The 56,628-nt window shown below is 49.1% G+C and overlaps 2 gene segments (V, D, J or C); both read left to right on the top strand.

Annotated features, from left to right (window-relative positions):
* Positions 1 to 3,287: 3,287 nt before the first annotated feature.
* On the top strand, positions 3,288 to 4,520 carry LOC132225709 (immunoglobulin heavy variable 3-48-like). The segment is given in 3 exon segments: positions 3,288 to 3,390; positions 3,486 to 3,796; positions 4,269 to 4,520. Coding segments are annotated over 3 exon segments (666 nt in total).
* Positions 4,521 to 22,213: 17,693 nt separating this feature from the next.
* Positions 22,214 to 54,403, top strand: LOC132225708 (immunoglobulin heavy variable 3-23-like). The segment is given in 3 exon segments: positions 22,214 to 22,316; positions 51,520 to 51,828; positions 54,171 to 54,403. Coding segments are annotated over 3 exon segments (645 nt in total).
* The last annotated feature ends 2,225 nt before the right edge of the window (positions 54,404 to 56,628 follow it).

Raw genomic sequence — 56,628 nt, 5'->3', positions numbered from 1 at the left:
GCAGAGAAAGGAACTGAGCAAGAGGAGGCGGAGCTGCTGGAAAAGCTCCAGCCCCCAGCCCCTAGGTCCATAGTGCCTGTGCACAGGAATGGACCAGCTGGTGCAGCAGCCGCTGGTGCTTCTGAACCCCAGAAACCTGGTTGGCCTGAACCCCTGCGCCCTCCCCCTCTGGCCGATACTGCTGGACTCCAGCCTGGTGGTGAAGGAGAGGCAGCGGTGCCTCAGGATTCTCAGTGCTTTGGAGGCTTTGAGGTTTGAGTGGACATGTTGACTGCGGATCCCATGACCCGGGTCGCACTGTTCTCAGAGGGCAGCGCTGGTGGGTTCAGATGCAGGGCCTCCATGGAGGAGAAAGAGCAGAACAGAAATCGTGTGAGAACATGGCCACGAGGCCGCACACGCTGGGGAAGGTGTGTGAGCGCAGTGATGGCGCAGCGTCTGTGTCAGCACAGAGAGCATTTGGAGATGGTGGCACTGCGTTTGGGTGGGTTTTCCCCAGGGTCCTGGCTGCTGCACGAGCATGTTTTCTGCGGGCAGGCGGTACCTGGGTTCCCCCAGAGCTACTGGAAGCACTCGGGGCGCAGCATGGCGTAGGCTGGAGGCCACATGCTGTCTCCTGGGGGTCCCTGGAGTGTGTCCTGTGGGAGCCGCTGGGGGCGGCGCAGTGTAGAACCAAAAGGACACGGTTCCGTCCAAGAGCGGAGCAGGAATCATAAGCGCCTCCCAAGGGCTCATCCGAAGTTTTGGAAACGGACATTGGCGCAGTGGTCACTCAGACGAGGAGGCCGAGATGGAGATGGAAACCGCCCTGGAGGCCGAGGAAAGGCTGCAGAAGGCTAAGGGCGGGGTCTGACCACAGTGATGAGATGGAGGAGGCTCCTCCTGAGAGAAGGGTCAGGAGGAAAACGTGCATCTGGGACTGACTTCCGCCCGCTCAGCAGGAGCCCAGAGGCCCAGCGCTGCTGAGGGCGCAGCAGACCCGCTGCAGGTCCTCTTCCTGAACCACCCCGGGGCCTTCGGGTCTCGGGCTCTGACAGGGAAGCAGGGGTGGATGGCAGGAGACATGCTCCTTTCCCAGGAGGCTGAGGGCCGGCTCGCTCCCAATTTTTTCCCCCCGAAAATTCGGGTTGACCTGCACTCCCCAAAAAGGGCGGCCGCAGGAGATTGTTGCAAGGTGGCTGCGGTCTACCAGATGTCCAGGCCCGGACTTGATCTCTGGCGGGGAGGTGGGGGGGTGGGGGGTGGCGAGAGAGAGAGAGAGAGAGAGAGAGAGAGAGAGAGAGAGAGACGACCAGATGGGCCTGCCCGGACTTGGTATGTGGTGGGGAAGTGGGATCACTGGGCCAAATGGGAGTTCCATTTTTACTTTTTAGATGGAAATTCTATACTGTTTTCCATAATGGCTGCACCAGTTTGCCTTGTTAATGGACCAAATAAACTGATGAACAAAAATAGACCCAGAGACATAGAAGCATGAACAGACCATGGAACCTCAGAGTGGAGGGTGGGGAGAGTGGGTGGAAAGAGATCAACCAGTGAACTTGTTTGCATATATGCCTAACCCATGAACACAGACAATGGGGTGGTGAGGGCCTGGAGAGGGAATGGGAGCCAGCAGGGAGAGGATAACGGGTAGAAAAGGGGGAACTATGTAATACTTTCAACAATAAAGATTAGAAAAGAGAGAGAGAGAGAGAGAGAGAGAGAGAGAGAGAGAGAGAGAGAGAGAGAGAGAGAGAACCTCCTGTTCACTATCCTGGCATCCAGTCCCTGCCTTGCTCTCTCCCACCTCCATGTCACTCCTCACCTTCCCTCCTAAACTTCAAATGCACAAATGTAGCTGCAAATGGTTTTTCTCATGAGCATTTGAGGTCTTGCTCCCACACAGTTGTCATCAGTTTGGCTCCAAAAAACTTATAAAATATTCTCTACACATTAGGATATTTCTTATACTAAAATATTGTCGTTTCTTCATTTACAACATACGTTCATACACGTGTTTTCTCCATGTGGAGTGGGACGTTCACACAATTATTAAAAACCTGCTACCTGGGCAGGATGAGGTAGTTCTAAAGTGTTCACAACCCTTTGGTGTGGGCACTGATGTGCCAACCACTGAGCCCCACCAGCCAGGGTCCATGTCTAAATAATGAAAATTCCCACACTTTGTGGGGCTGAGAAAACAGGGCTTTTAGACATGAACAGCAGGAAGTTGAGTGAAATCTGTGGATTGGGGAGGCAGCTGTGTGCTTGTGGCAGGGACAGCAGATTAGAGACAGAGGCTGCAGGCACAGTGTCCAGACCAGCCTCTCCTGCCTCATCACATGTAGCTGTTCGAGTTTCTATAGGGGTAAGAATAGAATGTGGGGGAACCGACTGGAATTGTATGACATAGTCATCCTGCTCTGTTCCCAGTGATTGTTTATTCTGATTGGAGAAGGCGCCTTCTAGCCTGGATGGCAGCCGAACTGGGACCTGGGAGCTCACCTGGAAGTGCAGCTCCTCCTCCCCATTTGGAGCTGCCAATCATCCTGGAGATGAACAACTTTCGTGCAGGAACCAGCCCGCCAGCCCTTGAAGGTCCCAGCCCTCTGCTCCCTGTCACCTGCCCCTTTGGCAGAGCCTTTGGCTACTTCCCACGTAATCTTCTATCCTTTCACTCAGTATAAGCAGCTGGTTTATGGGGGCTCAGAGCAGGTTTGTGTGGGTGACCTGCTGCTCATCCATATTGCCCGCAGCATTGGAATGAATGCCCATATATGATTCACCCCTGTCTCTATACATTTGGCGCAAGGACTGACAGGAATCAGGGACCATGTATTGTCTGATTACATATTCGTGTGTGAAAGATGTGATAGAGGACAACAGCAAATAGAATCTTTCAGACTCAAAATAAAAGCATCATCCAATGCAAATTCTTTATCTCAAACCCCAAAGAGGTGACATGGCCCAAAGGCGAGGGAAGGAGATCAAGAGGAAGCCCCATCCATGTGCCTCTGGGGGAGCACCCCTGGGTCCTCATCAAAACCCCAAGGTAGGAGGACTCTCAATCCTGGAAGCTGCCCCCAAAGGAATGGGGTCATGGTGATGGGTCTCAGGAAAGGAGGGAGTGAGGGGGGTCAGGACAGGACCCCCTGTGGCCAGCATCCTTGAGTCCCTTCCCATCTGGGGTCGCCCCGAGGATGACAAGGTCAGGCATGCAGCCCAGGGTCCCAGCTGCACCTTATATGGAGACTCCATGCAAATGGGGCTCTCCTCCTGCTCATAAAAGGGGGCCCTTGCCCGGCATGTGGGGGAGACACCCAGAGCCCAAGTGCCTGAGACAGGACCCCAGTGGCTCCACCATGGACTTGGTGCCAAGCTGCGTTTTCCTCCTGATCATTTCTCAAGGTCATTCTCCTGAGTGGGGAGCGCTGAGACCTGTGCCTGTGCCTGTTGGAGCTTCCATGTGATTCTCAGTCCACCTTGTGTCTCTGTGTTTGCAGGTGTCCAGTGTGAGGAGCAGCTGATGGAGTCTGGGGGAGGCCTGGTGCAGCCTGGGGGGTCTCTGAGACTCTCCTGTGCAGCCTCTGGATTCACCTTCAGTAGCTACGACATGAACTGCGTCTGCCAGGCTCCAGGGAAGGGGCTGCAGTGGGTTTCTGCTATTAGTAGCGGCGGTGGTAGCACATCCTACGCTGACTCTGTGAAGGGCCGCTTCACCATCTCCAGAGACAACGCCAAGAACTCGCTGTCTCTGCGAATGAGCAGCCTGAGAGCCGGGGACTCTGCCTTGTATTACTGTGTGAGAGACACAGTGAGGGGAAGTCAGTGTGAACCCAGACACTAACCTCTCTGAGGAGACAGCAGGGCTGAGCTGCAGGGAGCGTTAAGGACCCCAGGGGGCACTCAGGACCAGCAAACCCAGGTCCCAGCTCAGAGGCTGTCCCTGGAGGGCTGTGCAGGCTTCCTATTGGGGTCAATGCTTTCTTCCCTCCTAGTGTCCCTGGGGCAGCTCCTCTTCCTTCTTTGCGTCTTTAATTAGATTCTCTGCAGGAAAAAAGCAGGAAGTGGCTGTGTGTCAGATCTGGTTGACTTCTCATCTGGGTCCTTCCTGTCACCAAGTCCCTGGTGGTTGCGCTCTGGTTTGACAAGGCAAACATTGTAGGGATTCTGGTCCCCTCACTGAGACCTAAGTCCACCACCCTCGACACAGTGCTAGGAGGGGAACACGGAGTCCAGGCCCCAAAGCTAACCTGAGTGTGACCAGCCCCTCGCTCTGCCCCTAGAAGATCCCTTTGTGGGCAGTTAGCTGCTTGCCTCTCACTGACATGGCTGCACATGGAGATGTAGGGTCGGACCCTGTGGCACTGCCCCTCAGAGATCCTGGAAGTACCTACATCTCCCTGAGCCCCAGAGGGAGCCTGGAAGCCCTGCTGGGTGCTGCTCCTCATGGGTCTCAGAACCTGGTCCCAGGGGACGTGTTCCAACACCAGTCCCGCTTCCCCTGGGGAACCACCTGCATCCTGAGAACCTGCTGAAGGGAGACATGTCCCTCCCACCTCTGCTGTGCCTCCAGCTCCGCAGACACCACCCCATCCTCACCCTCTGTCCTCTGCCACCCACACTCTCACCCCATGGGTCTTGCACAAGACGTCCCGTGTGGAGTTCTGTGCCGTCTCCTTCCCGCCCTGGTAGTTTTGCCTTAAATGCACCCCCTCGCCATCCCCTCTTGCTCATCTCCTGTGCCTTGCCCTCCCTGATACGCCAGGGCCAGGGCTACTGAACCGTCCTGCTGAGCCCACGTGCAGTGCCCAAGTGTGATGTCAGGTCCTGGGGGCCCCTCCTGTGTCAGGTGGGGACACAGCTGAGCACTGAGCTCAGAGCACCTCTAAATGCTCACACCTGGGCTGAGGGAACCTCCAGGGCCCTGTGAGCTGCAGAGCATCGTGGTGGACAAGCCCATGGCCACTGGGGTCAGAGGGCAATCATGGAAGGGCTGGGGCCTGGTCACCTATGATGTTGCCAACGTTCCGCCCACTAGAGCCCAGGTACACAGGTAACTCTGTGAACCCTGAAAGTGCAGGGACAGCCTGGCCAGCATGGCTAAGTGGTTGAGCATCAACTTAAGAACCAGGAGGTCATGGTTCAATTCCCAGTCAGAGCACATACCTAGGTTTTGTGCAACATCCCTAGTTTGGGTGTGCAGAACACAGCCAATCAATGGTTCCCGCTTATCATTTATTGTTCTATCTCTATTTCCCTCTCTTTTCTTCTATGATATCAATTTAAAATATTTAAATAAATAAATAAATAAATAATAAAATTAATGCAGGTTTGATTCACAATATGGGCACATATGGGAGGGAACTGATCAATAGGTTTCTCTCACATCGTTGTTTCTCTCCTCTCTTTCTCCTTTCCTTACCCTCAACAATCAATGAACACCTCCTCAGGTGAGAATAAATTAAACAATATATATATATATCTGTACCTATATGTACATCTACCAATACATCTACATCTACCTCTACATCTCTATATCTATATCTATCTATATCTATCTATATCTATCTATATCTATATCTATATCTATATCTATATCTATATCTATATCATCTATATCTATACCTATATCCATGGGAGCAGAGGCACATTGATGTTATTCCTAAGGAGTCACTGACTGTGCCCACATCCTACTTCCTGACCCCCTCCTGCAGCATAGCCCCTGGTGTGGAAGGAGAGGTCCCTGGGCACTGTGACCAGGACCCCAAGGAGGGCCTGGTTCTCTGAGGACACAGTCAGCACCTCCTTCCAGGAGAAGCTCCAGAGACCAGAACCTCCCTCAACTCTTGCCCTTTGTATGTGCAGACACCTCCCATATGCAAATGCCCACACGGCCACCAGACACACACACAGTTGGCGTCCACTTAAATGCAGGGCCTCCTCACCCTGAAGAATACTTTCTGGGGGACGAGGACCTCACCTGCAAGACATGACTCCCATGTGGCTCTTCCTCTTCCTGCTGTCAGCTCCCAGATGTGAGTGACTCAGGGCTTAGACGTGAGGAGGTGGTGATCCTGCGTCTGAACCCAGGACTCACTGTGTTCTCTCTGTCCCAGGTGTCCTGTCCCAGCTGCAGCTGCAGGAGTCGGGCCCAGGACTGGTGAAGCCATCGCAGACCCTCTCCCTCACCTGCACTGTGACCGGAGGCTCAGTCACCAGCAGTGACTACTGGAGCTGGATCTGCCAGCCCCCAGGGAAAGGTTTGCAGTGGATGAGGTACTGGTCAGGGAGCACAAGGTACAACCCAGCCTTCCAGGGCCACATCTCCATCACTGCTGACACGGCCAGGAACCAGTTCTCCCTGCAGCTGAGCTCCATGACCACTGAGGACACAGCCATGTATTACTGTTCAAGACACAGTGAGGGGAAGTCAGTGTGAGTTCAGACACAATCCTCCCTGAGGAGACAGCAGGGCTGGGCTGCAGTGGGACATCCCAGACAGCAGGGGCGCTCAGGACCCACAGCACAGAGAGCAGCCCCAGGAGCAGGGGCAGGGGTAGGTGGGGAGGGAGAAGCCTTTCTGTTGGGCACAGGGATTTCCTCTCAAGCTCTCAGCTGCTTCCAGGGACAGCTCTTCCTTCTCATGTTCTCCCCGCAGACAACAGTGAAGAGGGGTCATGTGTTTGCAGGTGACAGGTCAACAGTGACGGCGAGTCTCCTTCACAAATTCTAAAAGTGGCTTTTTTTAGTCTCTTTTCAACGTTTCTATGATGAGTGTGAGCTCCATGGGAGGGTTGCTGGGGTTGGGCTGTGTGTACAGCTCTACATCCCTCCCTCGGGGTCACAGCTCCCTCAGTGTCTGACTCTTCCTGTGCCCTTCCCCTCCTGGTTCCAGGGAGATCGCAGGGCCCTCCCTCTGCTGAAAGGCCTGAGCTCACTCAGGGCTGGTGGACCTCACCCATCCTCTCTGGATTCACATTGATCCCCAGAAGAGCTGTCAGCTCAGTGCACCAAACACAGGGAGCCCCACATCCACCCACAGGAGGGGACCCTGTTGTCCTTCAGGAAGCAGTGCTAACCCCACAGCGGGGACAGGTGACCCTGAGGCTGGGATGTGCATCATCGAACTCCTCCTCCACCTTTCCTCCTGGATCCAAGGTTTTCTAGCTTCACTCTGGGTGAGATGTGCATCGGGAGCACGTTGGAAGCCGAGGAGCATCCATGAGACCCCCTGTGTCCATACCGTCCTCTTACTACTTACCCAAGAAACACTGTCACACAAACACATAATCACACACACACACACACACACACACACACACACAGTCACACACACACACACACACACAGAGGATCACAGTCACACACACAATCACATACACAGTCACACACAGAGTCACAAACAATAAGACACACAAACACACACACAAACAGCCACACACAGTCACACACAACCACACACGCAGTCACACACAATTACACACAGAGTCACACACACACACACACACACACACACAGTCTCACACTCATTTCTGGAAAAGACATGCATTCACACATTAGCAGTGATTCGAAACCATTCATGTCATTACACTCTGTACTTTAGGAATTCTATTTAATAAAATGGGGTTATATTTCGTTTTCTTGGATGCCATATGAAATAAATATGTGGTCTATAAGCAACTATTATTTCAACACTGACCACACCCTGTGACGATCAACAGTTGTATTTCTCAGTCCACTTAGTAGGAGCTCAAATTAGGCATTTAATCCAAACTTTGCTAAATTGGTACAAATTTTTAAAATATAGTTGAAGTAATAGTGAAAATCTTCCACCAAATAAACGGAAAGGACCAAATGAATTCAAGGGTGAATTCTACCAGAAATTCAAATGGGAGTTGATAACTTTCTATAAACTCTTCTTGAACACTTCTAAGAACTGAGGAAAGAGACAACACTTCCAAACAGATTTATTGAGGTGACCATTACACTCATATCAAAGCCAAGTAAAAACATACAAAAATGGCAGGTCAATATCGCTGGTTAAATTATATACAAAACCCTCAAAAATATACTAGGAAACTTAACAGCACCCTGCAAGGGTCATTTACCACGATCAAGTGGGATACTATCCTAGCATGCAAGGATGGTTCAACGTACGAAAACCAGTAACTGTGCTACATCTTCTCCACAGAATGACGGATAAAGTATACCCTCTTATAAATAGACTAGAGGCCCGGTGCACAAAAATTTGTGCACTCGGGGGGGAGGGGTGTCCCTCAGCCCGGCCTGTGCCCTCTCGCAGTCTGGGACCCCTTGGGAGATAACGACCTGCTAGCTTAGGCCTGCTCCCGGGTGGCAGAGGGCAGGCCCAATCCCTAGGTGCAGCCCCTGGTCGGGCTCAGAGCAGGGCCGATTGAGGAGTTGGGGTGCAGCCCCCTGTCATGCACAGAGCAGGGTGATCAGGAGGTTGTGATGCCACCCTCAGTCACGCTCAGGGTAGGGCCGATTGGGGGGTTGGGGCACCGTCCCCTGTCACACTCAAGGCAGGGTCGATGGGAAGGTTGCAGCGCTACCCCCTGCCACGCACAGAGCAGGGCCAATCAGGGGGTTGGGGCACTTCCCCCAGTCACTCACACAGCAGGGCCCATCAGGGGGGTTGGGGCTCTGTACCCTGTCAAGCACAGAGCAGGGCCCATCAGGGGGTTGGGGCACTTCCCCCAGTCACTCACACAGCAGGGCCCATCAGGGGGGTTGGGGCTCTGTACCCTGTCAAGCACAGAGCAGGGCCCATCAGGGGGTTGGGGCACTTCCCCCTGTCATGCACAGAGCAGGGCCCATCAGGGGGTTGGGACGCAGCCACTCTCACACTCAGGGCAGGGCCGATGGGGAGGTTGTGGCTCTACCCTGTCACACACAGAGCAGGGCCCGTGGGCGGGGGGGTGGGGGGGTTGGGGCGCCACACCCTGTCACACACAGAGCCGCAGGGTGATCAGGGGGTTGGGGAGCTCCCCCTTATCAGACACAGAGCAGGGCTGATCAGGGGGTTGGGGCGACTTCCCCTGTCAGGAACAGAGCAGGGCCAATAGGGAGGTTGTGGCACAGCCCCCTGTCACACGCAGTGCCGCAGGGCAATCAGGGGGTTTGGGTGCTGCCCCCTGTCATGCTGATCCCGGTGCCGGGAGGCCTTGTGGCTCTGCTGATCCCGGTGCTGGGAGGCATATTACCCTTTTACTATATAGGGTAGAGCAGCCATGGGCAAACTACGGCCCGCGGGCCAGATCCGGCCCGTTTGAAATGAATAAAACTATTGAAAAAAAAGACCGTACCCTTTTATGTAATGATGTTTACTTTGAATTTATATTAGTTCACACAAACACTCCATCCATACTTTTGTTCCGGCCCTCCGGTCCAGTTTAAGAACCCATTGTGGCTCTCGAGTCAAAAAGTTTGCCCACCACTGGGGTAGAGGCCTGGTGCACAGGTGGGTGCCAGCTGGTTTGCCCTGAAGGGTGTCCTGGATCAGGGTGGGGGTCCCCACTGGGGTGCCTGGCCAGCCTGGATGAGGGGATGATGGCTGTTTGCACCTGGTCACACACCCTTTAGGGTGGGGGTCCCCACTAGGGTGCCTGGCCAGTCTGGGTGAGGGGCTGAGGGCTGTTTTCAGGCTGGGGGTGACTGAAGCTCCCAACCGCTCCTTTTTTTCTTTTTTTATTCTGGGCCAGCTTTAGCTTTGAGGCTTGGCTCCAGCTCTTGGGCCTCTTCTGCTGAAAGTAGGTCTCTGGCCTTTGCTAACAATGTTGCGATTCTGCTGGCTGAAGCCTGGCGGACTAAAGCAGGTTTCTGGGGTTTTGTTTAGCTTCTATATTTGTTACATAGTTGCTTAGAGTTGCAGCTCAGAGGCCTGCAGTGGCAGGCGGGGAACGTTGGTTTCCTCCGTCACTGAAGCAAGCAAGCCTCATGTTAGTTTCAAGCTGCCTGGCTGCCAGCTGCCATCTTGGCTGGCAGTTAATTTGCATATTGCCCTGATTAGCCAATGGGAAGGGTAGCGGTTGTACACCAATTACCATGTTTCTCTTTTATTAGATAGGATACAGAATAAAGCCTTTAAAATTGAGAATCGCTTCAGAATTAAATTCTTAGCAGATTAGGTGTAGAAGTGATGGACCTCAATATACTAAAGGCCACATTTGAAAAGCCAACAAGTGACATCATGCTTCACAAAGAAAATTTCAAAGCTTTTCTTCTTACATCAGGACCAAGACAAGGGCTCCCCTGTGACTACTTCTATTCGTCAAAACAAGAAGTCCTTTTCAGAATAATTAGGCAAGAAAAGCAAATTTCAAATGTCTACATAGAAATGAGTTAAAATGTTTCTCCTTATCTGTAAGCAGATGATAGGATGTTGTACATAGAAAACCCTAAACACTGTATGAAAAGCTAATAGAACTAGAATTAAGGAAAGACGTAAGATACAAAACCAACACACAAATGGCTTGTGCCCCTGCACCCTCTCAACAGAGTGTCTTCATGGCTCTAGGAAATATGTGGGCTGTTTCAGAGGAAAGTGAGGGAAGAAAACTTGAACTGGCTACACAACAAGGAGATAACAACCTAATGAAACAAGAGCCCTGCACATGTGTGTCCTCTGTCTTGGTTAATCCCCCATCATGTTCCCAGGTAACTCTGTCCTCATGTGGCACTGGGTCAGGTGCAGATTCCAGTTGACCCCCATCATGTGGGGACAGTGGTTACCAGGGTCACATGCAGACATGAGCTCTCCAATAACAAGATTTTCATAACCTAAACTTAATTATTCCTAAATCATTTCTGACATCTCCCCCTCAACACACCTCGTCATGATGGAGGTTCTTCTATGTCCCAAGGAATGAAACTGGATCTACAAGAGAGTCTAGAGAAGAAACACCACAAAGGAGGGTCTGCAGCTGCTACACGTCCAGCACCAAACTGCCCTGAAGGAATAGGACCCGGGAGCTCTGTCTGTGTCTCTCAAGTTCATGCTTCAGGATCCCAGGGACCCTCACAGACACTCCTCTCTCCTCAACACTTGTTCCACTGGCTATAGGCTCACACTCTGGTATTAGTTTATCCTCTGATCACTTTTTAAGGGAAACAGTGTCACATGGGACTTCTGGCCTCCTGAACATGAACCTCATGCAACAAATGAGGACTTTAAGTGCTGAAGGAAAATTGAGTAGCCATCAAGGTCGAATTCTAAACTAACTGAAAATATATTTCAAAACTGAATGAAGCCATATTGGTGTGGCACAGTGGTTGAGATTCGACCTATGATTCCATTCCTGGGCAGGGCACATACCTGGGTTGTGGGCTTGATTCCCAGTAGTGACCATACAGGAGGCATCTGGTCAATGATTCTTTGTGTTCCCCAGATGGAGGCAGGAAGCCCTGCTGGGTTCTGCTCCCCATGGTCCTCAGAACCTGGTCCCAGGGGACGTGTCCCAACACCTGTCCCACTTCCCCTGGGGAACCACCTGCATCCTGAGAACCTGCTGAAGGGAGACATGGTCCCACCCACCTCTGCTGTGCCTGCAGCTCTTCATACACCTCCCCATCCTCACCCTCTGTCCTCTGCTTCCCACATTCTCACCCCATGGGGCCTGCACAGGACGTCCCATGTGGAAGTGTCTGCCCTCTACTTTCTGCCTTGATAAGTTTTGCCTTAAAGGCAGCCCCACGCCATCCCCTCATGCCCATCTCCTGTGCCAGGCCCTCCCCGAGATGCCAGGGGTAGGTCTACTCAGCCGCACCGCTGAGCCCACGTGCAGGGCCCACATGTGATGTCAGGTCCTGGGGGCCCTTCCTGTGTCAGGTGGGGACACAGCTGAGCACTGACCTCAGAGCACCTTCAACAGCTCACTCCTGTGATGAGGGAGCCAACAGGGATCTGTGAGCTGCAGAGCATCATGGTGGACAAGCCCACGGCCACTGCGGTCTGAGGGCAATTAGAGAAGGGCTGGGGCCTGGTCACCTATAATGTTACCAATTCCATGCTGACCAGAGCCCAGGTACACAGGGAGCTCTGTGAATCCTAAAAGTTCAGGGACAGCCTGGCCAGCATGACTCAGTGGTTGAGCATCAACTTACGAACCAGGAGGTCATGGTTCAATTCCCAGTCAGGGCACATACTTAGGTTTTGTGCAACATCCCCACTTGGGGTGTGCAGAACGCAGCCAATCAATGGTTCTCTTTTATCATTGATTGTTCTCTCTTTTCTGATCCCTTCTTCTATGATATCAATTAAAAATATTTAAGTAAATACAAAACTAATAATAAAATTGATGCAGGTTTGATTCACAATGTGGGCACATATGGGAGGGAACTGATCAACATGTCTCTCTCACATCATTGTTTCTCTCCTTCTCTCCTTCTCTCTTTCTCCTTTCCTTACCCTCAACAATCAATGAACACATCCTCAGGTGAGGATAAAGTAAACAATATCTATATCTATACCTATATGTACATCTACCAATACATCTACATCTACCTCTACATCTCTATCTTTATATCTATATCTATATCTATATCTATATCTATATCTATATCTATATCTATATCTATATCTATATTGATTTTATCCCTAAGGAGTCACTGATTGTGCCCACAACCTACTTCCTGACCACCTCCTGCAGCATAGCCCTTGGTGTGGAAGAAGAGGTCCCTGGGCATGATGATCAGGACCACAAGGAGGGCCTGGTTCTCTGAGGGACAGTCATCACATCCTTCCAGGAGAAGCCACAGAGACCGGGACCTCCCTCAGCTCTTGCCCTTTGTATATGCAGGCACCTCCCATAGGCAAATGCCCACACGGCCACCCCCCCACACACACACACACAGTTGGCATCCACTTAAATTCAGGGCCGCCTCACCTTGGAGAATACTCTCTGGGGGGCCAGGACCTCACCTGCAAGACATGACTCCCATGTGGCTCTTCCTCTTCCTGCTGTCAGCTCCCAGATGTGAGTGACTCAGGGCTTAGACGTGAGGAGATGGGGACCCTGCATCTGAGCCCAGGACTCACTGTGTTCTCTCTGCCCCAGGTGTCCTGTCCCAGGTGCAGCTGCAGGAGTCGGGGCCAGGACTGGTGAAGCCCTTGCAGACCCTCTCCCCCACCTGCTTTGTCTCTGGTTACTCCATCACCAGTGGTTACTACTGGAGCTGGATCCGCCAGGCCCAGGGAAGGGGCTGGAGTGGATTGGGTGCATATGGCATAATGGAGACACTAACTACATCCCGTCCCTCAAGAGCCGAACCTCCATCTCCAGAGACACGTCCAAGAACCAGTTCTCCCTGCAGCTGAGCTCCATGCCCCCCCCAGATCCCATCTCAGAGAAGGGCACCCTGTCCATCTACTTCCAAAAGTCAGAAACCTGGGGGTCCCCTTGATACTTATTTCTATCTCACCCCAGAATCACCTCCTCTCCTAGTTTTGTAGATTTTTTATCCTCTGCATGTCACTTCTCTCCACTTCTGTCACTACCCCAGTCCAGCAAAGATGTGAGAGCACCAATAGGGCAGGGGTTTGTGTGCCTTCACGTGTGTGTGTGTGTGTGTGTGTGTGTGTGTGTCTGTGTGTGTGTTTCACTGATGTATCCTAAGTGTCTAGATTTGCAGGGGTCAGTCAATTTTTTCTGTAAAGAGCCAGACAGTAAATATTTTAGGTTTTGTGTACCATACTGTCTCCGTTGCAACTTCTTAACTCTGCAGTTGTAGCATGAAAAGAGCCATAATTGGATGGACATGTTAATGTTCCACTAAAACTTTATTTATGAAAATGGGTGACAGGATGGATTTGACCAGAAGGCTGCAATTTGCTGACCCCTGATCTAGAAAAGTTTCTGGCACATAGTAGATGACAAGTAAATATTTTTAATTGACTTGGTCTCCTCTTACCATCTATTACCTCCAAATTAATTCCCCATTTTCCCAACCATGAATTAGATCATGACATTCCCACCCCTCAATCTCCACCCCAACCATCTGCTTCAAGGCTTCAAGTCTTAGGATAAAGATCAAACCCACGTTAAAGCCAACATGCCCTAAACAATCTGGCCCCTGCTCCCACTCCAGCTCTTACTCATCTGAAATGAATAATACGTGGAGTAAGACTAACACTGCAGATTAAACATAAATGAACTCCAAGAAGTCTAAGGAAACTCTCCAAAATGGAGCACAGAATAAATTTTCCTCATAATAGCCAAGTGTCAGGAATGTAAGAGACAATAAAGCAGTCAGGTATCTCTATACATAAAAGCCTAAGTGCCCAAACAACCAACAACCAACCGACCATTTGAACGGTTGCTATGACGTGCACTGACCACCAGGGGGCACACACTCAATGCACGTTCTGCCCCTTGGTGGTCAGTGCACTCCCACAGCATGAGCACAACTCAGCTGACTGACAGATGCCAGGTTCTCTGATGGTGATCACAGCTGTGGTGGCACAATCCTCTCCTGTCTCCACAGCAGCAGGCTACTGAGCAATGGCAGGTGCTGCAGGGCCAGGATGAGCTGGAGCCGCGGGGCACCTGGCCCAGGCTCAGGTTCATGTCTTGAAAACTGCCACTTGGGTCACTACTACATACCTTGGGGTGTCAGGCTGCCGGGTGCTTCCTGATCCCCTCAAGTCCCAAAGGGTTCCGAATTGTGATAGGGTGCAGGCCAGGTTTAGGGGCCACATCTGTGCATGAATCCGTGCACTGGTCTTCTAGTTTACACATGGAATTGGAATCCCAAAAGAGGATAGAGGGGCACCAACAAAAATGTTTGAAGAGATTATGGCAAATAGTTTTTCAGAATTTGATGTAAACTATAAAGAGATCTAAGAACACCAAAGACAATAAGACGAATGAAAATAACATTAAATCTAGGCACATTGAAGTCAAACTGGTGAAAAAGATAAAATGCCTAAGAGCAGTAAAGAAATAACCACACATGAGTCAAGGAACAAGATTAATAAAAACATCAAAGGTCAGATAAAAAACTACCAAAACCAGAAGACAATGGAGTGATGAGTCAAAGAGCTGAAGGAACATTGAGAAGTCATGAACATAGAATTCTAAATTGTTGAAAATGAAATTACAAAATATCAAATTTTGTGAGATGGAGCTAGAGCAGTGTGTGGAGGGACATGTATAGCATTACATACTTATGTTGGAAAAGAATAAATATCTTTAAATCAATAATCTAAGACACCACTTTAAAAAAATGGAAAAGGGTGAGAGCCAATATGGAGGCAGAGGTAAATGCATGTTCACACTGCCTCCCACAACCATGTGAAATGCACAACTGAAATAGAGAATAACCATCACTCCTGACTAGGGAGGTAAAGAAGAAAGCACACGAGACTGGTAGGAAGGGTGGAGACGAGGAGCAGGCTCATCCGACACCCACATGTGGGGTGTTTTTAATTTGCAGGGATAGCTCAGCTGCAGAGGTCTCCTGTGAAAAGAAAAGGGTATCAGCCTCACACCAGACCCCCAACCCAGGGTTCCAGAGCTGGGAACAGAAGTCCTCATAACCTCAGGTTGTAAAAACCAGAAATGATTGTCTCTGAGTGATATGAATGCAGCTGGAGACCCAGGATGTTCCTCTTAAAGGGCCAGCATAAGGAACTTACAGGGTCCTGCTTCCTCTGAGCTCCAGGGGCAGGCAGGGGAGTTGGGGGATCCATGGACATACAGGGGAGAATTGGATTGTCCATCATTAGGGCAGGAAATAGGGGTGGCTTTCTCCCAGACAGGGCTGCTCCTAGGGAGTCATTGTTTCTGTGCTGGGACCTCCCCATCACATAGCTGTTTCCAAGCCATAGCTGAGGTTCCATCAGTGTGGATCACACAGTTTACTCTGCCCTCGTGATACCCTTAGAAGAAACCCCATCCAAATTGCAGCCCCACCCAAGTTGTTTGCAGCAGCCTTTCCATAGGAGTGGTTTGTCCTGGCTCAGGTTTCAGACTATCCTATAATCTCTCAAACAAGCAGCAGCTGACATCATCGTGCCCCAAACCTATCAATAAGGGACCCAAGACCTAGCACTAGCACCAGCCTGCCTTGCTTCACAACTTGTTCTTCCCTGGGCACTTCCATGCCAAATACAAGTAGCAGCCATCTGTACATCCCCCAGTAGCTCCTGCTTGGTGACCCCAGGCAGTGACTGACTTTGCACCACCCAAGAGGCCCTAGAGCCACTGCACCTGGTGGACAGCTTCAGACCACACCTGATTACAACTCCACACATTCAGAAGGGCGAAAAGGAGGAGAAGGACAAGCAGGATAAGGAAGGAGAAGGAGAAGGAGAAGGAGAAGGAGAAGAAGAAGAAGAAGAAGAAGAAGAAGAAGAAGAAGAAGAAGAAGAAAAGAAGAAGAAGAAGAAGAAAACAAAGCCATAGCCTTGGTTTAGCTCAGTGGATAGAGTGTTGGTCTGCTGACTGAAGGGCTCTAGGTTTGAAGATAGTCAGGGGCACATGCCCATGTTGTGGGAGTGCACAAGGTGGCTGATCAGTGATTCTCTGTCATCACTGATCTCTCTCTCTCTCTCTCTCTCTCTCTCTCTCTCTCTCTCTCTCCACTCTGAAATCAATCCTATCTAATGAAGAGGGAATATGTAAATTGAATGTAACTCTGGGACAAAGATGGCGATGTCCACAGTCAATAAGGAGTAATATGCAAATTCAGTGTCACCCCATGAAAAAGATGGTGACAGCTGGTCTGGGACACTTGTGTCGTCTCCATGGCAACAATGCAAGCATTCCACCCTACCCCTCCCACGGAAGGCCTCTGGGTCTGCTTCTCCACCACTGGCTCAGGGGCCAGAGGAGCAGAGATGCAAGCCTGCAGGTGGGCCTGGCACCCAGCAGCCCCAAGCCTTGTGGTTGTGGCCTAACTGGGGCCACTGGGGCAGGAGCAGAGACACAGATATGCAGGAAACCTGTGGAAAAGAAGATAAACTATCAGAACTTTATCTTCCTTTCTGCAAGATGGGAAAACTGACCCTGATTTATTTAGTGATATGGCCCTCACCTTTCTACAAGCACAGGGTATGTTATGACCACTCTGTCTCCAGAGAATAACGCTACTGTGGCAAAACATCTAAGAAAGGAAACAAGCTTTTGTTGGGTTTATTCTGAAGGCCAGAGAACATGCCACCCCAACATATGCCATGTTGTTATTTTCATGATCTTGACCTGCAGATGCTTGAAAAACAGAAAAAGTACCAAGAGGCTTTCACTGAAGTCTCCTGATCTGCCTAAGATCAGACCCCCCAGAGGAGCTTATACGTCATAGATCCACTCGATGAGGAAAGTGTCATCAGCCAGCGAAGACTGACTCCTGTAACAGGACAGGAGACTAGATGTTGACATCACACCCAAACTTTGTTACAAACTATCTCCCCCCAGCCCCATTTATCTTTCCTAAAAATCATTTATTCTCCTCTAAGAGGCCTACATCTCCCCTCCCCTCTCCCTAGGAAGAACGTATTTAAATCTGGATTCTAAGCCACCTTGGGGAATTATTCATTTTTTCCCTGGGATCTCCCACATATACACGAGGTACACATGTTAATGAGCTCTTGTTTTTCTCTTGGTGATCTGTCTTTCATTACAAGGGCCTCCTCTAAGAACTCAGAAGGGTAGAGGAAAACTATTTTTTCTTCTCCATAATTCTATCTCGGGAAATCAAGTTCCGGGCTGAACAGTGAGGTTGGCTCAAGTGCCAAGTAGTCCTGGCTGAAGGGAGGGAAGCTTCAATGGGGGAAATCAATGATACTGGCATCAAAGTAGGACAGAGGGCCCACGCATGGTTGCTAGTGGGAGTTTAAAGTGGTTCAACATTTTTGGAGGATGATTTGGCAAATTTGATAAAAATGTTCAAGGTACATCCTAGAGTCTTCTACGAATCTCATCTGCTGAGATAAAGCATGAGTGCATAAGCCCTGGTCAGAAGCCAGGATGCTACTGTGGGCTCCCATTCCATAATAGGAAAACCTGCTAACAACCTGCATTTTTAGGACAAGGTGGCATCTATACTAATAAAAGGGTAATATGCTAATTAGACTGAACATCTTCTGGACGACCTTCTGGACGTCCTTCCTGACAAAGCCATGGTAGCGGGACTGAGGCAGAGGCGGCTAGAGGTGATCAGGCAGACAGAGGAGAGCAGGTAGGGGGATCAAACAATCAGGGGAGAGCAGTTAGGGGGATCAGGCCGGCAGGCAGATGAGCGGTTAGGAGCCAGCAGTCACAAGGGGTCCCGGATTGGAGAGGGTGCAGGCCGGGCTGAGGGAACCCCCCTCCTGTGCATGAATTTCGTCCACCGTGCCTCTAGTAAAAAGATAAAAAACAGAAAATATGAACAAAATATTGACAATACATACATGTCTCACAACAATTGAATCTAAGAACCAAAATAAGTGAACAAAGTACCTAATGACAAAATTAACTGATGAGTAAAATAGAACCGGAGACAGGGAAACGTGGAACAGAATGACAAAACCAAGAAGGAAGAGGGAGGTGAGAGTGAAAAAGGATGAACCAAAGAGTTCATATGCACATATGCATGAGCTATGGACACAGATAGGAGGGTGGTGAAGGCAGGGGTGGGGCAGGAAATGGGTGGAAGGTTGATATGGGGGTAAAAATGGGGACATCAGTAATACTCTCAATAACAAAGATTTTTTAAGAAAAGAAATTACAAAAGGAAGATCAAAAGCACCCAAAATCAAGCAGAAGGAAAACAAATACAGATGAACAGAGATTAATGAAATCAACAGAGGAAAATGATAGAAAACAACCAATGGAGCCAAGAGCTGAATGTTTGTAAAGATCAATAAAACTAACCCAATGCTAACAAGACTGGCAGAGACAAATGACCAATATCAGAAATTAATTGGGAGATATAAACACATTCCCCAATGCATTCTTATGAGACTGGCATTCTTTGTGCAGTCAGTACAGAGAAAGAGTCAACTACAGACTGAAATCCCTTGTTAACATATTTACTAAAATCCTCAAAAGAAAATTAGCCAATCCTACCTGCAATATAAGAAACTCATACTCCATCATGACCAAGCAGGAATTATTCCAACAATTCAAACCTGATTCAACATTTTTAAATCATCCGATTTAACCCAACCAGTCAGCTGTGTAAAGAAGAGAAGTCACATGGCCATTAAAATTGATACAGAAAAGTGTGTACAAAGCACAGCTTCATTCATGATGAAACGCTTAGGGCAGGTGGGATAAAGGGCCCTTCCTCATTCTGACCATGGGACTCCTGGAGCTGATGTCACACTCGATTGTGGGAAGTTACATGATTCCCCTCAGATGGGGACAGTCAAAAAGGCCCACTCTTACCACTTCCATTCAACATTGTCCTTGACGTGTTCACAAGAGCAATAAGACAGGAAAAATGCATAGGGATATTCAAATGTGAGTCCACACACAAGGTGTCCCTACCTGCAGGTGACATGTTCATCTATGAAGAAAAATCAGAAGAATCTACTTCACAATCCCGGGTGAATACACAGAAATGGGTCTATTTGAAGACTTATCATAACTGCAGTGGGGCTGCCCGTGCGGGGCTGGCAAAGCAGCAGATAAGGGGACGGAACTGAGTTCCTGTGGGAAACCGTCCCCAGAAACACAGCTGTCCACAGAGGTGCAGCCTCAGGAGGGACTTGGCAGCGCCACTGGTCACCAGAGTTCACCCTGAATCCCCTGGTGCCTGGAGGGGCCACGCGTGTTTGCTCCTTGAGCTGATCCCAGGGAACAGGAACCCTCTGGCCTCTTCAGGACAGGAAGGAGGTTTGCACTGGGAGCCAGGAGGCCCTGAAGCCTGGCTGCCCCCTTCCCCCACAGAAGCGGGGAGAGGGTGCCTCCTAGTGGTCCCACTTCAGAGTGGGTTCCAAGGTCCCCAGAAAACACGCTGGGGTGTAAGCTGGGGAGGCCTCAGTGAGCTTTTAAACTGACACTGAAACCTCCATGCGTGTTGCAGGGAGGGAGGGAGGGAGTCCCTGTCTCCTCCTGGCTCCTGGGAACACGGACTTTTTCCTCATTTAGGTTGTGTTTCCCTCAGCCTCACGGGCCCTGACCAGCTGGCTCAGGCGGGTCCCACAGTGAGGCCCAGCATCCGCCTGCAGGAGAGGGGGTCTGGGTGGTTCTTCGTCTTGAAGTCTCTGGAGAGAGGTTCCAGCCCAGCTCCCCGTGCACCCCTGTGTCCTGGCACCTGGGGCTGCCCTTCTGGGGGCCTCTCCATCCTAGTTCCCCTCGTCCCGGCAACACAGACACCCCCAGGTCTGTGGGTCTGCCCGGCAGGACCCTGGCTGCCTGCATGGGGGGTGGGGGCCGCCACAGTGTTAACTAGACATGGGGGAGGGGCCCTGCCCGTGGGGCTCAGTGGATAGAGCATCAGCCTGTAGACTCACGGGTTTCTGGTTTGAATCCTGTCAACAGCACCTACCTCCATTGCAAGCTCAATCCCTGCCTGCAAGAGGCAACTACTCAATGTTTCTTTATGGCCTCTCCCTCTCCCCCTGCCATCCACTTTCTCTAAAAACAAGTAGAAAATATTATCAGTGAGGATGAACTAAACTATCTGAATAAAGCAATCTTATTTTTTTTTTAATAAACAAAAGGAAAAAGCTAGTAAGAGGTCACCCCAGAGCCCGCCAGGTGTTGCTCATTGTTTGAGGTTCAATCTATGAACCAAGAGGTCAGGGTTGGAATCCTGGTCAGGGCACTTGCCTGAACTACTGCCTGAACCCCCAGTGGGGGCATGCAGATGGCAACCGATTGATGACTCTCTTTCATCCCTGATGTTTCTATCTCTCTTTTCCCTCCTTTCCTCTCTGAAATCAATAAAAATATATTTTAAAATAAGAATAAAAAAGGAAAAGGAAGAGAGAACTAAGGCTTTGTGATGTCTGACCTGCCCATGCCCACCCCCTCCCCAGCGTGACTGCACTCTCCAAGTGGTGGTGGCCGCCTGCCCAGAGGAACAGTGACCACAGTCCCAGATTCCTGTGTCCATCTGTCCTCACCTGGGGCTGTGGGAGGATGGACACAGGTGCCTGCTCTCCTCTGAGAAGGGAGGTGCTCACCTGCCTCAAGGACGGCGTGATGCCTCAACTCTCTACCCAGGGTTTTGCTTCCAAGAGCCAAAAATTTCTTTCTTTTTTCTTTTTTTATCCTCACCCAAGGATATTATTCCATTGCTTTTCAGGGAGAGAGTGGAAGGGAGGAAGGGGAAAAGAGAAGCATTGATGTCAGACAAAGACACCAACTGGTTGCCTCCTGCACAAGCTCTGAAGAGGAAAGGGGCCAGGACGATCCTTCAACCCAGGTACAAGCCCTTTATCAGAATCGAACCTGAGACACTTTGGAACCCAGGGGTATGCTCTATCCACTGAGCAAAACCAGCCCAGGCCAGGACTCCTATTTATTTATTTATTTATTTATTTATTTATTTATTTTTAATAATTTTTTATTATTCAAAGTATCACATGTGTCTCCTTTTCCTCCCATTGACCCTAGTCAGTCAGCCATCCCCTACCATCCATCAAGGAATCCAGTATTAAATGATGGAAACTCCCAGGTTGAGATGCTGGGAAACAGGACTTTTGCACACGAATAGCAGGGAAGATGAGTGAAATGTGTGCTTTTGGGAGGCAGCTGTGTGCTTGTGAGAGTGGCAGCAGGTTTGAGATGGAGGCTGCGGCCACAGCGTCCAGCCCAGCCTCTCCTGCCTCCTCACAAGTAGAGGTTCGAGTTTTGTGGAGGATCTGACAGAGGAAAATAACAAGGAGAATCTTTCAGTCTCAAAATAAAAGCATCATCCAATGCACATTCTTACTCCCAAACCCCAGAAAGGGAGCATGGTCGACGGCGGGTGAAGGAGAGAGAGGAAGCCCCATCCACACGCATCTAGGGGAGCATCCTTCGGTCACCATCAAAACCTCAAGGAAAAAGGACTCTCAGTCCTGGAAGTTCAGGGTAACGGGTCAGAGGAAAGGAGGGAGGGAGGGGGGTCAGAATGGGACCCCTTGGAGCCAGCATCCTTGAGTCCTTTCCCATCTGGGGTCGCCCCTAGGATGACAAGGTCAGGCATGCAGCCCAGGGTCCCAGCTGCACCTTATATGCAGACTCCATGCAAATGGGGCTCTCCTCCTGCTCATAAAAGGGGGCCCTTGCCCGGCATGTTGGGGAGACACCCAGAACCCAAGCGCCTGAGACAGGACCCCAGCGGCTCCACCATGGACTTGGTGCCAAGCTGCATTTTCCTCCTGATCATTTCTCAAGGTCACTCTCAGGAGTGGGGAGTGCTGAGACCTGTGCCTGTGTGCCGGGAGCCAGTCCATCCTTGCTGTTTCAAGGGACCTGGCATATTTGGCATACGGTTCTTAATATGTTTGCTCACCTTCTTGGCGCTGTGTTTTAACCAAGGTCACCTCTCCGAGAAAGGTTGAATCCCCAGGTAGGGATTTTCCCCTGAAGTTAGGGAGGGAATAAAACCCCTCAACTAAGTGCCAGGCCGGTAATTAATCCCTTTAACTATGAACAATCATGCTTAAACTACATAATCTTTTCTCCCTGGAATGGAGATAAGAAACGCCCTAACCTTTGTAATAGAGATTGATAGGATTGAATCAACTGGTATAAATACAGTTGTAACAAGACAGAAAGAGACAGAACTCAGAACACAGAACTGAGAACACAGGGCTTGGAAGACAGGACCAAGAGAGACAGAGCCTAGGCACAGAACCTACACAGAACGTTCTCTAGAGACAGAAGGACTTCGCTGGAGAGAACATGGCAAAAGATCCTGGACTGAACCTGACTACAGAAATATGGCAAGAGAACCTGACTAGAACCTGGTGACCGAACCTGGCTAGAGATCTCGCACAGAACCTGGCTGGAGATCTGAAGCAGAGCCTCTCTGGAGATCAAGACCAGAACTTGGCTGGAGATCCTGGCTAGGCTGCTGATCAACTGAACGCTGTCTCCGTGTCATTCCTTCTTCGCCGACTCCGTCCACACCTTTGGGGACCCCTGGACCTGCTGGGGCTGGACCCCGGCATCTGGCGCCCGAACAGGGACCCCCTAGGTAAGCGCCCTGCACTTGGGACAGATAGGACTCCACCATAGGAAGAGGGTGGATAGTCTTCGCCGACTCCGTCCACACCTTTGGGAACCCCTGGAACAGGATTCCCCTAGGTAAGCCCCCCTCCCCCATTGAGAACCCCACACTCGGGACGGATCAGACTCCACCGTAGGAAGAGGGTGGATAGTCTTCGCCGAATCCATCCACACCTTTGGGAACCCCTGGAACAGGATTCCCTTAGGTAAGCCCCCCCCATTGAGAACCCCACACTCGGGACGGATAGGACTCCACCAGGGTGCTACAGACCCCCCTATAGAGGATAAGTAGGGTAAGAAGGTGGATAGTACAGAACTTAGATTGAGAAGATGTGCCATACTGAGTCCAAAGAAAGAAGACTCTGTATTGATTCTTAGATTGAGAAGATGTGCCATACTGAGTCCAAAGAAAGAAGACTCTGTATTGATCTTTAGATTAAGAAGATGTGCCATACTGAGCCTAAAGAAAAAAGACTCCGTATTGATCTTTTAACATATATGCTTGTTAGCAGAGGAATTAAGGTTACTCCCAGTCAGACAGAACATTTTATACAAGAAATACGTCCATGCTTTTCTGAGGAAGGAAAGGTGCCGGAAAGGTAAATGTAGAGGCATGGGAGAAGGTAGGCCCAAGGAGCCTTATCCTTAACCCCACTGCAGCCTTTCCACCCCGGGAAAGTGCAGGATTGGCAAGCTCTCCCTGGGGTGATAGATCAGGACTCAGGTAATAGCAGAAAGCGCCAATCCTACTCTTAAAATGGATACAAGAGAGCGTTTCAGGTTTTTCTTTTTAATGCTTGCTTTTAAAAAATAAAAAAGGGGGAATTTGCCGGGAGCCAGTCCATCCTTGCTGTTTCAAGGGACCTGGCATATTTGGCATACGGTTCTTAATATGTTTGCTCACCTTCTTGGCGCTGTGTTTTAACCAAGGTCACCTCTCCGAGAAAGGTTGAATCCCCAGGTAGGGATTTTCCCCTGAAGTTAGGGAGGGAATAAAACCCCTCAACTAAGTGCCAGGCCGGTAATTAATCCCTTTAACTATGAACAATCATGCTTAAACTACATAATCTTTTCTCCCTGGAATGGAGATAAGAAACGCCCTAACCTTTGTAATAGAGATTGATAGGATTGAATCAACTGGTATAAATACAGTTGTAACAAGACAGAAAGAGACAGAACTCAGAACACAGAACTGAGAACACAGGGCTTGGAAGACAGGACCAAGAGAGACAGAGCCTAGGCACAGAACCTACACAGAACGTTCTCTAGAGACAGAAGGACTTCGCTGGAGAGAACATGGCAAAAGATCCTGGACTGAACCTGACTACAGAAATATGGCAAGAGAACCTGACTAGAACCTGGTGACCGAACCTGGCTAGAGATCTCGCACAGAACCTGGCTGGAGATCTGAAGCAGAGCCTCTCTGGAGATCAAGACCAGAACTTGGCTGGAGATCCTGGCTAGGCTGCTGATCAACTGAACGCTGTCTCCGTGTCATTCCTTCTTCGCCGACTCCGTCCACACCTTTGGGGACCCCTCGACCTGCTGGGGCTGGAACCTGGCATCTGGCGCCCGAACAGGGACCCCCTAGGTAAGCGCCCTGCACTTGGGACAGATAGGACTCCACCGTAGGAAGAGGGTGGATAGTCTTCGCCGACTCCGTCCACACCTTTGGGGACCCCTGGACCCGCTGGGGTTGGACCCCGGCACCTGTGCCTGTTTTTGCTTCCATGTGATTCTCAGTCCACCTTGTGTCTCTGTGTTTGCAGGTGTCCAGTGTGAGGTGCAGCTGGTAGAGTCTGGGGGAGGCCTGGTGCAGCCTGGGTGGGTCTCTAAGACTCTCCTGTGCAGCCTCTGGATTCACCTTCAGTAGCTACTGGATGAACTGGGTCCGCCAGGCTCCAGGGAAGGGGCTGGAGTGGGTTTCAGCCATTAATGGTGATGGTGGAGGCACATACTATGCCAACTCCGTGAAGGGCCGCTTCACCAGCTCCAGAGACAACACCAAGAACACACTGTACCTGCAATTGAGCAGCCTGAGAGCCGAGGACACGGCCGTATATTACTGTGCAAGAGAAACAGTGAGAGGAAGTCAGTGTGAGCCCAGACACAAACCTCCCTGAGGAGATAACAGGGCTGGGCTGCAGGGAGCGTTAAGGACACCAGGGGTTGCTCAGGACCAGCAAACCCAGGGTCCCAGCTCAGAGGCTGTCCCTGGAAGGATGTGCAGGCTTCCTATTGGGGTCAATGCTTTCTTCCCTCCTAGTGTCCCTGGGGCAGTTCCTCTTCCTTCTTTGTGTCTTTAATTAGATTCTCTGCAGGAAAAAAGCAGGAAGTGGCTGTGTGTCAGATCAGGTGGACTTCTCATCTTGGCCCTTCCTGTCACCATGTCTCTGATGGTTGCTCTCTGGGTTGACAGGGAAAACATTGTAAGGATTCCTGTTTCCTCACTGAGAGCGACGTCCCCCATCCTCCACGCAGTGCTGAGCGCGGAACACCAAGTCCAGGCCCCAAACCTCACCTGAGGGTGATCAGCCCTCGCTCTGCCCCAGGAGGAGCCCTTTTGGGGGCAGTTAGCTGCTTGCCTCTCACTGACATGGCTGCACATGGAGGTTCATGGTCTAACCCCTGTGGTTTCTGCCCCTCTGTGAGCCTGGGAGATGGACCCAGCTCCCAGGGTGTCCCAGGACGGAGGCAGGAAGGCGGCCCAGTGACCGGCCCTGTTACAGCCCTGCTGGGTCCTGTTTCCCGTGGGTCTCAGAACCTGGTCTGGGGGGACATGTCCCAACACCAGTCCCACTTCCCCTGGGGAACCACCAGCATCATGAGAACCTGCTGAAGGGAGACATGGTCCCACCCACCTCTGCTGTGCCTCCAGCTCCGCAGACATCACACCATCCTCACACTCTGTCCTCTGCCACCCTCACTCTCATCCCATGGGGCATGCACAGGACATCCCATGTGGTTGTGTCTTCCCTCTCCTTCCCCCTCTGGTAGGTGTTGCCTTAAATGAACCCCCCTCACAATGTGGGACTGCTGCTTCGTAACCACTTGCCTGCCTGACTCCCTGATTGCACCTAACTGCCTCTGCCTGCCAGCCTCTCACATCATCCTTTCATGCCCATCTCCTGTGCCAGGCTCTCTCTGAGATGCCAGGGCCAGGGCCATTCAGGCAGCATGAAGTGACCCCAGCCGCCCTGCTGAGCCCACATGCAGTGCTCATGTATGATGTCATTCTGTTAGGGTCCCTCCTGTGTCAGGTAGAGACACACTGAGCACTGACCTAGGAGCACTTCCAACAGCTCACACCTGTGCTGAGGGAACCTCCAAGGGCCCCTGAGTTTCAGAGCATCATCGTGGACATGCCCATAACCATTGATGTCAGAGGGAAGTGAGGGAAGGGCTGGGGCCCAGTCATCTATAATGTTGCCAAAGTCCCGCTGATCAGAGCCCAGGTATGCAGGGAGCTCTGTGAATCTTAGCAGTGCAGGAACAGCCCAGCCAGCATGGCTCACTGGTTGAGCATCGACCTACGAACCAGGAGATCACTGTTTGATTCCTGGTCAGGGCACATGTTCAGGTTGCTGACAACATCTCATGTATCGGGCATGCAGGATGCAGTCAAAAAATGATTGTTTGTCATCATTGATGTTTCTCTCTCTTCTTTCCTTTCCCTCTAATAATAAATGAAAATATCCTCAATGGATGATTAAAAAAGGAAGAGTTATATCTACATATGTATCTGTATCTATATCTATATATGTATCTATATTTATATATGTGTCTATATCTATATACATATCTATATCTATATAGGTATCTATATTTATATATGCATCTATATCTATATCTATATCTACTAGAGGCCTGATGCACAAAATTCAGGCACTGGGAGAGGAGGTTTGTCCCTCAGCCCAGCCTGCACCCTCTCCAATTTGGGGAACCCTTGGGGGATTTCCGATTGCTGGTTTAGGCCCGATCCCACAGGGATGTCCTGCAATCAGACATTTCTCTCACATTCTGGGACTGCTGGCTCCTAACCACTCACCTGCCTGATCACCCCTTAACCGTTCCCCTGCCAACCTGATTGATTCCTAACTGCTCCCCTGCTGGCCTGATCAGCACAACTACCTTCCCCTGCCAGCCATCTTGTGGTGGCCATCTTGTGACTAAATGGGGCGGCCATATTGTGATGATGTGAGGGCATCACACGAGGGCACAAGGGCCACTTAGGCTTTTATTATTATAGATATCTATCTATATCTATATATCTATCTACATCTATATCTATATATCTATCTACATCTATACCTATCTATATCTATATCTATATCTATATCTATATCTATATCTATATCTATATCTATATCTATATCTATATCTATATCTATATCTATATCTATATCTATATTATATCTGTATCTGTATCTGTATCTGTATCTATATCTATATCTATATCTATATTATATCTGTATCTGTATCTGTATCTATATCTATATCTATATATCTATCTACATCTATATCTATATATCTATCTACATCTATACCTATCTGTATCTATATCTATATCTATATCTATATCTATATCTATATCTATCTATATTTATCTATCCCAGGAGAGGCACATTTATTTTCTCCCTATGGAGACAATAAAGCAGTCAAATATCTATAACAATAAAAGCATAATATGTAAACTGACCAAATGACCAAACATCAGAACAACCGTTCAGACGAACTTCCGGAAAACCATGCTATGACACGAATTGGCAGCAGGCCCACCAACGCTGGTGTGATGCAATGATCGGGGGGCTCAGACATCACCCCATTATTGTCCCACAGAGAGAGGCCCAGGCCATCCTCTGAGGGGCAATTGATGGGGGGGCACCATGATCTATCTATATCGATATATATAACTATATTTACATTTATATCTTAAGTATAATCGATATCTATGTCATCTCTATATCTATCTATATCTATACCCATGGAGGCAGAGCCTCATTGATTTTATCCCTAAGGAGTCACTGACTGTGCCCACATCCTACTTCCTGACCCCTTCCTGCAGCATAGCCCCTGGTGAGGAAGGAGAGGTCCCTGGGAACGGTAACCAGAACCCCAAAAAGGGCCTGGTTCTCTGAGGGTACAGTCAGCACCTCCTTCCAGGAGAAGCCCGAGAGACCAGGACCTTCCTCACCTCTTGCCCTTTGTATGTGCAGACATCTCCCATATGCAAATGTCCACACAGCCACCAGGCACACACACAGTTGGCATCCACATAAATTCAGGGCCTCCTCACCCTGGAGAATACTTTCTGGGGGACGAGGACGTCACCTGCAAGACATGACTCACATGTGGCTCTTCCTCTTCCTGCTGTCAGCTCCCAGATGTGAGTGAGTCAGGGCTTAGATGTGAGGAGATGGGGACCCTGCATCTGAGCCCAGGACTCACTGTGTTCTCTCTGTCCCAGGTGTCCTGTCCCAGGTGCAGCTGCAGGAGTTGGGCCCAGGAATGGTGAAGCCCTCGCAGACCCTCTCCCTCACGTGCACTGTGTCCGGGGGCTCAGTCACCAGCAGTGACTACTGGAGCTGGATCCGCCAGCCACCAGGGAAAGGGTTGCAGTGGATGGGGCACTGGAGAGGGGGCACAATCTACAATCCAGCCTTCCAGGGCCGCATCTCCATCACTGCTGACACGGCCAGGAACCAGTTCTCCCTGCAGCTGAGCTCCGTGACCACCGAGGACACGGCCGTGTATTACTGTGCAAGAGACACAGTGTGGGGAAGTCAGTGTGAGCCCAGACACAAACCTCCTGAGGGAGAAAGCAGGGCTGGGCTACAGGGGGCGCTCAGAACCTGCAGCACCAAGAGCGGAGGCAGAGGTAGGTAATGGCCTTCCTGTTGGTCACAGGGATTTCCTCTCAAGCTCTCATCTGCCTCTAGGGAGGGCTCTTCCTTCTCATGTTCTCACTGCAAACAACAGTGAAGAAGGGGAATTGTTTTTGCAGGTGACAGTGACGGGGACTCTCCTTCATGAAGGCTCCCTCACAAATTCTAAAAGTGGCTTTTTCACTGTCTTTTCAATGTTTCGATGATGTGTGTGAGCTCCACGGGTGGGTTGCTGGGATTGGGCTGTGTGCACAGCTCTGCCTCCCTCCCTGGGGGGTCACAGCTCTCTCAGTGTCTGACTCTCCATATGCCCTCCCCCTCCTGGTTTCAGGGAGATCTCAGAGTCCTCCCTCTGCTGAAAGGCCTGAGCTCACTCAGGGCTGGTGGACCTCACCCATCCTCTCTGGATCCACATTGACCCACAGAAGAGCTGTCAGCTCAGTGCACCAAACACAGGGAACCCCACATCCACCCACAGTAGGGGCCCTGCTCTCCATCAGGAAGCAGTGCTAACCCCACAGCGGGGACAGGTGACCCTGAGGCTGGGATGTGCATCATCGAACTCCTCCTCCACCTTTCCTCCTGGATCCAAGGTTTTCTAGCTTCACTCTGGGTGATATGTGCATCGGGAGCATGTTGGAAGCCAAGGAGCGTCCATGGGACCCCCTACGTCCATACCATCCTCTCACTACTTACCCAAGAAACACAGAGTCACACAGACACATAGTCACACACACATAGTCACACACACACACAGTCACACAGACACATAAACAGTCACATACACAGTCACACACATAGTCACACACACACACACAGTCACACAGACACATAAACAGTCACATACACAGTCACACACATAGTCACATGCACACACACAGTCACACACTCGTTTCTAGAAAAGACATGCATTCACTCATGCGCAGTAATACAAAACTGTTCATGTCCTTATACTCTGTATTTTATGAATTCTATTTTAGAAAATGAGGTTATCCCTAGCTGATTTGGCTCAGTTAATAAAGTGTCAGCCTGCAGAATGGAGGGTCCTGGGTTTGATTCCAGTCAACGGCACATACCCCAGTCGGTGACGTGCAGGAGGCAGCCAACCAATGATTCTCTCTCATCATTGATGTTTCTATCTCTCGCTCCCTCTCCCTTCCTCTCTGAAATCAATAAAGAAATATTTCTTTTTAATTGTTCAAAAATAAAAAAGTGGGGTTATATTTCATTCTCTTGGATGCCATATGAAATAAATATGAGGTCTGCAAGTAACTTTTATTTCACCACTGGGAACACCTGTTAAGATCAACAGTTGTATTTCTCAGTCCACTTCATAGAAGCTCAAATTAGGAATTTGATCCCAACTTTGCTACATTTCTACAAATTTTAAAATATAATTGAATTAATAGTGAAAACCTTCCACCAAATTAAAGCCAAGGAACAAATGGACTCAAGGGTGAATTCTACCAGAATTTCAATTAGGAATTGATAACTTTCTAATCAACTCTTCTTGAAGTCTTCCAAGAATTAAGGAAAGAGACAACACTTCCAACAGATTTCTTGAGGTGACCATTACACTCATATCAAACTCAAGTAGAAACATACAAAAATGACAGGTCAATTTCCCTGATGAAATTACATGCAAAATCCCTCAAAAATATGCCAGGAAGCTAACCTGCACACTGAAAGGGTCATTTACCACGATCAAGTGGGAAACTGTCAAAGCATGCAAGGATGGTTCAACGTATGTAAACAAGTAACTGTGCTACATCTCATCCACAGAATGAAGGACAAAGTATATGGTTGTATAAATACATACAGTGTGAAGCCTTTAAAATTGAAAATTGCTTCAGAATTAAATTCTTAGCAGATTAGGTGTAGAAGCGATGGACCTCAATTTTCTAAAGGCCACTTTTGAAAAGCCAACAAATGACATCATGCTACACAGAGAAAATTACAAAGCTTTTCTCTTTTTTTAAATTAAATCTTTATTGTTCAGATTACATTTGTTCCTCTTTTCCCCCCCCCCCCATAACTCTCCTCCTCCCAGTTCCCGCCCCACCCTCCACCCTCACTCCCCAACCACTGTCCTCATCCATAGGTGCACGATTTTTGTCCAGTCTCTTCCCACATCTCCCACACCCCTTTCCCCCCCAAGAATAGTCAGTCCATTCCATTTCGATGTCCCTGATTCTATTATAATCACCAGTTCATTCTGTTCATCAGATTATTTATTCACTTGATTCTTAGATTCACTTGTTGATAGATGCATATTTGTTGTTCATAATTTGTATCTTTACCTTTTTCTTCTTCTTCCTCTTCTTAAAGGATACCTTTCAGCATTTCATATAATCCTGGTTTGGTGGTGATGCACTCCTTTAGCTTTTCCTTATCTGTGAAGCTCTTTATCTGACCTTCAATTCTGAATTATAGCTTTGCTGGATAAAGTAATCTTGGTTGTAGGTTCTTGGTATTCATCACTTTGAATATTTCTTGCCACTCCCTTCTGGCCTGCAAAGTTTCTGTTGAGAAATCAGCTGACAGTCGTATGGGTATTCCCTTGTAGGTAACTGAGTTTCTTTCTCTTGCTGCTTTTAAGATTCTCTCTTTGTCTTTTGCTCTTGGCATTTTAATTATGATGTGTCTTGGTGTGGTCTTCTTTGGATTCCTTTTGTTTGGGGTTCTCTGCGCTTCTTGGACCTGTAAGTCTATTTCTTTCACCAGGTGGGGAAAGTTTTCTGTCATTATTTCTTCAAATAGGTTTTCAATATCTTGCTCTCTCTCATCTTCTGGCACCCCTATAATTCTGATGTTGGTACGCTTGAAGCTGTCCCAGAGGCTCCTTACACTATCTTCGTATTTTCGGATCCTTTTTTCATTTTGCTTTTCCGGTTGGGTGTTTTTTGCTTCTTTGCATTTCAAATCTTTGACTTGATTCTTGCGCTCCTCTGGTCTGCTGTTGGGAGTCTGTATAGTATTCTTTATTTCAGTCGGTGTATGCTTAATTTCTAGTTGGTTCTTTATCACAACATCGAGGGTCTCATTAGATTTCTCGAGGATCTCATTAAGTTTATCAGCGGCTTCTAGACAGTTCTTGAGAGACCTTAAAAGTGTGGTTCTGAACTCTATATCTTCCATTGACAATTTTGTCCTGTTTCTTTGTCTCCGCATTTTGTTATGCTTTCTTGGTGCACCCCCTAGTGGTCTTTGTGCGCAGTCTTGTAGTTAAGCCTTGATTGTTGTAGCTAATACTAGGGGGGATTTGACCTCCAGGCCAAGTGGCTGTGAGAATCAGCTGTGTCTGTAGTGAGAGAACTTCTGTCCTCTAGGGAGGTGCTAATCTGGCGTTTGCCTGAGGCTATCCGGCAAATGCCTTTGTGCAGGGCTTGGGCGGGGCGGGTGGGCCCCAAGGGATCAACAGGGTGGGCCGGAGAGAGCAGTTATGGCTGCTCTCAGTCCTGTCCCCAGGGGCTCTGCCTCTCTGAGTCCCAGCAACCACTGCAAACCTCGGAGAGAAAGCTGCACTCGCTCCTACCGAAGCCAGACAGTCCCGCTTCTCCCGTTTGAGTCAGGGTCCCTAAAGACTTGCCAGAATCTGGAGCTCAGAGTCTGCGACTCTCTCCCGATTGAAAACGCCAACCGCGCCCTCAGCCACCAGCCCACTCTCCATGCACTCCGCACCTCAGTATTTGACTTCAGCACTGCGCCTCCTCTGAGTGTAGGTATGCGTTTCTCTTTCCTCCTAGTTGTAGGACTTCCACTCAGCCAGCGTTCCTGTGGTTCTGGGTGATGTCTGTTCAGTCTTTTAGTTTCACTTTTGAAGTGGTTGTTCGAGGCAGCAAACTCCGGCGTTAACCTATGCCGCCATCTTGGTTCTCCACAAAGCTTTTCTTCCTACATCAGGACCAAGACAATGGCTCCCCTGTGACTACTTCTATTCGTTAAAACTAGAAGTCCTTGTCAGAATAATTAGGCAAGAAAAGGAAATTTCAAATGTCTAAATCAGAAAGAAACCAGTTAAAATGTTTCTCCTTATCTGTAAGCAGATGACAGGATCTTGTACATAGAAAACCCTAAGCACTGTATGAGAAGCTAATAGAACTAGGATTCAGGAAAGATGGAAGATACAAAACCAACACACAAATGGCTTGTGCTCCTGCACCCTCTCAACAGAGTGTCTTCATGGCTCTAGGAAACATGTGTGGTGTTTCAGAGGAAAGTGAGGGAATAAAACTTGAACTGGCTACACAACAAGGAGATGACAACCTAATGAATCAAGAACCCTGTATGTCCTTGGTCTTGGTTAATCTCCCACCATGTTCCCAGGTAGCTCTCCCCCCAAGTGTGGCACTGGGTCAGGTGTAGGTTCCAGTTGACCCCATCATGTGGGGACAGTTGTCACAATAACAAAATTTTCATAACCTAAACTTAATTATTCCTAAATCATTTCCAACAACCTCCCACACACACACCTGATCATGACTGAGATTCTTTTATGTCCCAAGGCATGAAACTGGATCCACAATAGAGCCTAGAGCAGCCTTGGGAAAACTACGGCCCCTGGGCCAGATCCGCCCGTTTGAAATGAATAAAACTATTGAAAAAAAAGACCGTACCCTTTTATGTAATGATGTTTACTTTGAATTTATATTAGTTCACACAAACACTCCATCCATGCTTTTGTTCCGGCCCTCCGGTCCAGTTTAAGAACCCATTGTGGCCCTCGAGTCAAAAAGTTTGCCCACCCCTGGTTTAGAGAATAAACACAATAAAGAGGACATGCAGCTGCTACACATCCAGCACCAAACTGCCCTGAAGGAATAGGACCTGGGAGCTCTGTCTGTGTCCCTCTAGTTCATGCTTCTGGTTCCCAGGGACCCTCACAGACACTCCCACTCTCCCCAACACTTGGTCCACTGTTTCTAGGCTCACGCACTGGTCTTAGTTTATCCTCTGATCACTTTCTAAGGGAAACCATGTCAGATGGGACTTCTGGTCGCTTGAACATGAACCTCCTGCAACAAATGAGGACTTTAAGTGCTGAAGGAAAATTGAGTAACCATCAAGGCTGAATTCTAAACTAACTAAAAATATATTTCAAAACTGAAAGAAGCCATGCCAGTGTGGCAAGTGGTTGAGATTTGACCTATGATTCCATTCCTGGTCAGGGCACATACCTGGGTTGTGGGCTTGATTCACAGTCATGACCATACAGGAGGCAGCCAATCAATGATTCTCTTTCATCATTAATGTTTCTATCTGTCTCTCCCTCTCTCTTCCTCTCTGAGCTGTATAAAATATATAGTAAAACAAATATATAACAAGGTTGTGGGTTTCATTCCATGTCTTGGCAGATATGGGAGGCAAATGATAAATATGTTCCCCGCCATCAATGTTTCTCTCTTTCTCACAGCCTTTCCCAGTTCAATATTTCTATCTTATCTCTCTCTCTCTCTCTCTCTCTCTCTCTCTCTCTCCTATCCATTTCTCTAAAAATCAATGAAAACATCCTCAAGTAAGGATAAACTAAACAATCTCTATATCTATAACTATATCTATATCTACAAATACATCTATAACCGATACATATATCTAAAACAATGTCTAAATCAATATCTATCTATATCTATCTATATCTATATCTATATCTATATCTATATCTATATCCATATCTATATCTATATCTATATCTATCTATATCTATATCATTTATATTTATCTATACCCATGGGAGCAGAGGCACATTGATGTTATCCCTAAGGAGTCACTGATTGTTCCCAGATCCTATTTCCTGACCCCCTCCTGCAGCATAGCCCCTGGTGTGGAAGGAGAGGTCCCTGGGCACGGTGACCAGGACCCCAAGAAGGGCCTGGATTTCAGAGGGCACAGTCAGCACCTCCTTCCAGGAGAAACCCCAGAGACCAGGACCTCCCTCACCTCTTGATCTTTGTATGTGCAGACACCTCCCATATGCAAATGCCCACAAGGCAACAGGAACACACACAACTGGCGTCCACTTAAATGCAGGGACTCTTCACCCTGGAGAATACTTTCTGGGGGACGAGGACCTCACCTGCAAGACATGACTCCCATGTGGCTCTTCCTCTTCCTGCTGTCAGCTCCCAGATGTGAGTGACTTGGGGCTTAGACGTGAGGAGATGGAGACCCTGCATCTGAGCCCAGGACTCACTGTGTTCTCTCTGTCCCAGGTGTCCTGTCCCAGGTGCAGCTGCAGGAGTCGGGCCCAGGACTGGTGAAGCCCTCGCAGACCCTCTCCCTCACCTGCACTGTCTCTGGATTCTCTCTGACGCGCTATGGTGTAAACTGGATCCGCCAGGCTCCAGGAAAGGGGCTGGAGTGGTTAAGCATTATATGGAGTGGTGGAGGTACATACTACAACCCAACACTGAAATCTCGCCTCAGCATCACCAGGGACACGTCCAAGAGCCAAGTTTACTTAACACTGAACAGCCTGAGAGCCGAGGACACGGCCGTGTATTACTGTGCAAGAGACACAGTGAGGAGAAGTCAGTGTGAGCCCAGACACTAACCTCCCTGAGGAGACAGCAGGGCTGGGCTGCAGGGGGCGCTCAGGACACCCAGGGGGCGCTCAGGACCCACAGCACAGAGAGCAGCCCCAGGAGCAGGGGCAGAGGGCTGTGGGGAGGGAAGGGCCTTCCTGTTGGGCACAGGGATTTCCTCTCAAGCTCTCAGCTGCCTCCAGGGATGGCTCCTGCTCTTTCTCTGAGGCTCACATTTCCTGCTTTCTCACTGCAGACCCCAGAGGTAGGGGTCACACTGCTGCTGGCAGAGGGCCTGTGGGCAATGATGGAGAGTCTCCTCACCATGTGTCTCTATTTCCTGCTTTTCTTTCTCCACAGAGACCATCCTCAGTGCTCTCAGAGGCCTGTGGTTGGGAACTTTCCCACCAAGAGAGACCCCAGCACATCCCAGGCCCCTGTGTGCTAATCTCAGGGTCTTACCCACATGCCCTCCTGTCCCCATAGGGCCCTTCCTTCTGACAGGCCCACAGTAAATAAACAGGTGCACGTCCCGCCGACAGTGGAAGCCGGATGGACCCATCAGAATGGTGCAAAGGGCCCTTGAGGACTGTTTTCTGGTCACCTCCCCTGTACAGGTGCCAGGACTTGCTATTTCTCGTGCCACAGGAAATGACCTCAGCTTTCTCCCCATAGGTGTTACACCAGCACTGATATGAGATGACAGCAGTGTGCGCATCCCGTGCCATGCAGTTTCATAGGAAGTTTAACAAGGTTCATTGGAAATCATCTCATTTTAACAAGCAGCTGATTTGGCAAATCACTTGGTGAAGAAGACAGCTTTACAGTTTTCAATATTTTTGACTTAAAGTCATGGGCTAAAGTTTGACATTCCAGGATGACGGGGTTGGATCCTCTGTATATAAGTCCTTTGAGGCCTCAGACAGGATAATAACCCCGGTTGAGCTGCTTGTGGGGTTGTTGCTCTATCTCAGCATTTTACCTGCCTCCATGTTATAGGTGCTGTAGTGGCTCCACCTTCACCTCACTCACATCTGTAGGACGGAGGAGACCTCCCACACTTCCCTCCTTGCTCCTTTGGTGGGTTTCCAGGAGCCATGAGAACCCACTATGTCTGAAAGGCATCCCCACGTCATGCACTGCTCCCTGACCTCTGTGTGTCTCCCCTGGTCCCCTCCTGATTGGCAGCTCTCGTGACTACAGAACCTTTCACCATCAGGAATGGGACTTGGTGAAACAACGGGCAGGTTCTTTGAAAAGATAAAAAAGATGGAGGAACCATTAGCCAGACTCATCAGGAAACAAAGAAAGGGAACCAAAATAAAATCAGAAATGAAAGTGGACCTGGTGAGGTCGGGTCAGCCCCAGTGAGGTTGGGATGGACCCAGTGAGGTCGGGACAGCCCTGGTGAGGACGAAATGGCCCCGGTGAGGTTGGAACGGCTCCAGTGAGGTTGGGACAGATAATTGGGACCAGTATAGACTGATGAACAGGGCTAGATGCAGAGGCAGAGCAGCATTGAACAGACTGTCAAATTACAGTGGGAAGTCTGGGGTGGGTTTGGCGGGGGGGTGGGGGGGGCTTAAGAGATCAACCGAAGGACTTATATGCATGCATATAAGAATAACCAATGGACACAAGACACTGGGGGGTAGGGGCCGGGGGAATGTCAAGGGGCGGGGGGGAAGGAGACATATGTAATACTCTTTGTAATACTTCAAGAAATAAGAATTATTTAAAAAAAAGAAAGAAAGAAATGAAAGTGAAGACGTAACAACCGACACCCCAGGAAAAAAAAAAAAAGATTGTAATAAAGTGTTATGGACAACTATATGCTAAAAAGTTGGACAATGTGGATAAAATGGACAAATTCCTAGAAAAACACAGTACCCCAAAACTGAAACAGGAAGAATCAGAAAACCTGAGTATGCCAATAACAACTGAGGAAATAGAAGCAGGAATCCAAAAACCCAGAGCAAACAAAAGTCCTGGTCTGGGTGACTTCACAGGGGAGTTTCACCAAACATCCAAAGACAAACTAACTAGTCAAATAAACTATTCAAACTAACTATTCAAATAAAAATCCAAGAGGAAGGAACACTTCCAAAGTCTTTTCATTAGCCCAGCATTATCCTAATTCCAAAACCAGGTGACAATACTAAGAAAGAGAATTACAGGCCAATATCCCTGATGAACATAGTTGCTAAAATCCTCAAAAAAATATTAGCAAATTGGATACAGCAATATTTTAAAAAGATACACCATAACCAAATGGGATTCATCCAGGGATTCAGGGCTGGTACAATATTCAGAAATCAGTACACATGATACAACACATAAACAAACTGAAATACAAAATAACATGACCATAACTATGGATTCAGAAAAAGCATTCGACAAAGCCCAACACCCACTTTTTAAAAAAATATATATACATTTTATTGATTTTTTACAGAGAGGAAGGGAGAGTGATAGAGAGTTTGAAACGTTGATGAGAGAGAAACATCGATCAGCTGCCTCCTGCACACTCCCCACTGGGGATGTGCTCGCAAACAAGGTACATGCCCTTGACCGGAATTGAATCTGGGACCCTTGAGTCCGCAGGCCGATGCTCTATCCACTGAGACAAACCAGTCAGGGCCCAACACCCACTTTTGATAAATACTCTCAGAAAAGTGGGAGAAGAGGGCTCATATTCCAACACAATAAAGGATACGTATGAACGACCCACAGCCAGAATCATACTCAATGAGCAAAAACCAAACCCATTTCCCCTAAGAAATGGAACAGAACTGAAATTTCTGCTTTCACCTCTCTTATTCAATATAGTACTAGAAGTCCTAGCCACAGCAGTGAGAGAAGAAATAAAAGGCATCCAATTGGAAAGGAGTAAGTAAAACTCTTATTATTCATAAACAACATGATATTGTACATAGAAAACCCTAAAGAATACACAAATAAACACACACACACACACACACACACACACACACACACACACACACACACCTAGATTTAATAAATGAATTCAGCAATGCAGCAGGATACAAAATTAACACTCAGAAATCAATGGTACTTTTACTCACTAATAATGCACTCTCAGAAATGGAAACCAAACCAATAATCCCATTTACCAGTGCATCAAAAAAATTTATGATACTTAAGAATACTGCTGAAACCGGTTTGGCTCAGTGGATAGAGCGTCGGCCTGTGGACTGAGAGGTCCCGGGTTCGATTCCGGTCAAGGGCATGTACCTGGGTTGCGGGCACATTCCCGGTGGGGGATGTGCAGGAGGCAGCTGATCGATGTTTCTCTCTCATCGATGTTTCTGACTCTCTCTATCTCTCTCCCTTCCTCTCTGTGAAAAATCAATAAAATATATTTAAAAAAAAAAAAAGAATAAAGTTAACCAAGAAGGTAAAAGACGTGTACTCAGAAAAATACAGGATGTTGAACAAAGAGATAGAGGAAGATGTAAACAAGTGGAAAAATAAACTGTAATCATGGATTAACATCATTAAAATGTCCATATTACCCAAAGCAATCTACAAATTCAATGTTATCCCTATTAAAATTGCAACAGCAGCCAAGGCCGGTTTGGCTCAGTGGATAGAGCGTCAGCCTGGGGACTGAGGGGTCCTGGGTTCGATTCCGGTCAAGGGCATGTACTTGGGTTTCGGGCAGATCCCCAGTGGGAGATGTGTAGGAGGCAGCTGATCGATGTTTCTCTCTCATCGATGTTTCTAACTCTCTGTCTCTCTCCCTTCCTCTCTGTAAAAAATCAATAAAAATATATATATAAAAAATTGCAACAGCATATTTTACAGATCTACAACTAATACTCCAAAAATTTATATGGAACCAAAAAAGACCACAATTAGCCACAGCAAACTTGAGAAAGAAGAACAAAGGTGAAGGGATCACAATAGCAGACATCGAATTATACTCCAAAGTCATTAAAATAAAAACAGCCTGGTACTGACACAAAAACAGGTATATAAATCAATGGTACAGAACAGAGAAATCAGAAATCTACCCAAGACATTATGCTCAATTAATATTTGACAAAGGAGGCAAAAGCATAAAATGGAGTCACAACAGTCCCTTCAATAAATATTGTTGAAAAAATTAGACAGATAAGCATGAAAAAAACCAAAACAATACATGAACATGCACCATACACAGGAGTAAACACAAAATGGTTAAAAGACCTAAATGTGAGTAGGGAAACCATAAAAATCCTAGAAGAAACCAGAGGCAGCAAAATCTCAGACATCTCTCATTGCAATGTGTTTACAGATACATCTCCCAGGACAAAGGAAACAAAGGAGAGAAAAAAAGAAATGGGAAAACATAAAAATAAAAAGTGTCTGCACAGCCAAAGAAACCATCAACAAAATGAAAAGGGAGCCCACAGTATGGGAGGACATATTTGGCAAGGATCCATGTGATAAAGGGTTAATATCCAAAATGTATAAGAAACCCATACAACTTATCCAAAGGAAGACAAACAATCCAATTAAATAATGGGCAAAGGACCGAAATACACACTTCTCCAAAGGGAACATACAGATGGCCAAGACACATAGGAAAAATGCTCAATGTCACTGACCATCAGAGAGATGCAAATTAAAAAGACAATGACGTATCAGCTCACACCTGCCAGAATGGCTGCCACCAACAAATCAACAAATGACAAAGGCTAGCGAGGATGTGAGTAAAGGGAAGCCTCATACCCTGCTGGTGGAAATGCAGGCTGGTGCAGCCATTATTGAAAACAGTATGGAGTTTCCTCAAAAATTAAAGATAGAATTGCCAAATATTTGACCCAGTGAAGCCACTTTTACGAATATATGCTAAGGGACTCCAAACACCAATCAGAAACAATGGATGGACCCCTATCTTCATAGCAGTACAATTAGCAATAGCTAAGACTGGAAACAGCCCAAATGCCAATGAGTAGCTGAATGGATAAAAAAGCTGTGGTATATTTATGCCACCAAATACTATGCAGCAGTAAAAGAGAAGGATCTCTTACACTTTAGGACAGTATGGAGGGACCTTGAGAGTATCATGGTAAGTGAATTAAGACAGTCAGAGAAAGACAAGTATCACATGACCTCACTCATATGTAGAACCTAATTAACAAAATAAACTGATGAAGAGAATGGATCTAGAGACCTGGAAGCATGGAGCAGACTGAGAATCTCATAGGGAAGTCCTGGGTGGGTGGGTGTGTGGGTGGGTGGGAAGAGGTCAGTCAACAAACTCGTATGCATATGTGCATCATCCAGAGAAACAGTCAATAGGATGGTGAAGACCTGGGCACCCGGGGCCAGGCTAGAAGGTGTCAATGGGGGATGAAGGGGACATGTGTAATACCTTCAACAATAAAGGTATAATTTAAAGATAAAAGAATTAGAACTTGGACCCTCAGACTCCCAATGACCATGGTCCCTGTGTTACCCATAACCTTTCAGGTGGGGTTAAGACCTCAACTATGAAATACTCTGCCTCATGAATATGCAAAAGAGAGGAGGTAGACCAGGTTAAATATGGGTAAGTCTGTGCCCTGAGGGCATCTCCCACAGCCACACCCTCCCCTACAGAAGTGCTCACAGCACAGCCCTCAGCATGGACTGGAGCTGGAGAACCCTCCTCCTGGTGGCCATGGAGACAGGTAAGGGGCTCCTGTCCTGAGTTATGGAGGGTCCAGGGAGTGTCAAGGGGCATTCCACTCACTCGATTCTCCTCCGCACAGGTGTCCACTCCCAGGTGCAGCTGGTGCAGTCTGGGGCTGAGGTGAGGAAGCCTGGGGCCTCCCTGAATACACCTTCACCAGCTACTACATGAACTGGGTGGGACAGGCCACAGGACAGGGGTTTGAATGGGTGGGAAGGGTTAACCCTTACAATGGAAACACAAACTATGCTCAGAAGTTCCAAGGCAGAGTCTCCATGACCAGAAACAGGTCCACTGTTGGGGTCCAACCCCAGCAGGTCCAGGGGTTCCCAAATGTGTGGACGGAGACAGCATTCAGTTGATCAGCAGCCTAGCCAGGTTCTCTAGCCAGGGTCTAGCCAGGATTGTCTTGTTACATCTGTATTTATACCAGTTGATTTTAATCCTATCAATTTCTATTCCAAAGGTTAGGGCTTTTCTTATTTCCATTCCAGGGAGTAAAGATTATGTAGCTTAAGGGTGATTAACTACCCGCCTGGCACTTAGTAAAGGGGCTTTATCCCCTCCCTAACTTCAGGGAAAAATTCCTACCTGGGGAAACAACCTTTCTCAGAGAGGTGACCTTGGTTAAAACACATGGCGCTAAGGGGAGCAAACATATTAAGAACATTATGCCATATACACCAGGTCCCTTGAAACATATGCTGTGCAGATGTTTCTTCCCTGCAGCGACTGTGTCAGGCAGCAAGGATGGACCGGCTTCTGGCAGTCCATGAGCACAGCCTACATGGAGCTCAGCAGCCTGAGAGCCGAGGACACGGCCGTGTATTACTGTGCAAGAGGCACAAGTGGGGGAAGTCAGTGTGAGCCCAGACACTAACCTCCCTGAGGAGACAGCAGGACTGGGCTGCAGGGGGCGTCCAGGACACAAGGGGGCGCTCAGGATCAGCAAACCCAGGGTCCCAGCTCAGAGGCTGTCCCTGGAGGGTTGTGCAGGCTTCCTATTGTGGTCAATGCTTTCTTCCCTCCTAGTGTCCCTGGGGCAGTTCTTCTTCCTTCTTTGTGTCTTTAATTAGATTTTCTCCAGGAAAAAAGCAGGAAGTGGTTGTGTTTCAGATCTGGTCGATTTCTCATCTGGGCCCTTCCTGTCACCATGTCCCTGATGGTGGCTCTCTGGGTTGACAAGGAAAACATTTAGAGATTCCTGCCCCCTCACTGAGAGCGACGTCCTCCAACCTCCACACAGTGCTGAGCAGGGAACACGGAATCCAGGCCCCAAACCTCACCTGAGGGTGATTAGCCCCTTGCTCTGCCCCAGGAGGAGCCCTTTGGGGGCAGAGCTTGCCTCTCACTGACAAGGCTGCACATGGAGGTTTAGGGTCTGACCCTGCAGGCGCTGCCTTTCTGTGAGCCTGGTAGGTGGACCCAGCTCTCAGGGTGTGCCAGGAAAGAACCAGGAAACAGGCCCAGTGACAGGCCCTGTCACAACCCTGCTGGGCCCTCTTCCTGTGGGTCTCAGAACCTGGTCCCAGGGGATGTGTCCCAACACCTGCCCCGCTTACCCTGGAGAATCCACCTGGCATCCTGAGAACCTGCTGAAGGGAGACATGGTCCAGTCACCTCTGCTGTGCATCCAGATTCACAGACTCCACCCCATCCTCACCCTCTGCCTCCCACACTCTGTTCTGTGCCGCCCACACTCTCACCCCATGGGGCCTGCACAGAACATCCCCTGTGGCTGTGTCTGCCCTCTCCTTGGGCGCTTGTAGGTTTTGCCTTAAATGCACCCCCACATAATCGCCTCATTCTCATCTGCTGTGCCAGGCCCTCCCTGAGATGCCAGGGCCAGGGCCACTCAGGTGGCCTGAAGTGACCTCATGTACCCTGCCTAGCCCACATGCAGTGCCCACGTGTAATGTCAAGCTATGGGGGCCCCACCTGTGCCAGGTGGAGACACAACTGAGCAATGACCTCACAGCACCTCCAACAGCTCACACCTTTGCTGAGGGAACCTCCAGGGGGACATGAGCTGCAAAGCATCATAGTGAATAAGTACATGGCCATTGGGATGAGAGGGCAGCCAGGCAAGGGCTGGGGTCTGGTCACCTATGATGTTGCCAATGTCTCGCTTGCCAGAGCCCAGGTACACAGGAAGCTCTGTGAATCATAAAATGCAGGAGGAGCCAAAGCAGCATGGCTCACTGGTTGAGCATTGACTTATGAACCAGGAGGTCACCATTCGATTCCCAGTCAGGGCACATGTCCAGAATGCGGGAAACATCCCCAGTGTGGGGCATGCAGGAGGCAGCCAACCAAAAATTCTCTCTCATCATTGATGTTTCTATTTCTATCTCCCTTCTTCTCTAAACTCAATGTTAAAAAATGTTAATAAATAAATACATACATACATAAAAATCTTGCATATTTGATTTACAGTACAGTCATATATGGGAGGCGACTGAGCTATATTTCTCTCTCACATCAATGTTTCTTTCTTTCCTTCTCTCTCTCTCTCCTTTACTTTCCTTCTTAGAATGAATGAATGTATCCTTGGTTGAGGATAACGAAAACAATATCTATATCTATACTTTTATGTACATCTACAAATACATCTACATCTTTATCTCTATATCTATCTCTACATCTACATCTATAGCTATGAATCAATGAACATATTCTTAGGCAAGGATAAAGAAAAGAAGATCTATCTATGTCTATCTCCATATCTATGTCTAAATGATCTGTAATTATAAAAGCATAAAATGCTAATTAGACCAGGTGACCTTCCGGATGAAGCCACAGAGACAGTAGGGGGCCAAGCCCCTTGCACGAACTTTGTGCATCGGGCCTCTAGTATATCTATATCTATATCTATATCTATATCTATATCTATATCTATATCTATATCTATATCTATATCTATATCTGTATCTGTATCTGTATCTATATCTATATCTATATCTATATCTATATCTATATCTATATCTATATCTATATCTATATCTATATCTATATCTATATCTATCTACATCTACATCTACAACTATATCTATCTATATCCATGGAAATAGAGCCTCATTGATTTTATCCCTAAGGAGTCACTGATTGTGCCCACATCCTACTTCCTGACCACCTCTTGCAGCACAGCCCCTGGTGTGGAAGGAGAGGTTCCTGGGCACAGTGACCAGGACCCCAAGGAGGGCCTGGTGCTCTGAGGGCACAGGCAGCACCTCCTTCCAGGAGAAGACTCTGAGACCGGGACCTCCCTCACCTCTTGCCCTTTGTATGTGCAGACACCTCCCATATGCAAATGCCCACTTGACCACCAGACACACACACAGTGGGCAGCCACTTAAATGCAGGGCCTCCTCACCCTGGAGAATACTTTCTGCGGGACCAGGATTTCACCTGCAAGACATGACTCCCATGTGGCTCTTCCTCTTCCTGCTCTCAGCTCCCAGATGTGAGTAACTCAGGCCTTAGATGTGAGGAGGTGGGGATCCTGCATCTGAGCCCAGGACTCACTGTGTTCTCTCTGTCCCAGGTGTCCTGTCCCAGGTGCAGCTGCAGGAGTCGGGTCCAGGACTGGTGAAGCCCTCACAGACCCTCTTCCTCACCTGCTCTGTCTCTGGATTCTCCATCACCAGTGCTTACTATTGGAGCTGGATCCGCCAGCCCCCAGGGAAGGGGCTGGAGTGGATTGGGTACATAAGTTATAGTGGGAGCACTAACTACAGCCCCTCCCTCAAGAGCCAAACCTCCATCTCCAGAGACACGTCCAAGAACCAGTTCTCCTTGCAGCTGAACTCTGTGACCACTGAGGACACCGCCATGTATTACTGTGCAAGAGACACAGTGAGGGGAAGTCAGTGTGAGCCCAGACACTAACCTGCCTGAGGAGACAGCAGGGCTGGGCTGCAGGGGGCGCTCAGTACACCAGGGGGCGCTCAGGACCCACAGCACAGAGAGCAGCCCCAGGAGCAGGGGCAGAGGGAGGTGGGAGGGAAGGGCCTTCCTGTTGGGATCAGGGATTTCCTCTCAAGCTCTCAGCTGCCTCCAGGATGGCCCTTCCTTCTCATGTTCTCCCTGCAGACAACAGTGAAGAAGGGACATTGTGTTTGCAGGTGACATGTTGGCAGTGACACGGACTTGACTTCATGAAGTCTCCTTCACAATTATAAAAGCGGCTTTTTTCACTGTCTTTTCAATGTTTCGCGATAAGTGTGAACTCCACAGGTGGGTTGCTGAGTTAGGGCTGTGTGCACAGCTCTGCATCCCTCCCTGGGGGTCACAGCTCCCTCAGTGTCTGACTCTCCATGTGCCCTCCCCCTCCTGGTCCAGGGAAATCACAGAGTCTTCCCTCTGCTGAAAGGCCTGAGCTCACTCAGAGCTGGTGGACCGCATCCATCCTCTGGGACCACATTGATTCCCCGGAAGAGCTGTCAGCTCAGTGCACCAAACACAGGGAGCCCCACATCCACCCACAGTAGGGGCCCTGCTGTCCATCAGGAAGCAGTGCTAACCCCACAGCGGGGACAGGTGACCCTGAGGCTGGGATGTGCATCATCGAACTCCTCCCCCACCTTTTCCCCTGGATCCAAGGTTTTCTAGCTTCACTCTGAGATGTGCATCGGGAGCATGTTGGAAGCCTGGAGCATCCATGGTACCCCTGCGTCCATACAGTCCTCTTGCTACTTGCCCAGGAAACACAGAGTCACACAGACACATAGCCACGCACACGGAGTCACGCACACACACACACACACACACACACACACACACACACACAACAACAACAACAACAACAACACATTTTCTCACACACAGAATCACACACACACAGTAACACACAAAAACAGTCACGTACACAGTCAGACACAGTCACAAACAATAAGACACAAAGACACACAGAGTTACAAACACAGTCACACACACAGTCACACGCACACACCCACACAATCACACACTCATTTCTGGAAAAGATATGCATTCACACATGAGCAGTAATACAAAACCATTCATGTCCTTATACACTGTACTTTATGAATTCTATATTAGAAAATGGGGTTATCCCTAACCAATTTGGCTCAGTTGATAAAGCATCAGCCTGCAAAATGAAGGGTCCTGGGTTTGATTCCTGACGTGCAGGAGGCAGCCAACCAATGATTCTCTCTCATCATTGATGTTACTATCTCTCGCTCCCTCTCCCTTCTTCTCTGAAATCAATAAAGAAATATTTCTTTTTAATTGTTTAAAAATAAAAAATGGGGTTATATTTCATTGTTTTGGATGCCATATGAAATAAATATGAGGTCTGCAAGCAACTATCATTTCAACACTGGCCACACCAGTGAAGATCAACAGTTGTATTTCTCAGTCCACTTAGTAGGAGCTCAAATTAGGAATTTGATCCCAACTTTGCTACATTGCTACAAATTTTAAAATATAATCGAATTAATTCTGAAAACCTTCCACCAAATAAAAGTCAAGGACCAAATGGACTCAAGCGTGAATTCTACCAGAATTTTAAATAGGACTTCATAACTTTCTATCAACTCTTCTTGAACTCTTCCAAGAATTAAGGAAAGAGACAGCACTTCCAAACAGATTTCTTGAGGTGACCATTACACTCATATCAAAGAAATGTAGAAATAAACAAAAATGACAGGTCAATATCCCTGATGAAATTACATGCAAAAACCCTCCAAATTTGCTAGGATACTAAAGTGCACACTGAAAGGGTCATTCACCACGATGAAGTGAATTACCAGCCTAGCATCCAAGGATGCATCAAAATATGTAAATCAGTAACTGTGCTATAACTCACCCACAGAATGAAGAATAAAGTATACCATCTTATAAATAGATACAGAATAAAGCCTTTAAATTTTAAAATTACTTCAGAATTAAAATTCTTAGCAGATTACTTGTAGATGAGATGGACCTCAATATACTAAAAGCCACATTTGAAAAACCTAGAAAGGCAACATGGCCCACGGAGAGTGAAGGAGAGTGAGAGGAAGCCCCATCTATGTTCCTCTGGGGCAGCACCCCTGGGTCCTCATCAAAACCCCAGGAAGGAGGACTCTCAATCCTGGAAGCTGCCCCCAAATGAATGGGGTCAGGGTGACGGGTCTCAGGAAAGGAGGGAGGGAGGGGGGTCTGGACAGGACCCCTTGTGGCCAGCATCCTTGAGTCCTTTCCCATCTGGGGTCGCCCCTAGGATGACAAGGTCAGACATGCAGCCCAGGGTCGCAGCTGCACCTTATATGCAGACTCCATGCAAATGGGGCTCTCCTCCTGCTCATAAAAGGGGGCCCTTGCCAGGCATGTTGGGGAGACACCCAGAGTCCAAGTGCCTGAGACAGGACCCCAGCGGCTCCACCATGGACTTGGTGCCAAGCTGCATTTTCCTCCTGATCATTTCTCAAGGTCGTTCTCAGGAGTGGGGAGTGCTGAGACCTGTGCCTGTGCCTGTTGGTGCTTCCATGTGATTCTCAGTCCACCTTGTGTCTCTGTGTTTGCAGGTGTCCAGTGTGAGGAGCAGCTGGTGGAGTCTGGAGGAGGCTTGATGCAGCCTGGGGGGTCTCTGAGACTCTCCTGTGCAGCCTCTGGATTCACCTTCAGTAGCTACGAAATGCACTGGGTCCGCCAGGCTCCGGGGAAGGGGCTGGAGTGGGTTGCACTCATAAGTAGTGATGGTAGAAGTTACATATACTACACCGCCTCTGTGAAGGGCCGCTTCACCATCTCCAGAGACAACGCCAAGAACACGCTGTTTCTGCAAATGAGCAGCCTGAGAGCCGAGGACACGGCCATGTATTACTGTGCAAGAGACACAGTGAGGGGAAGTCAGTGTGAGCCCAGACACTAACCTCCCTGAGGAGACAGCAGGGATGGGCTGCAGGGAGCGTCCGGGACACCAGGGGGCGCTCAGGACCAGCAAACCTAGGGTCTCAGCTCAGAGGCTGTCCCTGGAGGGGTTGTGCAGGCTTCCTATTGGGGTCAATGTTTTTTTCCTGAATACAAGGACCATCCCAGCAGCAGGTGCAGTTGGAGGTCTGGGCTGGTTCCTGTGTGGCTTCCTCTTCATGTCACAGTTTCCTTCAAGGAACCTCTGGAACCTCATTCTTTGCTGATGTCCGAGTCTCAGAGTTAGAAAGTCTGTTGTAAAGAGATACAACTTTCTCCTGTGAACAAAAGGCAGAGAGTCTCTTTCATACACACTTGGGCCATAATGAGTTTTATCCTCAAATCTTCTGACCCACGTCACTTGAATCTAACAAGAGGCTCTAATGACCCAACAGTACAGCTCCCCTGAATGTTGGACCGTGGGCCCCACCTTTGTGTGAACCCAAAGCTACAGAAGAAGGACCCACAGGGTGACAGTCCTGGTCTTGTCCTCATGCTCACAGCACCCAGAGGAGTGGACACCATGCAGAAGCAGAGACACAGAAGCTGGTACAGGTGTTCATGACACACACTCACCAAGGGGAGGTGGGATGGTTATTATGCTCCTGATTGAAACCCCTGAGAAGCACAGGAAAGGTCACTCAGCAAGTCAGACCAGCTGGATGGAGCCTGGAAAAGAGAGGGTGCAGGGCTTTTATTTTGGTGAGGTGGTGGGGGAGGAGGAGAAATTCCACTTCCAGAAACATGTGTGGTTTCAATCTCCCAATGATTTCTACAGAGAAAACTATGCCCTCCTCCCTCCTGCCTGCGTGCTGCTTTCCCTGTGGCCCCTACAGTCCCAGGCCCAGGTGAGCTGCCAACTAAATCTCAGCCTCCTCTACGCCCTGCCACCAGCTGGCCGCTGCCTTCCCTCTTGGTCCTCACATTGCCATGGGCCCGAGCAGGACTAAGCGCTTCCAGAGATCTCAGTTCTCCCTCCAGGCAGCTGTCAGGCCCAGTTGGCAGCAGCAGAGAAAGGGACTGAGCAAGAGGAGGCAGATGCTGCTGGAAAAGCTCCAGCCCCCAGCGCCCAGGTCCCCAGTGCACACGCCCAGGGCTGGCCCAGCTGGTGCAGCAGCAGCTGGTGCTGCTGGACCTGGGGGACCTGGTGGCCTGGACACCTGCGCCCTCTGCCTCTGGCCGCTGCTGCTGGATCCCACCCTGGCGGTGAGGGAGAGGCAGCGGCGCCTCAGGAGTCTCAGTGCTTTGGAGGCTTTGAGGTTTGGGAGAACATGGCGACTGTGGATCCCATGAACCAGGTTGCATTGTTCTCAGAGGGCAGCGCTGGTGGCTTCAGAGGCGGGGCCTCTATGGAGGAGAAAGAGCAGAACAGAAACCCTGTGAGAACGTGGCCGCGGGGTGCGCAGTGTGGAACTGAAAGGGCATGGTTCGGTCCAAGAGCAGGAGCAGGACCTGGCCCCTTCCCCAAGGGGGCCGGGGGCCGGCTCCCTCCCAATTCTACCCCCCACCCCCCAAAAAAAAAACGCACTCCTCAAAACAGGCAGCTGCGAGAGATGGTTGCATGATGGCTGCGTTCTACCAGATGTCCAGGCACGGACATGGTCTTGGTGGGGGTGAGAGAGAGAGAGAGAGAAAGAGAGAGAGAGAGAGAGAGATGGGGGTGGGAGGTCGACAAGATGTCCCAGCCTGGACTTGGTCTGGGGAGGGGAAGTGGGATCACTGGGTCAAAGAGGAGTTCCATTTTTTAATTTTAAATGGAAACGCTATACTGTTTTCCTTAATGGCTGGACCAGTTTGCCTTCCTAATAGACCAAATAAATTAATGAACAAAAAAAAAAAAACCCAGAGACATAGAAGCATGAACAGACCATCGAACCTCAGAGGGAAGGCAGGGGAGGGTGGGTGGGAAGAGATCAACCAATGAACTTGTCTGCATATATGCCTGATCTGTGGACACAATGAGTGCTGAGGGCCTGGGGAGGGAATGGGAGCCGGTGGGGAGAGGATAATGGGGAGAAAAGGGGGAACTATGTAATACTTTCAACAATAAAGATTAGGAGAGAGAGAGAGAGAGAGAGAGAGAGAGAGAGAGAGAGAGAGAGAGAGAGAGAGAGAGAGAAATCTTGTTCACTCTCCTGGCATCCAGGAACCGCCTTGCTCTCTCCCACCTCCATGTCATCCCTCACCTTCCCTCCTTACCTTCAAATGCACAAACCCAGCTACAAACCATTATTCTCCAGAGCATTGGAGGTCTCTCTCCCCAACAGTTGTCGACACTTTGGCTGGAATAAAATCTTATAAAACATTCTCTCCTTGTTTGGACAGTTCTTACATCAACGTGCTGTCTTTACTTCATTTACCACAGACATTCATTCATGTTTCTTCCCCGTGTGGAGAGGGAGGTGCACACAATTATTAAAAACCTGCTGCCTCCACATGATGGTGGTGGTGACTCTAAAGAGTTCACACCCTTTGGTGTGGGGATGACACTCCAACCACTGAGCCCCACCAGCCAGGGCTCCATGTGTACATGATGGAAATTCTCACACTTTGAGAGGCTGGAAAATACGGCTTTTGCTCATGAACAGCAGGGAAGTTGAGTGAAATGTGTGCTTTCAGGAAGGAAGCTGTGTGCTTGTGAGAGAGGCAGCAGGTTTGAGACAGAGGCTATGGCCACAGCGTCCAGCCCAGCCTCTCCTGCCTCCTCACATGTAGAGGTTCGAGTTTTGTGGAGGATCTGATTGAGGAAAATAACAAGGAGAATCTCTCAGTCTCAAAATAAAAGCATCATGCAATGCACATTCTTATTCCCAAACCCCAGAAAGGCAACATGGCCCATGGTGGGGGAAGGAGAGCGAGAGGAAGCCCCACCACACACCTCTGTGGGAGCACCCTGGGTCCTCATCAAAACCCTGAAATAGGAGGATCTCAATCCTGGAAGCTGCCCCAAAGGAATGGGGTCAGGGTGACGGGTCTCAGGAAAGGAGGGAGGGAGGGGTTCGGGACGGGACCCCCTGTGGCCAGCATCCATGAGTCCCTTCCCATCTGGGTTCGCCCCCAGGATGACAAGGTCAGGCCTGCAGCCCAGGGTCCCTGCTGCACCTTATATGCAGACTCCATGGAAATGGGGCTCTCCTCCTGCTCATAAAAGGGGGTCTTTGCCCGGCATGTTGGGGAGACACCCAGAGCCCAAGCGCCTGAGACAGGACCCCAGCGGCTCCACCATGGAATTGGTGCCAAGCTGCGTTTTCCTCCTGATCATTTCTCAAGGTCATTCTCAGGAGTGGGGAGTGCTGAGACCTGTGCCTGTGCCTGTTGGTGCTTCCATGTGATGCTCAGTCCACCTTGTGTCTCTGTGTTTGCAGGTGTCCAGTGTGAGGAGCAGCTGGTGGAGTCTGGGGGAGGCCTGGTGCAGCCTGGGGGGACTCTGAGACTCTCCTGTGCAGCCTCTGGATTCACCTTCAGTAGCTATGGGATGCACTGGGTCCGCCAGGCTCCAGGGAAGGGGCTGGAGTGGGTCTCGCACATTAGTAGTAGTGGTGGTAGCACATACTACACCGACGCCGTGAAGGGCCGCTTCACCATCTCCAGAGAAAACGCCAAGAACACGCTGTATCTGCAAATGAGCAGCCTGAGAGCCGAGGACATGGCCATGTATTCCTGTGCGAGACACAGTGAGGGGAAGTCAGTGTGAGCCCAGACACTAACCTCCCTGAGGAGACAAATGGGCTGGGCTATAGGGGGCAATCAGGACCAGCAAACCCAGGGTCCCAGCTCAGAGGCTGTTCCTGAAGGGTTGTGCAGGCTTCCTATTGGCGTCAATGCTTTCTTCCCGCCCGGTGTCCCTGGGGCAGTTCCTCTTCCTTCTTTGTGTCTTTAATTAGATTCTCTGCAGGAAAAAGCAGGAAGTGACTGTGTGTCAGATCTGGTTGACTTCTCATCTGCGTCCTTCCTGTCACCAAGTCTCTGATGGTTGCTCTCTGGTTTGACAAGGCAAACATTGCCGGGATACTGGTCCCCTCACTGAGACCTAAGTCCACCACCCTTGACACAGTGCTGAGCGGGGAACACGGAGTCCAGGCCCCAAACCTCACCTGAGGGTGATCAGCCCCTCGCTCTGCCCCAGGAGGAGCCCTTTGGGGGCAGTTAGCAGCTTGCCTCTCACTGACATGGCTGCACATGGAGGTGTAGGGTCAGACCTTGTGGCACTGCCCCTCTGAGATCCTGGAAGTGCCTACCTCTCCCTGAGCCCCAGAGGAAGCCTGGAAGCCCTACTGGGAGCTGCTCCCCATGGGTCTCATAACCTGGTCCCAGGGGACATGTCCCAACACCAGTCCCGCTTCCCCTGGGGAACCACCTGCATCCTGAGAACCTGATGAAGGGAGACATGGTCCCACCCACCTCTGCTGTGCCTCCAGCTCCACAGACACCATCCCATCCTCACCCTCTGTCCCCTGCCGCCCACACTCTCACCACATGGGGCCTGGTAGGTTTTGCCTTAAATGCAGCCCCTCATGCCCATCTCTTGTGCCAGGCCCTCCCAGAGACACCAGGGCCAGGGCTACTGAGCCATCCTGCTGAGCCCACGTCCAGTCCCCACATGTGATGTCAGGTCCTGGGGGCCCCTCCTGTGTCAGGTGGGGACACAGCTGAGAACTGAGCTCAGAGCACCTCAAACAGCTCACACCTGGGCTGAGGGAACCTCCAGGGGCCTGTGAGCTGCAGAGCGTCGTGGTGGACAAACCCATGGCCACTGGGGTCAGAGGGCAGTCATGGAAGGGCTGGGGACTGGTCACCTATAATGTTGCCAACGTTCCACCCACTAGAGCCCAGGTACACTGGGAGCTCTGTGAACCCTGAAAGTGCAGGGACAGCCTGGCCAGCATTGCTCAGTGGTTGAGCATTGACTTAAGAACCAGGAGGTCATGGTTCAATTCCCAGTCAGGGCACATACCTAGGTTTTGTGCGACATCCCCTGTTTGGGTGTGCAGAACACAGCCAATCAATGGTTCCCGCTTATCATTTATTGTTCTATCTCTATTTCCCTCTCTCTTCTTCTGTGATATCAATTAAAAATATTTAAATAAACACATAAATAATTAATAAAATTTATGCAGGTTTGATTCACAATATGGGCACATATCGGAGGGAACTGATCAACTGTCTCTCTCACATCATTGTTGCTCTCCTCTCTTTCTCCTTTCCTTACCCTCAACAACCAATGAACACATCGTCGGGTGAGAATAAAGTAAACAGTATATATATCTATGCCTATATGTACATCTACACGTACATCTACATCTACCACTACATATCTATATCTATATCTATATCTATATCTATATCTATATCTATATCTATATCTGTATCTATATCTATATCTATATCTATATCTATATCTATATCTATATCCATATCTATATCATCTATATCTATCTATATCCATGGGAGCGGAGTCACGTTGATGTTATTCCTAAAGAGTCATTGATTGTTCCCACATCCTACTTCCTGACCACTTCCTGCAGCATAGCCCCTGCTGTGGAAGGAGAGGGCCCTGGGCACAGTGACCAGGACCACAAGGAGGGCCTGGTTCTCTGGGGGCACAGTCAGCCTCTCCTTCCAGGAGAAGCCCCAGAGACCAGGACCTCCCTCACTTCTTGCCCTTTGTATGTGCAGACACCTCCCATATGAAAATTCCCACACGGCCACCACACACACACACACTTGGCGTCCACTTAAATACAGGGCCTCCTAACCCTGTAGAATACTTTCTGGGGGACGAGACCTCACCTGCAAGACATGACTCCCATGTGGCTCTTCCTCTTCCTGCTGTCAGCTCCCAGATGTGAGTGACTCAGGGCTTAGACGTGAGGAGATGGGGACTCTGCATCTGAGCCCAGGACTCACTGTGTTCTCTCTGTCCCAGGTGTCCTGTCCCAGGTGCAGCTGCAGGAGTCGGGCCCAGGACTGGCGAAGCCCTCGCAGACCCTCTCCCTCACCTGCACTGTGTCTGGAGGCTCAGTCACCAGCAGTTACTACTGGAGCTGGATCCGCCAGCCCCCAGGGAAAGGGTTGCAGTGGATGGAGTGGTGGTCAGGGAGCACAAGGTACAACCCAGCCTTCCAGGGCCGCATCTCCATCACTGCTGACACGGCCAGGAACCAGTTCTCCCTGCAGCTGAGCTCCGTGACCACCGAGGACACGGCCCTGTATTACTGTGCAGGAGACACAGTGAGGGGAAGTCCGTGAGAGCCCAGACACAAACCTCCCTGGCGAGGCAGCAGGGCTGGGCTGCAGTGGGGAGTCCCGGACAGCAGGGAGCGCTAGGACCCACAGCACAGAGAGCAGCCTCAGGAACAGGGGCAGAGGGAGGTGGGGAGGGAAGGGCCTTCCTGTTGGGCACAGGGATTTCCTCTCAAGCTCTCAGCTGCCTCCAGGGATGTCTCTTCCTTCTCATGTTCTCCCCTCAGAAAACAGTGAAGAAGGGGCATGTGTTTGCAGGTGACATGTCGGCCGTGACGGGGACTCTCCTTCACAAAGGCTCCTTCACAAATTCTAGAAGTGACTTTTTTTACTCTCTTTTCAACCTTTCTATGATGAGTGTGAGCTCCATGGGTGGGTTGCTAGGGCTGGGCTGTGTGTACAGCTCTGCATCCCTCCCTCGGCGGTCACAGCTCCCTCAGTATCTGACTCTCCATGTGCCCTCTCCCTCCTGGTTCCAGGGAGATCACAGGGCCCTCCCTCTGCTGAGAGGCCTGAGCTCACTCAGGGCTGGTGGACCTCACCCACCCTCTCTGGGTCCACAATGACCCTTAGAAGAGCTGTCAGCTCAGTGCACCAAACACAGGGAGCCCCACATCCACCCACAGGAGGGGACCCTGCTGTCCATCAGGAAGCAGTACTATCCCCACAGCAGGGACAGGTGACCCTGAGGCTGGGATGTGCAACTTTGAACTCCTCCTCCACCTTTCCTCCTGGATCCAAGGTTTTCTAGCTTCACTGTGGGTGAGATGTGCATCCAGAGGATGTTGGAAGCCGAGGAGCATCCATGGGACTCCCTGCGTCCATACAGTCCTCTCACTACTTACCCAGGAAACACAGAGTCACACAGACACATAGTCACACACACACACACACACACACACACACACACACACACACACACACACACAGTTACACACACAGTCACACAAACAGAGTTACACACTCATTTCTGGAAAAGACATGCATTCACACATGAGCAGTGATACAAAACTGTTGGTGTCCTTGTACACTGTACTCTAAGAATTCTATATAAGAAAAGGGGGTTATCTCTAGCCCATTTGCCTGAGTGGATAGAGCGTCAGCCTGCAGACTGAAGGGTCCTGTGTTTGAGTTCAGTCAAGGGCACATATCCCAGTGGGTGACTGCAAGAGGCAGCCAAACAATGATTCTCTCTCATCATTGATGTTTCTATCTCTCCCTCCCTCTTCCTTCCTCTCTGAAATCAATAAAGAAATATTTCTTTTTAATATTTTTAAAACAGAAAAATGGGGTTGGATTTTGTTTTCTTGCATGCCATATGAAATAAATATGTGGTCTGCAAGAAACTATCATTTCAACACTGACCACAACTTGTGAAGATCAACAGTTGTATTTCTCAGTCCCCTTAGTAGGAGATCAAATTAGAAATTTAATGCAAACTTTGCTAGATTGCTACAAATTTTAAAATATAATTGAAATAATAGTGAAAACCTTCCAAATAAAAGTCAAGGACCAAATGGACTCAAGGGTGAATTCTACCAGAATTTCAAAAAGGAATTGATAACTTTCTAATCAACTCCTCTTAACTCTTCCAAGATTTAAGGAAAGAGACAACACTTCCAAACAGAGTTCTTCAGGTGACCATTACACTCATATCAAAGCCAAGCAGAAACACACAAAAATGACAGGTCAATATCCCTGATGAAATTACATGCAAAAAAACCTCAAAAATATGCTAGGAAACTAAACTGCACACTGAAAGGGTCATTTTCCATGAGCAAGTGGGATACCATCCTAGCATGTAAGATGGCTCAACGTATGTAAAACAGTAACTGTGCTATATCTCATCCACAGAATGAAAGATAAAGTATACCCTCGTATAAATAGATACAAAACCAACATACAAATGGCTTGTGCCCCTGCATCCTCTCAACAGAGTGTCTTCATGACTCTAGGAAACATGTGGGCTGTTTCAGAAGAAAGTGACGTAAGAAAACTTGAACAGGCTACACAACAAGGAGATGACAACCTAATGAAACAAGAACATCACCCACCATGTTCCCAGGTAGCTCTGCCCCAATGTGGCACTGGGTCAGGTGTAGGTTGCAGTTGACCCCCATCATGTAGGGACAGGGTTCACAGGGTCACATGCAGATATCAGACTTCCAATAACAAGATTTTCAAACCTAAACTTATTTATTCCTAAATCATTTCTGATATCTTCCCCTCAA

Source organism: Myotis daubentonii, assembly GCF_963259705.1.
Source record: "Myotis daubentonii chromosome 1 unlocalized genomic scaffold, mMyoDau2.1 SUPER_1_unloc_1, whole genome shotgun sequence".
NCBI lineage: Eukaryota > Metazoa > Chordata > Mammalia > Chiroptera > Vespertilionidae > Myotis > Myotis daubentonii.
Note: the sequence above shows the minus strand (reverse complement) of the source record. Positions and strands in the feature narration are given on the sequence as shown.